Here is a 72,089-nt window from a genome sequence, read left to right on the forward strand (position 1 = left end):
GCAGGATGGGAGCCTTGTGTGTGTCTGTATATATGTGTGTGTGTGTATGTGTATATGTGTGTATGTGTGTGTCTGTACATATATGTGCAGAATGGTGTGTGTGTGTGTATGCGCAGAATGGTGTGCATCTGTGCGTGTGTATGTACAGAATGGTGTGCGTCTGTGCGGGTGTATGCGCAGCATGATGTGCGGGTGTATGCGCAGCATGATGTGCGGGTGTATGCGCAGAATGGTGTGCGGGTGTATGCGCAGAATGGTGTGCGGGTGTATGCGCAGAATGGTGTGCGGGTGTGCGGGTGTATGCGCTGCATGGTGTGCGTGTGTATGCGCAGAATGGTGTGCGTGTGTGCGCTTGTATGCGCAGAATGGTGTGTGTGTGTGCGCTTGTATGCGCAGAATGGTGTGCGTGTGTGTGCTTGTATGCGCAGAATGGTGTGTGTGTGTATGCGCAGAATGGTGTGCGTCTGTGCGGGTGTATGCCCAGAATGGTGTGCGGATGTATGCGCAGAATGGTGTGCGTCTGTGCGGGTGTATGCGCAGAATGGTTTGCGGGTGTATGCGCACAATGATGTGCGTGTGTATGCGCAGAATGGTGTGCATCTGTGCGTGTGTATGTACAGAATGGTGTGCGTGTGTATGCACAGAATGGTGTGCGTGTGTGCGGGTGTATGCGCAGAATGGTGTGAGTCTGTGTGAGTGTATGCGCAGCATGGTGTGCGTGTGTATGCGCAGAATGGTGTGCGTGTGTGCGGGTGTATGCGTAGAATGGTGTGCGGGTGTATGCGCAAAATGGTGTGCGGGTGTATGCGCAAAATGGTGTGCGGGTGTATGCACAGAATGGTGTGCATCTGTGCGGGTGTATGCGCAGAATGGTTTGCGGGTGTATGCGCACAATGATGTGCATGTGTATGTGCAGAATGGTGTGCATCTGTGCATGTGTATGTACAGAATGGTGTGCGTGTGTATGCGCAGAATGGTGTGCGTCTGTGCGGGTGTATGCGCAGAATGGTGTGCATCTGTGTGGGTGTATGCGCAGCATGGTGTGCATGTGTATGCGCAGAATGGTGTGCATGTGTATGCGCAGAATGGTGTGCGTCTGTGCGGGTGTATGCGTAGAATGGTGTGCGGGTATATGCGCAGAATGGTGTGCGGGTGTATGCGCAGCATGATGTGCGGGTGTATGCGCAGAATGGTGTGCGGGTGTATGCGCAGAATGGTGTGCGGGTGTGCGGGTGTATGCGCTGCATGGTGTGCGTGTGTATGCGCAGAATGGTGTGCGTGTGTGCGCTTGTATGCGCAGAATGGTGTGTGTGTGTGCGCTTGTATGCGCAGAATGGTGTGCGTGTGTGTGCTTGTATGCGCAGAATGGTGTGTGTGTGTATGCGCAGAATGGTGTGCGTCTGTGCGGGTGTATGCCCAGAATGGTGTGCGGATGTATGCGCAGAATGGTGTGCGGATGTATGCGCAGAATGGTGTGCGTCTGTGCGGGTGTATGCGCAGAATGGTTTGCGGGTGTATGCGCACAATGATGTGCGTGTGTATGCGCAGAATGGTGTGCATCTGTGCGTGTGTATGTACAGAATGGTGTGCGTGTGTATGCACAGAATGGTGTGCGTGTGTGCGGGTGTATGCGCAGAATGGTGTGAGTCTGTGTGAGTGTATGCGCAGCATGGTGTGCGTGTGTATGCGCAGAATGGTGTGCGTGTGTGCGGGTGTATGCGTAGAATGGTGTGCGGGTGTATGCGCAAAATGGTGTGCGGGTGTATGCACAGAATGGTGTGCATCTGTGCGGGTGTATGCGCAGAATGGTTTGCGGGTGTATGCGCACAATGATGTGCATGTGTATGTGCAGAATGGTGTGCATCTGTGCATGTGTATGTACAGAATGGTGTGCGTGTGTATGCGCAGAATGGTGTGCGTCTGTGCGGGTGTATGCGCAGAATGGTGTGCATCTGTGTGGGTGTATGCGCAGCATGGTGTGCATGTGTATGCGCAGAATGGTGTGCATGTGTATGCGCAGAATGGTGTGCGTCTGTGCGGGTGTATGCATAGAATGGTGTGCGGGTATATGCGCAGAATGGTGTGCATCTGTGCGGGTGTATGCGCAGAAAGTGTGCATCTGTGCGGGTGTATGCGCAGAATGGTGCGCATCTGAGCGGGTGTATGCGCAGAATGGTGTGCGTCTGTGCGGGTGTATGCGCAGAATGGTGTGCGTCTGTGCGGGTGTATGCGCAGAATGGCGTGCGTCTGTGCGGGTGTATGCGCAGAATGGTGTGCGGGTGTATGCGCAGAATGGTGTGCATCTGTGTGGGTGTATGCGCAGAATGGTGCGCGTCTGTGCGGGTGTATGCGCAGAATGGTGTGCATCTGTGCGGGTGTATGCGCAGAATGGTGTGCGTCTGTGCGGGTGTATGCGCAGAATGGTGTGCGTCTGTGCGGGTGTATGCGCAGAATGGTGTGCATCTGTGCGGGTGTATGCGCAGAATGGTGTGCGTCTGTGCGGGTGTATGCGCAGAATGGCGTGCGGGTGTATGCGCAGAACAGCGTCCGTCTGTAAGCGCAGAATGGAGTGAGTGTGTATGCGCAGAATGGTGTGCGTCTGTGCGGGTGTATGCGCAGAATGGTGTGCGTCTGTGCGGGTGTATGCGCAGAATGGCGTGCGGGTGTATGTGCAGAATGGTGTGCATCTGTGCGGGTGTATGCGCAGAATGGTGTGCATCTGTGCGGGTGTATGTGCAGAATGGCGTGCGGGCGTATGCGCAGAATGGCGTGCATCTGTAAGCGCAAAATGGCGTGCGTGTGTATGCGCAGAATAGCGTGCGTGTGTATGCGCAGAATGGCGTGCGTGTGTATGCGCAGAATGGCGTGCGTGTGTATGCGCAGAATGGTGTACGTCACTGGCCACTATAGAGGACCTTATTACCAATCGGGCCACTGTGGGGTTTACTTTTACTTTACTGTCTTACAATTAGAATCGGCCCTTTGAAGGCAACCATAAGGCTGATGTGGCCCTCGGGGAAAATGAGTTTGACACCCCTGGTGTAGAGGGTCATCAACACTCTCATGGCATTAAGGCTCCTCCCACTCTTTATGCAGAACAACATTTTGCTGTTCTGCTGTTTAAAAGGCAAGATTAGTCTCCACTATTATGGATATTAGACTGAGTATATGGTATTCCGTTAGAGACACAGTAGGCATAATTGCTTACGCGAGTGCCGTTCACGTATTACTTTTCTATCAGTGAGCTGGCATAGCCATGAAGTCATATCATATATGATATCTACATAATATGATGGTTGAAAAGAGCCAATTCTAGCTTTCTGGTTAAATACATAGGATTGGAGGTTTCACCGCTTAAAGCTGTTACAGTATGCGTTTGACTGCCCATCAAAAGGATAACCAGTACAACTTCCAGACAATATACAGTTTCAGGCCTCATGTCCATGGGGAAAATTAGGCCTGCCGCGGATTCTTCATGCAGAATCCTGCAGCAGGTCCCTCCTTTCCCATGGATCTTCCCTGTCGCGGACGGATCTTCTTTCTTCGGCCCGGCGGATGTGCTCAGCACGCTGGCAGCGTGCCGTGTGCATGCGCCGTGCATTCTTTTTTTTAAACTCCTGCTCTCCCACGCCGGAGAGCAGGAATTCAGATGCGGGTGTGCTGAGGATCCGGAAGGCTTCCATAGGCTTCAACAGAAGCCTGCGGGAGCCATCCCCGCGGGAGATCTGCACTAAAATGAAGCATGCTGCGGGTGTTTTCCCACACACGCAATCCGCGCCTCAAGGGAAAATGACATCCGCAGGTATTAATTACCTGCGGGTGTCCAATGCATCCCTATGGGTCGCGGATCATGCGTGCGGGTGACCCGCTGCAGATCTGTCCCCGTGGACATGAGGCCTTTGAGTTTTATCAGACTGCAAGCCATGGGTGTAAATGATCCCTCAATCTCATTAAAATTTGTTACATCTGCAAGTTTTCTCTGAATCACATTATCAATATGTTTTTATTGCAACAACGATCTTGTAGATGACTAATTTAATGTATGTCAAGTCAGTGGTTTTTTCAGTTTGAAGATAAGAGACAGGAGTTCGGACCATGTTTACATTTGTGTCAGAGGCTACATGCCCCAGACACCTCTGCATTGGCAGGTATTGCACCTCGGGGGTTGCTAGCTCATCGGATTGCCATCTGTCCTCCACCAGATGGATCGTCCCACACCAGTAAACCATGCCAAAGACAGAGGTTTGGTACAAGCTTAATAAATGCATCCTTCATTAGGTTACATCAAAAAAGAGATCACAACACAATCTTCACACTGTTGTTATCCATCACAGTGTACATGAATATACACAAGCCCCTGGCCACTAAATAACATCGGTTTTACCTTGTCTACCATACAGGCCTAGTGCCTCAAACACATAACAAAGTCCATCACCTTGTACCCATCCAGGGTGCCAGTCTAAGGGCCGTCTACCCTTGTCAGACTCCTAGTTTTCCCAGTAGCAGCAGGAGTTCCACACCAACTAGCACTTGGTCTCCAATGGACCAGAATGGACCTTGAGGTCCGCAAGTCTGGAGGTTTTCTTTCCTCCAGCCACACAATTAACAGACTAGACCCTTTGGCTGTTGGACATATTCTCAATCAGCCTGCACTTCAGCCCCCTAAAGGCCCTTTTTGGCACTGCATTCCTACACAGGACAAAATCCATGGTGAAAATTCAACTACAGAAGTTGATCTGTGGTGCAGATTTTGTCAATTTTGCCTGTGAAAAAAGTCTGCTGACAGAGGATGAGATTTGTTCAAAGCTGTGTAATCACAGAAAATATGTAGTATTTCCATATCTGAATGTATTATAATGCTGACGGTTTTCCCAGAATAATAGTAATTGCACGCCACCCAATAATAATGGTGGATGTCCAAGGATATCAGTTGTCCAGTATAGGGAATTGCTGTTGACGTAGCTTATAATGCTCATTTAGGCAGTTTTCGCACGATCAAGAAAATCGTGTGACTTTTGTGCATTGCAAGATGCACAAATATGAACCCAATTTTCTTTTTGAATGGGGTCATACACGAGTGATTTTTTTCCCCGCTCCTGTGTATGGCGCATCCTATCTAGGAGCACGCGAGTGTGATGCAAGGTTTTCTCTTTTGAAAACAATGAGGGACACTCCGCGATCTACCCCAAAGTGATGCAAGGCAGTTTTAATATAAAAATGTCTTGCATCCGTGAAGATATCGCATGTTGATGAGCGCAATATTGGGCCATGATTCACGGCTTGATATACTCACCCATGTGAATTTAGGCTTATTGGCGTTGTCTACCCCTTTAAATGGGTTTTTGGGGACCTTACTGTTTAATGAATAAGTAATGGCTAGGACAATAGCTTGGTGAACATAGTAGACCACACCCGCATCATTTTAGACAGGAATGTCCTTTGAGAACTCATTAAAATTTTGTTCACTAAAAAAAGGGGTCAAGTTACTGGAAAACAGACCTTAAAGGGGTTGTCCCGCGAAAGCAAGTCGGGTTATACATTTCTGTATGGCCATATTAATGCACTTTGTAATGTACATCGTGCATTAATTATGAGCCATACAGAAGTTATTCACTTACCTGTTCCGTTGCTAGCGTCCCCGTTGCCATGGTGCCATCTAATTTCAGCGTCTAATCGCCCGATTAGACGCGATTGCGCAGTCCGGTCTTCTCCCTGGTGAATGGGGCCGCTCGTGCCGGAGAGCTGGTCCTCGTAGCTCCGCCCCGTCACGTGTGCCGATTCCAGCCAATCAGGAGGTTGGAATCGGCAAAGGACCGCACAGAGCCCACGGTGCACCATGGGAGAAGACCCGCGGTGCATCGTGGGTGAAGATCCCGGCGGCCATCTTAGTAAGGTAAGTAAGAAGTCGCCGCAGCGCGGGGATTCGGGTAAGTACTAAATGTTTTGGTTTTTTTTAACACATGCATCGGGTTTGTCTCACGCCGAACAGGGGGCCTATTGAATTTTTAAAAAACCCGTTTCGGCGCGGGACAACCCCTTTAATGCATCGTCCAACCCAAAAGCCTTACAGCTCATTAACACTTGCAGGTTACAAAAAAAAAAAAAAAAGTGCTTTTGAACAAAGAGCATCTGGAAGTGCATACATTTCTGGGACAGGAGAAGATTTGTTAGTCCCCACTAGAGAGGAGCGAACGTACTCGACCGAGCTTGATGCTCGTTCGAGTATTAGGGTACTCGAGATGCTCGTTACTCGAGGCGAGCACCACGCGGTACTCGAGTCAATTCCATTTCCTTCCCTGCATGTTTAGCACCATTTCCTAGCCAATAGACATGCAGGGAAGGCATTACAGCTTCCTCCTGTGACGTGCCAGCCCTATCCCACCCCCCTGCAGTGAGTGGCTGGCGAGATCAAGTGACCGCCGAGTATATAAGGCAGTCCCGCCCGCTGCTCGCCTCAGACACACGCTGGCAGAGATTAGGGAGAGTGCTAGGCTACTGTTTGCGTCTGCCACATCTTACCGTGTGCATTACTGTTGTGGCTGCTAGGAGCAGTTTTGCACAAATTTTTTTTTTTTTCATCTTGGGCTCTGCAGACTATTGCATTCTCAGTCTGCAGCCAATTACACAGAGTATAGGGGCAGTACTGGTGAGGCAGGGACAGTGCTAGTCTAGAATCCTGTCAACAAGTACCCCAAAAAAGCTCCTGCTTAGGGCTACCTGTGCATTTTACTGCGTGGCACCTAGGAGTTGTAGTGGCTCACTATTAGCCAGCTTGGCCTTTCTGCAGGCAAGCGTATACTTTTTTCGGCCTACAGTGTGCGTTACAGTACCGCTGTCAGCCTCCAAGTGCAGGCCAATAATTGCCTAATTTCTTACACCGCTCTGTGCGTCCCATCAACTTCCCGCACAGCGTACGCCCACCGCCGCTGATAGAGGGAAAGACATATACACGCTATCTAGGCTGCTGGTTTTTTCAAAAACATTGGGGAAAAAATCCTCCTTAGGGCTACCTGTGCGCGTGTGCAGTTTACTGCGTGGCACCTAGAAGTTGTAGTGGCTCACTATTAGCCAGCTTGATACGCTTGCCTGCAGAACGGCCATTTTTTCGGCCTACAATGTGCGTTACAGTACCGCTATCAACCTCCAAGTGCAGGCCAATAATCGCCTAATTTTTTACACCGCTCTGTGCGTCCGTCAACTTCCCGCACAGCTTACGCCCACCGCCGCTGATAGAGGAAAAGACATACACGCTATCTAGGCTGCTGGTTTCTTCAAAAACATCAGAAAAAAAATCCTCCTCAGGGCTACCTGTGCGCGTGTTTACTGCGTGGCACCTGGGAGTTGTAGTGGTTCACTATTAGCCAGCTTGGCCTTTCTGCAGGCAAGCGTATAATTTTTTTCGGCCTACAGTGTGCGTTACAGTACCGCTGTCAGCCTCCAAGTGCAGGCCAATAATTGCCTAATTTTTTACACCGCTCTGTGTCTGCTGTACTCAAAATACACCATGCTGAGGGGTAGAGGTAGGCCTAGAGGACGTGGCCGTGGACGCAGGCGAGGATGCGGAGGTCCAAGTGAGGGTGTGGGCACAGGCCGAGTTCCTGGTCCAGATCAATCGCAGCCGGCTCCTGCGGGATTAGGAGAGAGGCAAGTTTCTGGGGTCCCCAGCTTCATATCACAATTTTGGGGTCCACGTGGTCGACCTTTATTACAAAATGAGCAGGTCCTGTCGTGGATGTACCGACCACCCAGTCTTCTACGCAGTCCACTGCTGCAACTCTGAATCCTCTCGCTGCTGCTCCTCCTTCCTCCCAGCCTCCTCACTCCATGAAAATGACACATTCTGATTGGCAGGCAGACTCCGCTGTCCTCGGCCCCATCCAGCAATGTCTCTCAGCACAGCGTCCAGCTGTCGCTAGCGCAAGTGTTGGCGCGCAAGTGCAAATACGCCGCCACGCACACGCACGCTCAAACATTAAACGTGCACATTGCCAAATTGATCAGCCTGGAGATGCTGCCCTACAGGCTTGTGGAAACGGGGGCTTTCAAAAACATGATGGCGGCGGTGGTCCCACGCTACTCGGTCCCCAGTCGCCACTATCTTTCCCGGTGTGCCGTCCCAGCCCTACACCAGCACATCTCCTGCAACATCAATCGTGCCCTCACCAACGCGGTTACTGGGAAGGTCCGCTTAACCACGGACATGTGGACAAGTACTGGCGGGCAGGGCCACTATATCTCCCTGATGGCACATTGGGTGAATTTGGTGGAGGCTGGGACCGAGTCAGAGCCTGGGACCGCACACGTCCTACCCACACCCTGAATTGCGGGTCCTTCCTCGGTTCTGGTATTTACGGCGGTCTATGCCACCTCCTCTAAACCCTCCCCCTCCTCCTCCTCCAACAATGAAAACATTCTTGGCAAATGCTTTCGCATTGGTGCGTCTTGCGCCGGTCCAAGAATTTCATCTCTACCGGCACAATACGAATGCCCTCGGCCGTCCCTCTTAATCATGGCCATAGTTCCGAAAACTAACAAAATACAACCGTGGTCCTATTCCATTATTCCTAGCTGAAGCATTCAGCCGACCGGTAGAGCAATAGTGGCTTCCATCTTGTTGGTACTGATAATAATTACATATTTTAGTGTACAGCTGAGGTAGGAATAGAGCCGACTATAGAACACAGCATCCCTGCAGGGCTGGGGACAGAGTAGCAGCAGGCACATATCCTTGGTGGAAGCAGGCCAGCTGAAATCCACATACTCCCGGACTGATTTTGGACTGATTGATGAGGCCTTTACTTGTGATCATCTTTGGTAATTCCTGACAAAGATGAGTGGTATAGCCAGAAACTTGCATTGCTAACACTTTGAAATGGTCAACAGAAAACATATGAATGAAGCCTTTCCATATTTCTGATTGAGATGAGGAGGTGTACAGACTTTTAGTACCTAGAATATCCTTTTCATTGCTATCAAACACCCCTCTTCTCTCAGAAAATAGTAGCTTTTCCACATAGCTGTTGTTGCTTCCACTTTTGTTCTGTGGCTTTACTTTTGTCCACTGGCTCTTATTCGTATCTGAAGGTTTGATTTTGCCCATGGAGGCAAAATTCAAGGTGGAGGCGCGGAACCAAGCCTGACCCTGGGCCCGCTAACGTGCTTCCCACACAGACTATAGCGGGTCCTGGTCATAGTGTCTTAGCCTTGTAATGCCACCTCCTCCTCCCGCTTGGGGTCAGGGGATCAGCAATGCACATCATGTATTTTCTCTCGTGTTACCACAGTTATCAGAGAAACTTGTTTGGGCCAAAGGAGAGGAGCATAACTGCATTAACATTACAGGGGTCTGCCTATACTTCAGCTGCAGAAATGTTACAGGGGTCTTCCAATACTGCTGCTACATAAATGTTTTGGGGGTCTGCGTATACTTCTGCAACTAAAATGTTACTGGGGTCTGTCTATACTGTTACTACTGAAATGTACCTAATACTGGGCTCAGCATATACTGCTGCTACGGAAATGTTACTGGGGTCTGTCTATACTGTTACTACTGAAATGTTACTAATACTGGGGTCTGCCTATACTGCTGCTACGGAAATGTTACTGGGGTCTGCCTATACTATAACTAGAGAAATGTTACTGGGGTCTACCTAGACTTCTGCAACATAACTGTTAGTGGGGTCAGCTTATACCTTTGCTACAGGAATATTACAGGGGTCTGTGCATAGTATAGGTGCACTAAGTTTTCCCATTGCGGTGTTCTACGTATCTGGCCCCCCAAAAAACCCAGCCTGACTAGGGCATGCAGTGTGGGCGAAAGCCAACCTGTACTTTATCTCACGTTAGCTCAGCTATCCGGGGCACTGCAATGGGATTTCTTTATGTACCGTCGGTGCATTCCCGGGAGCCACCTATGCTGTGGGTGCACACAGACTTCCCATAGCGGAGTTGTACCTGCCTGTGACTATGAAAAAACCCCAGACTGACTAGGGCATGCAGTGTGGGCTGAAGTGAACCTGTACTTTATCTCACGTTACCTCAGCTATCCGGGGCACTGCGATGGGATATATTTATGTACCGTCAGTGGCTTCCTGGGACCCACCTATGCTGTGGGTCCACACAGACTTCCCATAGCAGAGTTGTACCTGCCTGGCACTATGAAAAAACCCCAGACTGACTAGGGCATGCAGTGTGGGCTGAAGCCAACCTGTACTTTATCTCACGTTAGCTCAGCTATCCGGGGCACTGCAATGGGATTTCTTTATGTACTGTCGGTGCGTTCCCGGGAGCCACCAATGCTGTGGGTGCACACAGACTTCCCATAGCGGAGTTGTACCTGCCTGTGACTATGAAAAAAAAAAAACAGTCTGACTCAGGCATGCAGTGTGGGCCGAAGCCAACCTGTACTTAATCTCACCTTAGCTCAGCTATCCGGGGCACTGCAATAGGATTTATGTCCTGTCGGTGGGTTCCAGGGAGCCACCCATGCTGTGGGTCCACACAGATTTCCCATAGTGCAGTTGTACCTGCCTGTAAATATTTTTAAAAAAAACCAGTCCGACTCAGGCATGCAGTGTGGGCTGAAGCCAACCTGTATTTTATCTCACGTTACCTCAGCTATCCGGGGCACTGCATTAGGACAAACAAGAGGATCGATACAGCGCTAATGAGACGTTCACAGCTACGCTAACATTGGAGTCCGCTCTAGGCCCACGATTGCTGAGGGTTTGTGCAGAGTCCTATGTCCTGGGTGCAGTGAAAGTCTGCTTCCTGCCTACGATTGCTGAAGCTGTTGGCCGAGGCCTATGTCCCGGGGGAACTGCAACTGCGCCAGGTTGGGGCTGTGCAACTTTTTCCTGGCTAATCCAGTCATTGAAGCGGGGAAAGAAAACGTAACTGATTTACTGAGCCCATCGGAGATGAACTAGCATCGAAGTCCGCTTCATGCCCCCGCGTTTGCTGAGGGTGTGGGCTGAGGCCTATGTCCCGGGGGAAGTGCAAGTATGCCAGGTTGAGGCTGTATAGCTTTTTCCTTCTAATCCAGTCATTGGAGCGGTGAAAGGAAAGCTAACTGATTTAATGAGCCCGTCGCAGATGAACTAGCATCGAAGTCCGCTTCATGCCTACGATTGCTGAAGCTGTGGGCTGAGGCCTATGTCGTCAGCGTGGTGCAAGTCTGCCATGTTTGGCCGCTCTGATTTATTGTTCATGTCTTGGGTTTTCTAGGACCCACCTATGTTGTTGGTGCACACTTAGTTCCCATCGCAGTGTTTGACCTGTCTGGCACAAAGACACTGACTGACTTGGGTAGGGGGCAGAGTGCAGATGGCTTTTCCCTTGCAGTGTCGATTGAGCTATGCGACACCTAGATAGAATGAATACTGTGTGGGCACATGGATTCCTCAGAGCTATGTAACTCATGCCCACGTTTGCAGCTCCTGACGGAGGTGGCAAAGGATTGGAATGATTGAATCCTGCCGCTATTGTGGCTTAATAGTGGGACCTGGGAGCCTGAGATGCAGCCCAGCATGTTGCCCCTCGCCTGCCCTATCCATATCTCTGTCGTTTCCATCAGTTTCGTAGGTTTTGAAGATTTGCACAAATGAAAACCTTAGCGAGCATCGGCGATATACAAAAATGCTCGAGTTGCCCATTGACTTTAATGGGGTTCGTTACTCGAAACAAACCCTCGAGCATCACGGAAACCTCGACTTGAGCAACGAGCACCCGAGCATTTTGGTGCTCGCTCATCTCTAGTCTCCACAGGTAGCCTTACAGGTGTTTAATAGAGATGAGCGAACGTACTCGTTTCGAGTAATTACTCGATCGAGCACTGTGATTTTCGAGTACTTCACCCACGGCGCCCCCCGAATCTTTTCTACTCAAAAATCGCGGTACTCGGGCGAAAAAGGGGCGTGGCCAAGTACGCTCGCTCATCTCTAGTGTTTAAATAGAATACCTGCTATGATTGAACATTTTGAGGTAGCTAAAGGCAGATGTGCCCATTGGTTGCTTGGATGCTGGATATTGTTCAGAATGGCCAAGTTCCAGTGCACTGTGCCAATGTGAAGGATTATGCGATTCAAGTGCAACTCATCATGGAGATTGCACTAATACTCATCTATCAAGGAGCTCTACTACACACAGACAAGATCTTTATGCACAGTTGCAGATGCTACATGGATTCTGGCTGTGTCTATCCGTAAGAGGGAGGAACAGTCACCAGAGTGGAATGGATGGATGATCCTAAAGCAAGGACATACTTGATACTATACTCTAAGTAGTAAGTCAGTAAATCCATAGCATACCTGACCTGACTTGGGAGCACTCTGCTGCTTTTTCAAAGCACAAGGATGGGTTTGGGTATACTAACATGGTGGAGTATGGAATCCCAGATGCTACCGATCTGAGCAGTACCACTAGATTCCCCCAAAGCTGTTCCAGAAAGTAAAAACATGCTGACTAAAATGCTGAAGTAATTACAGAGAGTCAGAGCCCTTGGGCACGTCTGGTTGCGCTTGTTCAGAAGTAAGATGGCTCCCTCAGATTCTCTGTTGACTCATTCTATCTATTTAGTTGTGCCTGACTGACTTTATAGGCAAACATTCTCCATGCTTCCATGTCAAGCACTGCTTCTTTTAACTGCTTGATACACATTTATATCCATTTTGATGGTGTCAAGCCAGTGTGTTATTTGTCAACCATTTCTTGGAAGCTAAATGCTTGTGCTGTAAGAGACTCTTACCCATTACCCAGAATCGGCAGGGGCGGGGGAGCGAGTAATTGTGGTTGAGTGCCAGGACTGATGGATGCACAGCCACGCTTCTGTAACAAAAGCCAGAGCAACAGCTGGGAAGGGGGAAAAAAAATTAGCTGTGATAGAGTAGTGGCCATTTTGTTGTAGCCTCAACTAGGCTGTGTGAGAAAGGGGTTCTGCCCCTATAGTGATGCAGGTAGTAACACGGCTAGCACCTGCCACCATCATAGTGCAGAGTCCCAAATGGTGATCCCAGACACTGGGCATATGTTGAGGAGCTGGGAGGGTAGGGTGATCGCTTGTCACGGTGCACTTGCCAGGCTCCCTTCCCGGAATGACACACGTAGCCTCATCCAGAGCAGCGCTGGGCCTTTTCCGTACACCGCTAGGAGAGGGATGGCCAATATATGGGGAATGGGAATATAATTTTGTCACGGGTGACACCACGGTTCCTTTACCCAGCGGTATAACAGCCGGTGGTAATAAAGAGAATGCACACACCTTGAATGTTTAAGTACCTCAGTTCCTGGCAACAGTCAAGGCCTTGCAAAAAAAAAAAAATGGAATTTTTCTTACCGATAATTCCCTTCCTTGAAGGCATCATGACAGCATACATCTGGAGGTTGCTCACCTGCTGACCTGATGGGACAGGAAAAGGCAGAGCATAAAAGAAACCTCCCCTCCACCAAATAACCACAGTTACAGAATACTTAACCAGAAGGTGTGTTTTTATTGTCATCACACACCTCAGACAAAGAAACATAAGCATACACATTACCTCATGTGTTGGACAAAACAAGGGTTACCATGTCGGTAGGGGAGCCCGTATGCTGTCATGATGCCTTCAAGAAAGGGAATTATCGGTAAGAAAAATTCCCGTTTTCCTTCGACATCATGACAGCATACATCTGGAGGAATACCAAATAACTGGCATGGGCTTTTTTAGGGAGGGATTACTGCTTGGAGCACCTTCTCACCGAAGGTTGCGTCCTGACTACATTTAAAGTCCAGCCTGTAGTGTTTAATAAAAGTATGGCCAGAAGTCCACGTGGCTGCATTACAAATCTGCTCGATTGACGCGTGTGCTCTTTCTGCCCAAGAAGATGCCACCGCTCTTGTCGAGTAGGCCTTCAATCCTTCTGGAGGAGTGATGCCCTTGGCCTTGTAAGCCTCCTGGACAGCTCTCCTGAGCCACCAGGCGATCGCATCTTTAGAAGCGGCCCTTCCTTTGGTCTGCCCCTGAAATTGAACGAAAAGTTTCAGTCTTTCTGAAACTTTCCATTGCCTCAAGGTACGCTAGTACAGCTCTTTTGACATCTAGACTATGGAGCTTCTGCTCCTTTTCATTTTTGAAATCTTGGCAGAAGGCTGGAATAACTATTGGCTGGCCTCTGTGGAAATCTGACAAGACTTTAGGCTGAAAGGACGGGTCTAAAGAAAATACTATTTTGCCTGGGCGAATAGTCATATATGGGGCCCTTCGTGAGAGGGCCTGGATTTCACCCACGCGTCTAGCTGACGTGACTGCCACATGGAGGGCTACCTTATACGTCAGCAAGGCGATGGATAGATCTCCAATAGGTTCAAATGGGGGATCGCAGAAGGCCTGAAGGACTATGGTCAGATCCCAGGGGGGTGTCGTAAGCCTTGTAAATGGATGCAATCTACTTGCCCCTCTAAGAAATCTCCTCATCCACCTATGCTCTGCAAGCGCGAGATCAAAGAATGCCCCCAAAGCCGCAACTTGGACTTTGAGGGTATTCGGACTCAACCCTTTATCCAGGCCCGTCTGGAGGAAATCTAGGATTTTACGGTTGTCTGGCTGATCTAACTGCTGGATGTCCTGGCCCATCCACTCCGAGAATTTTTTCCAGACCTTGGAATAGATCTTTTTTGTCGAGGGTTTAAGGCTCTCGCTAATAGTGGAAATTACATTAGGAGAAAGACCCTTCACCAAGAATTTTACCCGTTCAAGATCCAGGCCGTAAGCCTGAACTTGTGAACCTCCGGGTAAAGAAGAGGGCCCTGCAGCAATAGGTCCAGTCTTGGTGGAAGGTGGAAAGGCTCTCCAACTGACAGATCTCAGGAGGGGAAACCAAGGTCTTTTGGACCAATAAGGTGCTACCAGAATTACTGACAGGCTTGACCACAGTAATTTCCTTAGTAGGAGCGGAATTAATGGTAAAGGGGGAAAAGCGTACGCTAAGTCCCAAACCCAGGGGTGAGAGAGCGTCCGTGCCCAAGGCCTGTTTCTCCGCGCCTCGGGAAAAGAAAAGCCGGCACTTGGTATTTGCGCTTGACGCAAATAGACCTATTTCTGGTACCCCCCCATTTCGTCACAAGGAGGCTGAACACCTCGGGGTGGAGTTCCCACTCTCCTGGGTCCACTTTCTTCCTTCTTAGAAAGTCCGCGGCTGAATTCTCGGCTCCTTTTATGTGAAAGGCCGACACTGACTTGGTTGTGAGTTCCGCCCACTGAAGGATCTTTCCCGCCAACTGCTGCAGTAGAGGATTCCTGGTGGTACCCTGGTGGCGAATGAGTGACACTGTCGTCATATTATCTGAAAAGATCTTCACATGCTTCATCCCTAAGAGCGATTGCAGGCTACGTAGGGATTTCCACATCGCATTAAGTTCTCTAAAGTTAGATGAATCAGATCTCTCATGAGCGTCCCAAGTACCCTGTATATGACCGCCTTCAAAGTGGACCCCCCACCCTTTGGCGCTGGCATCTGTTGTGATTATTGCAGGGTCCAAGTTCCATTCGGATGCCCGTGACAGGTTGTCCGATGACAACCACCAGCGGAGTGAAGATCTGGCTTTAGCCGAAATAGAGATTGTCTGGTCAAGTGAGGACTGTAACTTGTCCCAATTCTGAAGAATTAGTGACTGGAGACCGCGACTATGGAACTGGGCCCAGGGAACCACCCCAATACACAAAGTCATTAGCCCCAGGATCCGCATTGCATCTCTTACTGTTACTCTAGATTTTTTTATAGAGAGTGGAACATTCCTCTAAAATAAGCTGTTTCCTTAGAGGAGGAAGGGACGAATTTTGGAGACTGGAATCCAGAATGACTCCCAGGAATTTTTTCCTGGTTGCTGGTTCCATGTTGGATTTTAGATCATTAATAATCCAACCCAGGTCCTTAAACAGTTGAAGCGTGGAACCCAAGTGTGACCTCAGAATAGTCGGGGAATCTGCCACCAACAGGAAGTCGTCCAAGTAGGGGGATGATAATACCACGATTGCGCAAAAAGGCAACCATTTTTATCACCACCTTGGAAAAAAATCCACGGAGCAGAGGAAATTCCAAATGGGAGGCAAATAAACTGAAAGTGACAGATTTCCCCTTCCATTCTCAGCGCAAACCTCAGGAACTTTTGCGACTTGGCGTAAATAGGGATGTGAAAGTAAGCATCCTTTAGGTCAATTGTAGCCATTACATTATCCCTGGCAATTAGGGGAGTTGCAGTTCTGATAGTCTCCATTTTAAATTTCCTATACTCAATGAATTTATACAGTTCTTTGAGGTTAATTATTGTGTGGTGGGAACCATTTGGTTTGGGAACCAGAAAAAGTGGGGAATAAAATCCCTTCCCCCATTCCTTCTTGGGGACGGGGATAACCGCGACAAGATCCAGCAGGTTCTGTACACCTCTCAACAGAGCCTGCTCTAGGCCTGGAGACTGGATTGAGGTTACAATAAATCTGTCAGGGGGGCGAGATTCTAGTTCGATCTTGTACCCCTCCGTCACCAGGTGTAGCACCCACTCGTTAGTTATGTTACACCAACTAGTGGCAAAATGAGCCAGTCTACCGCCCACCGGGCACGAAGATGCGGGCTCAGGGACAACAATAAGTCTTACCCCTTCCACCCTTCGGATAAGACCATCTTCCGGTCTTCCCTTTCCCAGCATATGTAGACGAGGGACGTGGAGTAAAGGGTCTCTTGGGCGGTCTGATGGCTGGCAGTCCCTGGTTCTTGTCAGCTGCTTTTTCCAGCAGGCGATCCAGGTCCGGTCCAAAAATGCGTGCGCCCTGAAAGGGTAGGGTACACAGCTTGTTTTTGGATGTTAAGTCCCCCGACCACTCGTTTACCCAGACTGCCCTTCTGGCGGTGTTGTATAGGGCTGCCATGCGAGCTCCGAAGTGGACCGTTTCCATAGAGGCATCCGCCAGAAACCCCGTTGCCATCTGTAGCAGAGGGATGTCACTCGCAAACTCTTCCCTGGAGGCTTTTTGGTCAATTAGGGACGCAAGCTGACCCAGCCAGACCGCCATGGAGCGAGCCACAGAAGTGGCCGCGATATTGGATTTTATAATAAGGCTGGACGTGGACCAGGCCTTATGCATGGTCATGTCCACTTTATTGTTCAAGGAGTCCTTTAAGTGGGACGCATCTTCAAATGGTAATCCAGACTTCCTGGACACCATAGCGATAGCCGCATCTACTTTCGGCATTTCGTCCAGAAACGACACCTCGTCTCCCGCAAATAAAAGGCGCTCCTTGAACTCCCTAGGGATTAGTGGAGCCTGATCCACACAATCCCACTCGTTCAGAATTAGTTGTTTGAGTGTGGCATTTACAGGAAACGAAGATTTCCGTTGTGGAAGAAATCCCGCAAACATATCATCTTGCGCTGTGCGGGGTTGCTGCACATTTTCCTCCACCTGCATGGTTCTACGTACAGCTTTTAAAAGTTGATCCATGTCAGCGGTGGAAAAAAGGTACGTTTTCTCCTCCTGCAACACTTCCCCAAGATTATCAAACTCCCAATCTTCCGCCATGTCAGAGTCAGACTCTGACACAGCCGGAGCAGACCTTCGTGTAACCCCTGAGGGCCCAGGTTGGAGGTCCGAGAGGGAGGACTGAACTTCTTCCCGGACGAGACACCGAATTTCAGGCATAAGGGAAGATTTTTCCTCCTGCAGAACTTTTGCAGAACAAACGGCACATAATGTTTTGGTGTAGGAGTCGTCGAGTTTGGCCAAGCACACTGGACACTTTACTCCTCCGCCTAGCCTCCCTAGGTTTTTGAGTATCCCTGTCCTGAAATGACAAGGAAGAACTCTGTTAGTCAGGAAGTGTATGTAGTGCAGGTGTCTGTAGGTTGGCCCACTGGACCACTTACAGTTTGGAGATTCTCTGGGTCCTCTCTGGCCGACATCCTGCGCTTGTGGGATCAACTCCTGTACTTAGGATCGATTCCCCGGCGTGAAACAAAAAAAAACACAAGCCGTCCTCCCTGGTGCAGAGGAGCTTTAAAAAATGAATCCGGCGCCAGCCACGCTAGGACACGCCCACTTCCCACCAGGCCACGCCCCTTTGACACTAGGCCACGCCCCTTGGAGCGTCTGATGTCACCGCGTCACTCCCTGTGCTCCGCCGAGGCCATGCCCCCTTGAGAAATGCTGCTACTCGGCTCTGGACCCAGAGATGGCGGCCTCCGCCTAAATGATGGCCGCAGTGGTGCCGGAAAGCCCGTACTTGGACCCAGGCCCACGCAGTCCCCGGTTAGCTCCCAGATGAAGTACTTCCCACTGGGGCAACCGGGGCTGCCAGGAGAGATGCCGCCGCTCACCGGTAAGCCCTGGAACCTCCGGCATGGGACAGCATCGCTGGAGCTCTGCCGCTGCTGTCCTGAAGGGACAGGAAAAGCACTGGTGTTTGGTGGAGGGGAGGTTTCTTTTATGCTCTGCCTTTTCCTGTCCCATCAGGTCAGCAGGTGAGCAACCTCCAGATGTATGCTGTCATGATGTCAAAGGGAAACTTTACTTGAGGAAAACTTGAACAAGACACAAATTCAGAAGACACACTGGTGCAGTTAAGAAGATTTGAGGTCAGGGAGGAAACTCAGGATGACACCAGTCCTGCTGTCTCCGTTATCTGTCAGGAACAGCTTCTGGAAGGGGAACTCCAGGATAGGGGGAGGGTCACTCCACAGACACTCACAGAACAGTACCTCTGCACGGTGGTATTGGCCTTCTCTTCTCACTCACAAGCTCTCCCCTTCTCCTCGCTCATTGTTGGCCCCTGGCATCGGGTTACTTAGGAAAACCTCTTCTACCTCCATCATTCTTTACCACATGAGGGTTGAAGGTACCCCCATGTGGCTAGCCCTCAACTCCTGACCATTGAAGATGGACTAACCTCAGACTTCTCCCTACCACACCCAAATCACTCATAGTTATAGACAACATAGATAACATGACTAGACAGATACTTTTTCCAGACATGTCCAGTTACATTCAGACATTAACTCTTCATTTGCTGCAGCTGTGCAATACACAACATTAGACAAGACATTTTGCACAGTGTATCTACAAAAAACAAAACAAAAACGACATGACATATGGAGGAGCCAGCAACATAGACTTCTGGTCACTACAATAGTAATAATTGCTGTTCACTGAAGGAGGTGCCTAGTGGCCATATTGGCCTATATAATGTTTAGAAACTGCATCGTGGGAGGACAAGAGATGCAGCTACATTGTATGCTGCTTTATACAGAGATAAAAACAAACCTAAGACTAATAGAGTGGGCAAATAAGAGGTCATCGAGTACATGGCCGTGGCCATTAAGCACAGTGTGCTGTCCCCAAACTGGGGGGAACGGTGCAAGAAGAGGCCTCTAGCCCTGATAACCAGAAGGCAAATATGAGGATACCAGAGGGCTGAAAGAAACGGACTGCTTGGGAGGAGAGGGAAGCTCCATTTCCGCTGGTAGTTGGTTTCAAAGTAAAACAACTTGGATCCACCTGGGCCACCACAACATGGACAGACATCTGCTTCCAGCTCTGTTTTCATCGATAACAGCCGAGAAAAACGGCAAGGATTGTAAGCAGGAAGAGGTTTTCCAAAATTTAACACTTGAATGACAAATTCATCCCTAAACTAATTTGTGTTTCATATAAAAAGAGACAAGGACAGAATATCATGAGTCTGCTTGCTTTATTTTCATACAAAAAAAACTAAAGTTGAGATACTGTCTGCAGCACTGACAGTACAGTGCTAAAGAGAACAGTCAAATACATTTATTTATCGCCTCAGAGAAACAGGTCTTATTCTGGAGCCACAGGAATAGACAGATATGCCTTAACGCTGGGGATACCCGTAGCGCTAAGATCTGCTATGATGCACCTTTCTCCGTCTCTCTTGGGGTTTATTTTAACTTTAAAGGTATGGCTTTGTCCGTGCTTGATAGTTTTCTCTCTGTAAAATAAAACGTGTTCATCATTTATAGATTAAATAGGCAATGTGCAGGGACTAACACTTTGCAAAGCAGAAGTGAAATCTACAAGTTACAAAGGAATCAAAGCGCAAAATCTTTAAAAAAAGAAAAAAAAAGATCCTAGTTTGCTCTTCTACGTAAACCTGTCAGTCTGTGGAAATCATGTTCTAGAGTAGGAGGAGCTGAGCATATTGATATTCAGTAGAACTTGTAAATTAAGCATTTAATCTTCTGGTCATTCTGAGTTTAAGAGTCCAGTGGGCGGTCCCATCAGTGATTGGTAGCATTTTCTGTATGCATGCTCCTGCAGAGAAGGCTGTCAATTGCTGATAAGGATCAATTGGGTGACTCCAAATCCAGAATTACCAGGGATTTAAAATGAATAATTTACAAGTCTATCGTTTTGTGGGAAGAGATTCAGTACATCACTCTGCTCATTCTCCTCCTACTCTGCATTTTCAACATGATAGGTTCCCTTAAAATTGTGACTAAAATATAACCATTTGGCCCATTTTTCGTTTATAGACAAAGTAGTTCAGTTTTATTGTATGATTTTTTTTATTCTCTTTTATGAAGTGTCTACTGTGGCGCACAAACCCCTACTTCTGGCTGGGTTGACTTTCTGGCCTCCTCCACCTCAGGTTTCTGGGGTCTGACATTTGGTCGGCAGAGTGCATGAATTATAGTTTTGGTAGTGCGCTCCATCATGGGACTCAGTCCCCGCTAATATGCATTTCCATCGTAGCCGGTCAGAAGAAACCAGAAAGGAGCATGACGAAGATATCACAGCTTACTGTAAGCGTTATATATGCACTATATTGAGTTTTATAGTCAGTGTTCCTGAGGAAGAGGGTGCTGGACTAATCCCCTAAAACATGTTATTTAATAAAGAACACTTATGCTTGGTATAGCTCCTGCTGACCATTCCCTCAATCTGCATTTGTTCCTTTGGATTTCTATCCAAGTTGGCTGGGATCAGAGGGTAAGCCTTGCTTTTCAGTAGTAAAAGCAACTCAAAACTTAAATTTTGGATGTCAGCAAATTGTGCTCCAAGTGCTCTATTTATTATTGTTTCTACTGTGCTACTTTCCCCACTGAAACTTCCGTAAATATCTGACTACTATGTGTTCCAAAGGCTATTTGGGATCACAAGTGGCATCATCGCATGGGTCCGTGCACTGACTGATCGGAGTTAAGGTGCATTAACGACTTAAGTTCTACATTTTTCTTTAGGTTCGCTTTAAAGGACAGGGCAATTTTTTTGCCACATTACAAAAGCCATAAAACTTTCATGTCTAGATTGACAGAAACCTGAGAGTTTGTTTTTCGAAGGGCAAGCTGTAGTTTTCATTGGATTTACAGTCTATAATGAGTTGCACAACTTTGAGGGGTGGAGAGGTGGAACAGAAAAAAAAAAACAAAAAACAAATTCCTTTTTTTTTCAAAAGCATCACTGCATTCAAAGAGTATAGAAGTTGCATAGGTTGTAACTACCAGGTCCTGAGTCTGAGGAGGAAGGGGGGATTCAAGGGTGCCTCTGCTACATAAGTGCACTCTAAAAAAGGCACAATTGTTGATAACCATGGTACATATAGGAACTTAAGATTTCCAAGTGCCTCCATAATGGTAATACAGTAGCAGCCAGTGTTCCTTATTGTACTTGCGCCACAGCTTTGCCTTCATAGATAATTGTGCTGCTCTACCCCACCTTCCTGCACTGGTACATTATGTGCACCAAGTAATACCTCAGTTGCATTCCCTGCAGTGTTGATGACAGGGAGAAGAACCCCCCCCCCCCCCCCCCAAAAAAAAAAAAAAACCCTTTAATGAATTTCAATGCAGTCAACTCCTAGAAAGGTTGGTCCAAATGGTTTGAAGTGCACCAATGTGACTATATTTTGCTCGAACACTACAGTATAAATGCTAGCACACTTAATACTAGAACTCCAGCAGTAACCAAGTTTGCTTAATTGTACCCAAAACATGAAGGAAACTTGCACACATCACACACTTACTTAATGATCAACGACTCGTTCAGGAGGCCACTTCCATCAACTTGGAGAATGCAGTCAGTGACATCTTGATTGAGAGTATTCGTAAATATTACTTCCAGGCTCGTTTCTGTATGCACTTTAGCTTGCTCAGTATTCTAGGGGAGAAAAAATAAATAAAATCTTTTAGCTAAAGAATATCTGGCTATACAGATTAGATAAGCATCGACCACCCGCACAATTTTGAGAAATCGGTCAATTATCTAGTGTATATGCAAGTTTACCGATCTCTCCTGATGACAGAGGTTGGGGCAGGGGTGAGAGAAGGATTGAGTATGTTAGATTTCAACATGCCAAGCCTTCGTTCTATTAGGAGACAAGCCACTGCAGAGTTGTTTAGCAGACAAGTATTCTCAGCTCTCAAGAACACTCCATCGAACACCAATATGCACAATTATGGTGCAGTTAGGAGGACCAGACAACCATCATATAGCAACCCTCCAGGTGACATTGAAGAGTTGTACCAGAATCGAAAGTTATTCCCCCAACCACAGGATAGAAGATAACTTGCTGATTGGGGAGAGGTCTCCCCACTGAGATACTGCCAGTCCCTGGTACAGGAATCCCATGTGCCCAGTCCTCACTGTACTCCATGCAATAAAGAGACTGAATGAAGCCCTGGTCACATAAGCATTTTCAGTGGGACTTAAGATAGCAGCATTCACTTGAGTATATCCATCAGCCTCACTGAAATAAATATGGTGCCGACTACACAACCTCAACCAGAGCCCCATTCACAGAGACATCACTGCGGGGTGGGGTCCATTCTTAGTCTCCATTTCATTCATGTAAAATGGCCATCAGATTCTCAGTCTACCCTATGGTCAGTGTCCTTCAGTAGTCTGAGACACTCTTCTTCCCCCTCCCCTCCGCACTTAGATGGACCAGTGCCAGCATATCGCTGTCAGTCCTCCCTTACCCCTGTACATAGAACGTTGGTCATCGTACCTTGATGATCAGTGGCAGGTTCTCCAGTTTTACCACTTTGTTTACCATCAGTTTTCTATTTATGTCATCTTCACACAAAGCCTGAAAGTCGATCATATTGTCTGGACTCATGTTATCTTTATACATATTGTAGGTCACCTTTATAGGAATACTCTTCTCTGAAAAACAAAATACACTTTTAACTTGTGTTTGGTGCAAGGTCTTCACTGTCTGACACTAGTTGATTATACATCAGGCGACATTTTAATGCGTTTGTTAGTGCTGTCTAATACCCAGTTTTAGATGCACAATTAATTTCCAGTATATTCACCTCACTAATTTGTGTTTAACAAACTGAACCAGTAGAAACACCCATTCCCTCATAGCATGCAGGACCTTTGGGCAAACAGCTGATCACCCAAGGTGCTACTCTGGGATTTCTGTCAATCAGCGGATTTTGCTGGGGAAGCCACAAGTAGTTGAAGATTTTGAGTGACACCTTGAGTTAAGAGTGCCTCAGCTTACAAGGTTTTATGTTCAAATAAATTTTATTGCACATCGACAGCTTGGTCTCACTTGTAAATCACTTCAACCTTATCAAGACAAGCAGTGAAATAAACTTGGTACACCATTAGATATGTCTGCTTCAGAGTCTTATTATCGAGCAGAAGGTTAGCAGAGACGAGGGGACAGAAAACAGGGTATCATGGGGGATTAACGTTGCGCTTCCCCCAGTAATCCTAAAACATCTGGTTTGCATTAACTCCTTGTTGAGTATTTTCCCCTTCTCCCTTCTCTGTCTTGGTCTATGTTGCAGGACTGGGACAGTCTCCAGTCTCGTCTCGTCCTGTATTTCTGATTTGGACCTTTCTTTTGCTGTCGACATTAGTTTTACTTATTCTATGACACGCAGTGGGGGGGGGGGGGGGGGGTAGGGTAGGGAAGGAGGGAGGAGGAAAGAAGGGGACCGGGGGGGAAAGAGGAGAGATGTGTGGAGTTAAAGGTAGGTATGGCCGCGTGTGTTACGCCCAGGGGGTCAGCTTACAAGGTTTTGACTTGAAAGCAGGCTCTCCCCAAAATTTCTGAGCAAAAACTTTGGTTATAAATAGAGATGAGCGGGCATACTCGCTAAGGACAGTTACTCGAGCGAGCATTGTTCTTAGAGAGTACCTGCCCGCTCGGAAGAAAAGATTTGGGTGCCGGCGGGGGAAGGAAGGGAGGGAGGGGTGTGTGGGTGTGGGTGTGGGTGTGGGTAGATCTCTCCTCCCCGCAACTCACCACTCACCCACGCCAGCACCCGAATCTTTTCTTCCGAGCTTATATTTAGAGCCCTTCCCTGAAAAAAAAAAAATCACAGCAGGGATGCTGGCGTCCTATTGCTTTCAATGAGGCAACGCCATCCCCATTGAAATCAGTGGGAGAGCATCGCATTTCGGAACAGATTAATGGCTTTTCCATTCATTTCAATTGGGAAAATTGATTTGACTTACGAGAGTTTTGGGTTCAGAGCTCCAACACAGAACTAATTAAACTCTTAACCTAAGGCACCACTGTACTTTCATGCCGGACATAAATGCTGCAGAAAATTCTAAGCATATACAGTACAGAAAAAAAACCAAAAAAAAAAACAAACAATGAGCATGGTATGATTTTACATTTATTATTCCAGTGGCCCTCAGTAGTAAGTTGCACGCCCTCTCAGTGGCCCCAACAGTAATAGTGGCCATAGTAGTACTAATCTGTGGCCCCTATAGTAATAATGCCCCCAAGCAATGGCAATAAACCTTCCTTGCAAGCACTTAACTTGCTCAGCCTTTGCCTCCAAGTCGGATGACTCTGCTGTGTTCATTAAATATTGAGGTGGCACCTAAAACTAAGGCGCCACAGGGAGGAGCCAGGGCCTTCACTGAATACAGCAGTGACATGCATACCAGAGGCAGAGCTTGGGCGAGTTAAAGCGCTGGCAGGTAATGTTGCTGCCTGACTGAAGGTGCCCATAGCCAAGGTTTTTTTTTTTTTTTTTAACCAGCTATTGAAAAATAACTACTAGCACTTGCCTCAAGAGCAAAGTACTGGCTAAGTCAGTGGTTCACTGAAAGGATGGCAACACCATTAACAACTCCTCCTTTACTTATTCAAGCACTAGGTTGTCTGCATACTTTAATGTATATATGGTAGTACCATTTAAACCACTTGTATGCATGCACTGTATTAAAGAGTCACTGTATAACTAATATTCCACACGGGATATTTCTGCAAAATCCTTCCACTCCTTTCCCTGCACCTCCTACCCACCATTTAAATTTGGTTTAATAAATCATGCCCAATGGTCTTGTCTCTATAAAATACAGGGGAAGTGACAGCATTCCACGCGTATAGAAATTCAAATCTGAGTTTATTCCTCCATAGACTATTCCTCCATAGACACGTCTATGGAGGAATAAACTCAGATTTGAATTTCTATTTACGTGGAATGCTGTCACTTCCCCTGTATTTTATAGGCTGTGTATAGGAGTCTGGGGCTCAGACTCCCATCTGTGACTTGCATAAGGAGATCTTAAAGATCCGACATCTGATTGACAAATCCTGAAGTGTGCCGTGGATTATTTGCGTTTTATTCCAATGTCTCCTCTCTACCAAAACATGGCCTTAAAATTAGATTAAAAAATTTAAAAGTTCTATATAAAATCACTAATGGTATAACCCAAAACCCACATGATAAAGAACACTACATACCTTCCTTTGCACCCAGTGTAACAGACTGTGTTTCAGTAAGGATCTCCTTGTATTTTGCATTTGTATATATTACAGAGTTGACAATTGAGTTCACAGTCACAGAGATGTCATCATCAGCTGTGCTTTGGAGAACCAGTTCCATGTGCAGATCCTGACCAACCTGTGTTTCGGCATATTTAAAAGCAGCTGAAAATTGGGGTGGTATTTCACGAACGGCCATACTGAAGGCTGTAGGCTGAGCAAGTCCCAATCTGTCTAGAGCTTTCTTATACGTCTCGTCTTCCTTAGCAGAACCTATAGAAGAATAGAACAAACAGTTTGAGGATTACATCTGTTTTATCACATGGCTACTGTAATCTGGATGCATTTTAGTTGTGAATAATCCTAGGGCTTGTCAAATTTTGAATATCATTCTACAGTTTAGACATTTCTCTGATGAAAGCACCAGTTAGTGGTAATGTAAGAGGGAGGGGGGGGGGGGGGTCTTGTTTTGGTTGTGATTCCGTTTTGTGTCTGTCCCTTTAGGGTCAGTGTGGAAGACACCGTGAGTGGCTGGTTCTGGTGGGACTCTAAATCCAGAAGGGGCAGAGCATGGAAAAAAAAAAAAAAAAAAAACCCAGAGAGGTTAGAATAGCTCTGCAGCAAATTTGAAGCAGAAATTGGTTTTGCCATATGGGCATATTGTGAAATGAACAGGTCCTGAGCCTTATGGGCAGGAAGGCCCTTCTGAAACTGCGCCAGGGCCAGTTGCCTCAGTGAGACCTCCTGCAATATTAAAGTTCAGTCAGCCACTGGTACAATCTCAGTTATGCTGGCCTGTGCCCAAGAACTCTGTATATAAAGTTTTCAGGCAAAGTTAAATTGTTTCTTGAACAGAGTGTTCTTTCCAGCTACGAGGGATATGCTAAGAATATGAACTTTAAATATATCAGCCCGGTTTCCAGCAAAGCCAAGTAATTCTGTGACCTGTTTTACAAGTCTGCATTAAAAAGCTTGCCAAGCATCATGTCTAGATTGCAGGCTTTTATTGAGTACTCTCGCAGTTCCAGCTATACTGCCATGCCACAGGGGCAATTCAGAGAGCAGCAGGAAAGGCTTAAACCTAAACTGGAATGGCTGGATCCCTGTCAAAGTCTTTATATTGATGCACATCAGCAAAGTGCATCTGGGACTGTATGATGAGCAGTCATTGTCAAACACAACAGGGTGGGTCTCTTCCTAGTGTGACCCAGCCAGTGTCAGTCTGATCCCTATCGAAGGGGACAAGACCAGCCTACCTCTCCTTTAGTTAAGGGATGAGTTTATAGTATTAATTACTAAAGTTCAGAAAAAAAGTGCAAAATATTTGTTAAGTCTTCCAGCGTTGCTCAAACCCTTCCTATAGTGGTGCGTTGGAAGGTAGTCAGTCTATTTCTAATAGCAGAGTGAGACTGGGGCATCTTTGACCCTCCAGGAAAAAATTCTGCATCCTAAACAGAAAATATGCTCCACAACACACACCATTATGGTCTAACAGGAGTCAGTTGAAAAATAACCCAAGACCCTAGTCAAAAGTAATTTGCACTGTATGTATGTAATCTTCTACTTGACCTTTGTATCAGAGCCTCAGGGTTCCTTTACATGGGCTTTTTGTATCAGTGTTTTGTGAGCCAAAACCAGGAGTGGAACTTACAGAAAGAAAGTATATTGGATTTGCATTTCTTCTGTATTTTGAACTGGCTTTCAGTTTTGGCTTACAAACACCGATACAAAAAAGCCTGTGTGAAGGAGCCCTTAGTATGATAGTGCCAAACAGTCTCATTACCACTAGAGTTTTCTGTGATGGGCCAGTGTGATAGCTAGTTTCTTCTACCTTGCCCTAGTGATTTAAATTACATGTTCATTTTCTGAAAATATTTTTTTCCCCCTAGGGGTGGCTTCACATGAATGTTTGTGCGTGCATACACATGCACAAAAACAAGCTTCTATTAGAAACCATTCCCTTTGGTGTGTGCACATGTTCTCCCATTGCTTTCAATGAATGGCCAAGCACTGCCTGTCATTCAATGAATGGCTGAGAGTTGCCTGTGATTGGCTGAGCGCTCAGCCAATCAGATAAAGCTCTTTTAGCAGGCTGAGATTTTACATCCCTGCCTGCAGAAAGCTTCAGAGCAAAGCAGGGAGAAGACAGGCTGGATGCACCTGAGCATATGCATTTCTATAGCAGTTATTGAACAGATAGGAAGTTTATAAATCTTTATGCAGAGAGATCCCATAAGGTTGGCCGTTTCAGTGCCAGGCATGCATAGCTGCTACATGCCCTGCCTATATGCTAGAGAGATGTTAAAGGGGTTCTCACATTGTAAACTATTGATTGTCTACCCTCAGGGTAAATCATCAGTAGTAGACAGGTTGCATCTTACAGAAACAGGTAAGAATTAGAGATGAGCGAACGTACTAGTCCGAGCTTGTACTCGAGACGAGCACCACGTGTTACTCGAGTCAATTCCATTTCCTTCCCTCCATGTTTAGCGCCATTTTCTGGCCAATAGACATGCAGGGAAGGCATTACAATTTCCTCCTGTGACGTGCCAGCTCTATCCCAACCCCCTGCAGTAAGTGGCTGGTGAGATCAAGTGACCGCAGAGTATTTAAAGCGGTCCCGCCCGCGACTTGCCTCAGACACACGCTGGCAGAGATTAGGGAGAGTGCTGTTCCTGCAATAGGGAGAATGTTAGGCTACTGTTAGCGTCTTCAAGAACCCCAATGGTCCTTCTTAGGGCCACATCTTACCGTGTGCATTACTGTTGTGGCTGCTGGGAGCAGTTTTGCACAAATTTTTCTCTTCATCTTGGGCTGTGCAGGATATAGTGTTCTCAGTCTGCAGTCAATTATACAGAGTATAGGGGCAGTACTGGTGAGGCAGGGACAGTGGTAGTGTAGAATCCTGTCAACAAGTGCCCCAAAAAAGCTCCTTCTTAGGGCTACCTGTGACAGTGTGCATTTTACTGCATGGCAGCAGGGAGTTGTAGTGCCTCACTATTACCCAGCTAGGCCTTTTTGCAGCCTTGCGTATAAGTTTTTTGGGACTGCAGTGCGCGTTACATAACCGCTGTGAGCCTCCAACTGCAGGCCAATAATTGCTTAATTTGTTACACCGCTCTGTCTCCCGTCAACTTCACGCACAGGGCTGCCTCCAGGCTCTGTTACAAATTAAGAAAAACAGTGAGCTGTATCTTTAAAAAAAATGTTTATGGGTTTCACCTGCCCTCGGTTGATAAATTTTTCAGAGGTACACTTGTACTCTTGGTACACTAATTTTTGGGGCCCACGCCTACACTCTTATGCAACTAATTTTTCCAGCCTTCGCCTATGCTCATGGTATCCCAATGTTTCAGAGGTAGGCCTATACTATTACTAGAGAAATTTTACTGAGGTCTGCCTGCTTGCCTATACGTCTGCTACAAGAAAGTTACAGGGGGTCTTCCTATACTGCTGCCACAAGGATGTTACTGGGGTCTTCCTATACTTCTGCTACAGAAATGTTACTGGGATCTGTCTATAGTGTTACTACAGAAATGTTACAGGGGTCTGCTTATACTGCTACCATGTACATTTTACAGGGGTCTGCCTATACTTCTACTACAGAAATGGTGCTGGGGTCTGCCTATACTTCTGCCACATAAATGTTACAGGGGTCTGCCTATACTGCTGCTAAGAATGTTACTGGGGTCTGCCTATACTTCTGTCATGTAAATGTTACAGGGGGTCTGCATATACTTCTGCTACAAAAATGGTACTGGGGTCTGCCTATGCTTCTGCTACAGAAATTTTACAGGGGTCTGCCTATACTGCTGCCACTTAAATGTTACTGTGGTTCTGCCTATACCGTTTCTACAGAAATGTTACTGCGGTCTCCCTAGACTTCTGCCACATAACTGATACTGGGGTCAGCTTATACCTTTGCTACAGGAGTATTACAGGGGTTTGTGTATACTATGGGTGCACCAAGTCTTCCCGTTGCGGTGTTCTACCTATCTGGCCACAAAAAAAAAAACAAAAACAAAGTCTACGGCAGGGAGTGTGGGCCGCAGCCAACATGTATTTCCTCTCACGTAACCTCAGCTATCCGGGGCACTGCAATGGGATTTTTTTAGGTACCGTCTGTGTGTTCCAGCTAGCCACCTATGCTGTGGGTGCACACAGACTTGCCATAGCGGAGTTTTACCTGCCCGTCCCCAAAACATTGACAGACTTGGGTAAGGTGCAGATGGTTCACCCCTTGCGTTGTCGATGAGGTATCCGACACCCAAACAGAATGGAGTAGTGTGTGGACACATGGAGTCCCCATTGCTATGTCACTCGCAGCACCTTGGGCCACACAAGGTGTTTGCTGGGACAGAGGCTGACCCAGGGCCCCCTCACATACTTCCCACACCGAGTATTACTGCATTGTGGAGATGTGTAGAAGTGCTGGGCTGGCAGCGGTGTCCCCTGTTTGCAGCTCCTGACGGAGGTGGCATAGGATTGGAATGAAGATCGAATGTCAATCTATTATCAATTCTCAACAGCATTGTGGGCTATTGCCCCCCCCCCCCCTATAAGTGGCAGACGCACTTCTAGACATGAGGGTGGTGTGGCTATGAGGCCAGCGTGTGGCATGAGGGCAGCTGAAGGCTGCGCAGGGACACTTGTGTGCACTGCGGACGTAGGGTCACGCAGGATCGTGCAGGGGTGGGGGGCAGCATGTAACCCAGGAGAAGAGGAAGCGGTGTGTCCTGCAGGCAGTGATTGTGCTTGGTTGGAGGTAGTGTGGTGCTTAGCTAAGGTGTGCCTTGCTAATGAGGGTTTGTCCGAAGTAAAAATTGTTAGGAGGGGTGTGTGTGTGTGTGTGTGTGTGTGGGGGGGGGGGGGGGGGGGGGGCACACTCTTGCCGCTATTGTGGCTTAATAGTGAAACCTGGGAACCCGAGATGTAGCCCTGCATGTTGCCCCTCGCCTGCCCTCTGTTTGTGTCGTTTCCATTACTTTCGTAGGTTTTGCAGATTTACACAAATTAAAACCTTAGCAAGCATCGGTTATATACAAAAATGCTCGAGTTGCCCATTGACTTCAATGGGGTTCGTTACTCGAAACGAACTCTCGAGCATCGTGGAAAGCTCGACTCGAGCAGCGAGCACCCGAGCATTTTGGTGCTTGCTCATCTCTAGTAAGCATATATTTGGGAAGGGAAGTGAAAGGCCAGTTAAAAATATGCAGCTAATTAATACATTTGAAAACCTTGCCATTAGTTCTGAAGGAATGTAAGACACAGATTCCAAACTAAAATGTTTCTACTCAAAGCAGAGCATGGGAAACCAGGAGAATTGGAGCTCCTAACACAGGAAGAGAAATATCATGTCATAGGCATCACGCAAACTTGGTGGAAAGACAACTTCTATGTAAGAAACAGACCAAAAAAAAAGGAGGTATTGCATTGTATGTTAAGAATACACAGTGTTTCAACCTTCAGAGCATGGTAGTTCTGTAGTGTAGAAAGTGTTAGGGTAAGAATACAAGGAGAGAACAGAAAGGACACTATTGTATGCTGCCTGGACAAGCAGAAGATATGGATGAACTCTACATCAGATGGCCAAGCTTTCAAAAAAAAAAAAAAAAAAAAGCATGGCATAGGGATAATGGGAGATTTTACTTAACCATCAAATGTCGTCTGGATATCTCTCTCAGGTAAAAGTAATGGGTCCAACAGATTCTTATCTGCTCTTGCTGACATCTTTATATTCCAAAAGGTAAGAGAAAACAATGGGATCTGCTATCTTGGACCTAATTCTTACCAACAGGGAGGGTATGGTTGAGGATGTAAGGGTGGCTAGGACCTTAGGAGGCAGTGATCATGCCATCTTTGAATTTTGGATAAAAAGGGGAGGAAGGCCTAAGAAAGCTCAGACCTCAAGGTTGGATTTTAGAAAGGCAGATTTTAATGAACTCAGAAAAAGGGAATGAAGAATTCTGGATGTTAACGACAGAAATGTCCAAGAAGGTTGGGAAATATAGTAAAATGAGATTCTCAAAGCACAATCTCAAAAAAAAAAAAAAGGGAAGTATTTAAAGAGTGCAGGATGGATAAACACAGAACTTTCACACATGTTTAAAACCAAAGAAAAAGGTTTATCAAATAGAGAGGGCGGAAAGAAAGGGGGGGGGGGGGGTGAAGTAGCCAGAGAAGAATATAAATGTAGTCTGCAGATACTGTAGGGCAAGTGTCAGGAAAGCGAAAGCCAATAATGAATTGAGGCTTGCAACAGAGGCCAAAAGCAATAGAAAAAAGGGGTGAAGGGGGAGGGGGTGTCAAAAGCAAAAAGTCAAAGATGCAATTGGAGGCTTACAAGATGAAAATGGTGAGTTGGTTATGAAATGTTGAGAAAGCCGAACTTTTAAATCTCTATGTTGTATATGTTTTCTCTCAGAAAGTAGATGGAACATCAAATGCTCTTCCTTGTTGCTATTGGGGGGTGTGGGGTGTGGAAGGAACGCAAGCCATCTATAGGTAGAGATTGTGAGGGAACACTTAGCCAACAAATGAAAGTCTCAAGGTCCAGATGACTTACATCCTATGATACTAAAGGAAGCAGCAGAGGTAATTGCTGAGCTACTTGCTATAACCTTTGAAAATTTCTGGAGAACAGGAGAAGTCACAGAAGGCTGGAAAAAGGCAAATATTTTCCCCATCTTCAAAGAGGGGAAGAACGTGGACCCAGGAAACTACAGGCCTGTGAGCCTGACTTCTATACCAAGAAAGATCTTTGAACAAATTATTAAATAGCATGTAAGCAAGTACTTACAAAAAGTGAAAAAAGGAAGTAATTAACCAGAGCCAGCATGGGTTTGTAACAAGTCATGCTAAACTAATCTAATTTCCTTCAATGACAGAATCACAGACTGGGTTGATCAGGGAAAATGTCAAATGCTTTACTAATGTCAAGATATACTATATCCACCTCAAAGTATCTCATACCATACTTCGTGAAAAGTTGACCGAATGTGAGATTGACAAGGCAACTGTTAAGTGGATTCACAGCTGGCTGAGTGATCGTACTTAAAAGAGTGGTCATAAATGGCTGCACATCCACGTGGGAAAATGTATCAAGTGGGGCAGGGTTCCCCCACCTCCAGTCCTCAGGGACCACCAACAAGTCATGTTTTCAGGATTTCCTCAGCGTTACACAGGTGATGTAATTATTGTCAGTGCCTCAGGTGTTCTTACTATAGGATATCCTGAAAACATGACCTGTTGGTGATCCTTGAGGACTGGAGTTGGGGACCCCTGAAGTAGGGGACCACAAGGCTCTGTCATAGGCCCAGTGTTGTTCAACATTTTCATAAATGATCTAGGGGAGGGAATTGAAAGGAGATCGAGGTCTTCCTTAGTCAGACCTCATCTGGAATACTGTGTCCAGTTCTGGGTACCCTACTTTAAAAAACGACATTGACAAACTGGAGCAAGTTCAGAGTAGTTACCAAGATGGTGAGCAGTCTGCAAATCATGTCCTATGAGGAATGGTTAAAGGATCTGGGAATGTTTAGCTTGCAAAAAAGAAGGCTGAGAGGAGACTTAAAGGGGTTGTCCCGCGGCAGCAAGTGGGGTTATACACTTCTGTATGGCCATATTAATGCACTTTGTAATATACATCGTGCATTAAATATGAGTCATACAGAAGTTATTCACTTACCTGCTCCGTTGCTGGCGTCCCCATCTCCATCTAATTTTGGGGTCTTCTTGCTTTTTTAGACGCGCTTGCGCAGAAGGGTCTTTTACCTTCTGGACGGTCCAGGCACGAGCGGCGTTCTGGCTCCGCCCCCTTCTACGCGTCATCACGTAGCTCCGCCCCATCACGTGTGCCGATTCCAGCCAATCAGGAGGCTGGAATCGGCAATGGAACGCACAGAGCCCATGGTGCACCATGGGAGAAAACCGCAGTGCATCCCTGGGAAAGGACCGGCGGCCATCTTGGGAGAAGAATTTTATAAGTTTATCTTTCATCACATTGGTGAGTAGCAAGCGGTTTAAAAACCGCTTTAAAATGCTATTTTACAAGGGCATATCAATTTAAACATTTTACTGTCTGGTTTAGAAAAAGACATCCAAAACTATATTAAATTACAAATCTCCTGGATAGGCTGCATTGCCCTTGTTAAAATGTTGTTGCTTCCAAAAACTTTATATTTATTCCGTAACCTCCCTGTGGTTATACCTAATAGCACTTTAAATAGAATACAAAGTTTGTTGATGCGCTATGTTTGGGGCAATAAGAGAGCGCGTGTGCCAGCCAAAGTATACCTCCATCCATCCCAAGGAGGGCTAGGCTGCCCTTGTATAAAGGATTATTACTATGCATCATTACTTGATCAACTTAAAAGCTGGTGGATAAACGATAGTTCTAAACACTGGATTCAAATTGAGTCTGATATTACTGGATACTCTAAACTATCAAATCTCCTATGGGTCTCTAGACTAAGAGTTTCCCTACATCTTTTTCCCCTACTATCACTGCTACCCTTTGCATGTGGAAAAGAATGACTATAGTAACTAATTTCCTTCCCTGCCGAATCTTTAAAATGCCTTTGGAAGTGATCCAATCACTAATACCAGATATAAAACCTTGACATGTGGCTCAATCTGGGCATCGGAAATCTAGAGGATTTATTTGAAGGACCTGTTATGAAATCTTTTGCTCAGCTACATGCAACATACCTATTACCACATAAAGAATTCTATAAATACCTTCAAATACGACACTATCTCTCATCACTAAAACCCCCGCCTACAACTTTACTTACAAAGTTTGAGTCATTCCTATACAAGAGAGGGGAGCAAGCTGGAGGTATATCTAAAGCCTATGCGTCCCTATCATCTGGCTTACACCTAAAGAATTTTTCTTTTTTCAAATCAACTGGGAAAGAGATTTTCAGAAATCTTTCAACTCCGATCAATTGTCACTAGCATTCCAACTCAGTTTGAAGACCTCTCACTGTGCAAATCACCTAGAAACCAATAGGAAGCTTTTATACAGATGGTACCTGACTCCTTATCGTCTAGCAAAGATTTCACCACAGCATTCACACCTATGTTGGAGATGCCACAAACAAACAGGGACGCTGATGCATGTCTGGTGGTTGTGTGATTTGCTCAAGCCTCTATGGGAGCGAATACATCTATCACTTTGCTCCATTCTACAGATTGACTTCCATTGCAGTGCAAGTGTGGCTCTTCTATCACTAGGCATAGAACAATACAATCCCCCTGACCTTGTGATCTTATCCCATGTACTGACGGCAACTAGATCAGCAATTGCTAGAAGATGGAAATGCTGTGATATTCCCTCCTTATCCGAAATTTTCTTAATAGTCCAACACAACTGCGTAATGGAACATTTAATTGCCACTAAACTAGACCAGGTGGGAAAATTTAAAAACAACTGGGCAAAGTGGCTTCAATTCTCAGGTTATTCCTGTTAAGTCTTTTTCCCCGCACTATGATCATTGGGTTTAGGAAGGAAGAAGATGGGTGGTGTGTTGTAGCATTTGGCATGTATCTTACATAATCGACCACACTCAGCAGTATGGCCTGTCTTGGTGGCGCTTAACCCAGACCAACAGTTCTTAACTTTAAAATGTTGTTCTTAATACTTATTGCTTTTACTGTTTTCCACAGGAGTTATACTCTTGCATGGTGATTTCTCATCAGCTTTATGTCCACAACTGATAGGAAATAGCCATTATGGCTACCCTATAAGTGGTTATGCATATATGAGATCTGAATAAATATGAAAACCCTAAAAAGACATTTTTCATGTCTTGCCATAACTGGGTACATGATAGACCCACCTTTACGAACATAGTTATAATGGAAATATTCATCCAATGTTTATCAATATTGTGGACAGATATGCACATCTGTATATATCGGAATCTCTATGCTTGTTTATAATGTACTTTATTTCCACTGTGAAAATTATAAAATATTTGTTTATAAAATGCTATTTTATGCCAGGGGGTGACAGGGGGAATGGGCTAATGTAAAATTTTGATGTTTGCTGCGAGACAACCCCTTTAATAGCTGCCTACAAATATCTGAAGGGCTGTCACAGTGCAGAGGGATCAGCACTATTCTAGTCTTTCCTTGTACAAATGAGAAGCAATGAGATGAAACTGAAAGGGAAAATACACAAATTAAAAAAACAAAAAAACAAACAACCCCCCCCCCCCCCTGAAAATCTGTGATACATGAGTTCTTTTCTCAGAAACCATAAAGCCTAGGGAAATGTGTATACGGAGGAGAATCTACCACACCTGTGCGCGTATACGGAGGAGAATCTACCTCACCTCTGTTTATAGACTGAAAGGCTGTGAAGTACATAAGGAAGCGGGCATGGACTGCAGGGATTGAGCTTGCCTTTGATTTTTGGGTCCCCTGCAGGTCTCCATATACATTGGATGCCCTATGAGTCAAAAGAAGTGTTGGTCATCTTACTGTTCAGCTACAGGTGCTAGTAGACTGGTCCCTTCCATACAGCCACCCAGCTTGCGCCAGGTAAGTGTTAATTTCCTTTATTTATACCCCATCTAATACGGGGTCAGCACCTTCACCAGCTAATTTCAATAATGCTTTACAAGTTTGTATTCCATTTAGAACCACATATGAATTAAGTTTTTGTTATGACAGATTGCCCCTACAAGTACAATGAGTAAGTTAGTCACCTTCAGGGTATTTGTATTCATTAGTGACATCCACACGGGCATCAGAACCAACAGCCTTGGTGCTAGTGTTCCATCCTACAGCGGCAGGCCTAGACCTGAGCAGCCTCGTTCCCTGGTCAGTAACCATCCAATCTTTACAAACAGCATTCACCTCGGCATACACAAATTGGGTATCATATTTCATGGTTACTTCTCCTTCTTTCACAGCTTTTTGAGCGCATGGCCCCAAGCAGAATATACCTGGTGGACAGTGAAGGAAATTAGTCAATTCAGTTCAAACACAGAGCCAGCACCAACCACTTGAAAGATATTCAAGTCTACAAGAATTAGAATCAATATTAGGACTTATATTACCTAGTAAAAAACATTGCTTTGCTTCTCGTGCTTATTCTGAGTTAGTCTGTATTACACTTCAGAGCTGCATTCGCAGTTATGCTGCTTGGCATTTAGAAAAAGAAAAACAACATTGGGGGGGGGGGGGGGGGGGGGGGCGGGGCGGCAAGAGCGCGGGGAGTCCAGAGAGCTGTGCTTCATACTTACCGGGTGCCCCATTATTGCGCAGAGCCATCTCAAAAAGACAGTATGTGATTTTGCTGAGAGCATAGAAACTGGGCACCTGCCAAGTATGAAACAGCTCCCCAGCCACCTTGTTCTCTTAGCTTTGAGCCCCATCATGTAGTTTATGGGGGTTCAAAGTGTTGATGGGTTTTCTTTAAGAAGGGGAGAGCCATTATGACCCACCTTTATATGCCTACAGTTGCATAGTATTACAGTTATTCGTTGTTTAACATTAGGTCTATAAATTTTATATAGTTACTCCCTAAGGTTCATACCTCCACTTAGTTCTTGAGGAGTTGCATCTACAACCTGCCAACCATTATAAGATGATCCAATATCTGGTCTGATTGACCACATCTCATTCCATACATGGAAATTCCTGAGAAGATATGAAACAAGGTAATTGTCATTGCATCCTCCTGCAGCTTTTACCAGATTGCTATGAAGATATGATTAGTTGCAAATAGAAAAAAAAAATCTGAATGATCATTTTAGGAAGTATTTTGCATGCAAAACCTGGAGAGGTGCTGCAGAGTTGGCTTTTGTTTTCTCTTGGGGCATGAATAAATGTAGTTTTCTGGGCTGATTCACTTCAGTATATATGCTGAAGCAAACAGGCATGTCTCTCGCTGATGGTTTAGTTTAGAATTCTACCTTTTAATGGAAACCAGAATTTCATGCACTGCCCTTCTGAAGAACTTATGATTGGCTACTTTGGAAAACAAGCCCATCTGAACAGGCAGAGCTACTGTTGCAAAGAAATGTAGCAGCAGCCAAAGATTAAGAATTATAGTAATTACCAAATGAGGAGTTAAAAAGCAGCAACAGTCAAATACCAGATAAACATATCCCACAATTCACCAAGTTACCTATAACCTTCGAGTTTAGTGATTAAGAAGGATTCCCAGCACAGGATCAAACCTTGTGGCCAAGTCTGAGAACCCTGCACTTCTTGAACTAGATTTCTCTGTCTATTATGCACTTACCATACACTGTCATTTGTTCTGCTGGTGTCCCTCGATCCATCAGTTAGATAATAGGTATCAATAACAAGGTTCCCATCAGTGTCATGAGCAGATTCAAAATTAGTTATCATACGAGCTGGAATCCCGAGACATCTGAGTGCTGGGTAAAAGAAAGAAGCCATTCAATAGGTGATCTGAGATACTGGGGGAGTTCAGCAAGGCTCATGGTCCAGATATTTTATTATATGCCAGAAAGTCATTTTGCCTCTTTCACTATCAAGTCCACTTTTCTAGGAAGTGGGTGAGGGATGGAAAGAGGGACAGGGACACTGGTGGCCTGACAAATTTTTCATTTATGCCAGAAGCTAATATATGTTCTAGTACAAGTCTAATTTTAGCCCCATCAATGGGCAAACTCTGCATGCAGATTTTGGATGTGGAAATTAGCATTTCTGCATTAATTAGTGACATAATCATGTCTTAAATATACAGTTTCAATGTGCTTCTTACTGTTCCTCCCTCAAGAGGATTTACCCTTTTAATCAAAGCCAGGAGTGGATTCAAAAAGGTGTGGGGAAAGAAAGAAAACCCACACACCATTTCACCATTCTGCTGGCTCCACTTCTGCTTTGGATAGAGCAGACTTTTATGGCTGTAGATACCAAATACGTATTGAATTTTATGGTTAGTTTTTTTAAATTTAACTTTGTTCTTATTTTTTTCCTCTCAGTCCCCACATGGGGCCACAACATATGATGCTTTGATCACTCCTACAGTATGATGTAAGGTCATAGCATTACATCATACTACGAATGGGCAGGCAGTCTATCAAGCCAGCCCATGAACAGCCCTAAGGGCCTTTCAGAAGGCCCCTGGTTGCCATGACACCTGCACAGCTCCCTTCAATCTCATCACATAGGACCACCAGACATAGTTTGGGGGATGTAAATGCCACCGTCAGAATTGACAGTGGCATTTAAAGGGTTGCTAGCCGTGATCGGCTGCGTTGCCAATTGTAGCTGTTGCTGCCGGCTGTAACAAACAGCCTGCACCCTCAATTTCTGAAGAGAGCCGCGCAATCACACATACCCCGACCAATGCACATATACGTCCTATACTGGGAAGGGGTTAACCCCCCCCCTCCCCCCCCCCAAAAAACCTCTGTGAAACAGACTTAACCCCTTAACGACCGGGCCATAGTCTTTACGTCTTCCCGAAGTGGGGTTTATTCTCTGAGGACGTAAAAACATGCGTCCTACAGAGAATAAAGCTCCTCGGGCTCTGGACGTGACAGCTCCATGCTGTCGGTGCCCGCAGGTAGCCGACAGCATGGAGCTGTCATCCCGGGCTGCGGGGACCCACCCCCGGCAATGCGATTGGCGCTATCCAATCGATAGCGCCGATCGCATAATAGTTAAAAAAAAGTGCAAAAAAAGTTCAATATTCAGCTGCCCTGATGGATCGGATCCATACCGGCGATCATGAAAAAGTTGAAAAAAGGTTGTTTTTTTTTTAAAAGTAAATGTTTCAGCTGCCCTCATGGATCGGATCCATGAGGGCAGCTGAAAATATTCACCTCCATCCTCCACGATGTCCCTGGCGATCTGGAGCCGTCACGGGCTTCTGCGCATGCGCGCCAAGGGGAAAGTGATGGCGCATGCGCAGAAGCGCCGGGAAACTTAAAAATCCCCTGTCTCCCGGCTACCTTCAGTAGCCGGGAGATGTCACCGGGGACGTGATCCAACAGATCAAACGGATACCGGCGATCACAAAAAAGTTTTAAAAAGTTATAGTTTCATCTCCCCTCATGGATCTGATCCATGAGGGGAGATGAAAATGCTCCCCTAAGGTCCCCCAAAACGCAGGGCATTACCCTCTACTGTGCATGCGTCAAACAAAATGGCGGCACATGCGCAGTAGAAGCCAAAGTGCCATTTGGCTTAGTAACATGCAGGGACCAAAGTGATTGGTCCCTGCTGACATGGGTGGCTGTGATAAACCTATCACAGCCACCCGTGTCTTGTTTAATAAATATGGCACACAATTAGTCCTGGTGTCTCTCCCCTGTCACTCAGAGCGATTTGTGACAGGAGAGAGATAGCTGAGAAAAATCGTGGGCCATATAGCGAGTTAAAAAAAGAAAAAAAAAAAAGAAAAAAAAAAAAAAACAAACAATTACCTGCCTTCACCTTCCCTTATACCCCAATTACCAGACTCCGCTTTTTTGGGGGCTTTGTCTACCCCATTAAAATTTTTTTTTAATAAAATAGAGCATAGGCGCTGCTCTTTGCGTCAAGCTCTGGTAGCGAGGCTACTAGTGAGTCGGAGGAGGTTTTTTTTGAAAGTGACGACTCTGCCTCCAGCGCTATGGAGGTAGAGGAAGTCGTTGGGGCAGCGGGGCCAAGTTATGCGGCCCCCGCCACTGCGTGGAGTGCCGCAAGTTTATTTGCGCCCCACATCCCAGACAGAATTTTTAGCGGCTCCAGGCGTTAATCTGGATGCTGCAAATTTCACCCCGTTTAATTTTTTAAATTTATTTATTACCGACGACGTCCTGCAGTTAATTGTCCAGCAGACGAATACATATGCTGGACAATACGTGACCGCGCACCCCACGTCAGTTTATTCAGTGATGTGGACTGCCATAGATGTCCGAGTTGAAAAAATTTTTGGGACTTATTTTGCCAATGGGACTCGTAAAAAAAATCATCAATACGGTCCTATGGTCCACGAGCGCCATTCACGCAATGCCCGTATTTGCGTCAATAATGCCCCGACGCAGATATGAAAACATTCTGTTTTTTTTTCATTTTGCAAATAATGCCCACCTCCCCCCCCCCCCCCCCCCCCCCCCCCCCTCCGAGAAGTGACCCGGTGTATGACAGACAGGGCAAATTAAGGCCCCTTATAGCGCTATTAAGGGACGCCTTTAAAAACATTTATACCCCCCAAAAAAATCTGGCGGTGGATGAATCGCTGATGTTTTAAAGGCCGTTTATCTTTCCGCCAGTTTATTCCTTCAAAGCGCGCAAGATATGGCGTCAAGCTGTATAAGATCTGTGAGAGTGCCACAGGTTATACTTATAATTTTTTTATTTATGAGGGCAGGGATTGACAATTAAATCCCCCCAACTGCCCAGAAGACATTGGCGTTAACGGGAAAATTGTGTGGGAGCTCGTGGGCCCTTTTTAAAATAAAGGGTACCACATATATACCGACAACTATTATACGAGTGTCCCCCCTTATTAGAACGTTACACGCCGCAGGTACAGGGGCCTGCGGAACTATCTGCAAAAATAAGGTAGGGTTCCCACAACCCCTGGTTTCCAGGCGTGTAGACAAAGGCACGTCTTACTCACTGGCCTATGACCCCTTGCTGGCAGTAAAATGGCGTGACAGAAAGGACGTCTTTATGCTGTCCACTGTGCACGCAGACCCCTCCGTTACAGTTAGGGAGAGGGGGGGCTGCAGCGGAGAAAACTAAACCGGTCTGCGTCACAGAATATAATAAGTTCATGGGGGGCGTTGATCTGTCCGACCAAGCTCTACAGCCCTACCTTGTGAAGCGTAAAACGTGAGCTTGGTACAAGAAGGTAGCCATCTACCTTATACAGATGGCTACTTATAATGCTCATGTAATTTTTAAATCTGGGGGCACGCTGAGCTTCCTCCAGTTTCAGGAGGCGCTCGTAGAAAATCTTTTGAGACCACCGCACTTCAGGATGCATTGCAATCCAAGGAGGTGCGAAGGCTGAGAGCGCCATTTCATGAATCCCATCCCTGAGACTGCGGGCAAAAAAATACCCCCCAAAAAAGTGTCGCGTCTGCACTAAGCAAGGGAGGAGGAGAGATACGCGTTTTTATTGTCCCACGTGCCCATCCCACCCTGGCCTTTGTAATCACCCCTGCTTTGAAGTTTCATACAGTTTTACATTATTAATTTTATTTCACATATAAAAAACGCCAAAAGGGGGTGTGGGTTGTTCTTTTTAGGGAATCAGTTTTACTTTTATTAGTCTCGTCTCCCCAGTTTTTCCTGCTTGAAACAAACAAAAAAAAAAAAAAAAAAAAAAAAGTCCTAAAAGTGTCAAATTTGGTGAAAAAAAAATTAAATCACATTTATATTTCACTCATTAGAATTATTAAAAAAAATAAAAATGTAGCGTCAGAATGCTCAGTACACCCCTACATAAATTAGCTAAGGGGTCTTGATGTCAAAATTGGGTCACTTGTGAGGGGCTTTTGGCAGTTTATTGTCTCTACTAGTGTGCAATGGGGCCTGTAAATTATTCAGTTGCGCCCTAAAATCAAACGGGTGCTCCATCCACTATAGGCCTAGCCATGCTCCCTCTAAGAAGATTGGGGCTACAATGGGTATGTTTCTGAACAGAGGACAAACAGGGGGTACCCATTTTGGGGTGCAAGTCTTTCATATATGTGCTGTACAAAAAAAAAAAAAGCTGCTTTAAAAAATGACAGAATTACCAAAAAAAGGAAAAAAAAAAATCATAATTTTTCTCTTCTGCTTGGCTTAGATTCTTTTAAAAACTGTGACGTCAAAAAAACACATCGTACCCCTAGATAAATTCGTTAAGGGGTCTAGTTTTCAAAATGGGGTCACTTGTGGCGGTTCTCCATCGTTTTGGTCACTCAAGGGCTCTACAAGTGAGCAATGGGGCCTAAATCTCCTTCAAGCAAAATTTCTGTTCCAAAAGCCACCGGTTGCCCTTTTCATTTTGGGCCCTATTGTGCATCCAGACGTAATACTAGGGCCACAATGGGTATGTTTCTGAGCAAATGACAAACAGGGGTACCCATTTTGGGGTGCAAATCCTCATTTTCATGTGTACTATAGAAAAAAAAAGTCCTGTCTTTAAAATGACATTTGCAAAAATATGAAATTTTAGTTTCTCTTCTAAATTGGATTGACTCCTGAAAAGAAAACTGTGGGGTTAAAATACTCATGACACCCCTCAGTGAATACGATAAGGGGTATCTATCATTTTGACTCCTATGAGCCTTTCCAATCTTGGCTTGGTGCAGGAAAACAAAGTGTTCCTCAAAGTGCTGAAATGTTAAATTTGTACATCTCAAAAACTTCTATATTATGTTTGCACATATTTGAGATATTGCAGTTGGAAGTTGGAAATGTGAAAAAGACTTCTCAAAATTTTCCCGATTTTAATAAATAAACACAAATTCTGTCGGTTCTTTTTTTTTGCCTAAATGAAGTACAACATGTGGTGAAAAAACAATGTCTGAATCGCTTGGATATGCAAAACCTTCCTGGTGTTTTTCCATGTTAAAGTGGCACATGTCAGATTTGCAAAATTTGGCCTGGTCATTAAGGCGCAAACAGGCTTGGTCACTAGGGGGTTAAGTCCAGACCATAAGTGTACAAAAAAGAAAAGCCTGTGCAATTTTAAATATTTACATGCCAAATATTTCCAGAATAATGCTAGAACAGCGCCCCCAGTTGCTTGTATTGAAAAGCCTACCCATGTGTACCTCAATAAATATTCCAAAGTGGTCACACGTACTCGTTACTTGTTCACAATCTCCAACATCAGATTAGATGCAGCAACTTCAAAAGCAGCTGCTCACCACACCAGGGATCCTCAGCGGAGCAAAGATGACAGACTGAGCAAGGGGACATAGAAAAATCTGTATGTATGAAGCATTTCCCCAGTAATAACTGACCTGTGCAGAGTACTCCTCCATATACCCAGCACTGCCCAAATTTGACTGGTCCACTCTTCATCCACTGGCGGAGGATTGCAGCACTTCCATTCCATTGCGTGGGAACCACTCCTCCTTTGTAGTTCCCACTCCAGTTCCCTACAATCACCCCTTTGTCATCATTGCTGTTCACCTTTTAAGATAATTTTGAGAGTCAATTAAGTGGCCTCATCCTATACAAAGGAAAAAAAAAAAAAAAAAATCCAGAAACTCCAGTTCTCACCATAGCAGACAGCGCTCTCGCTAAATGGAGGGAGTCACTTCTGTAAGAAATATCTTTCGATACATTCGATGCATGGACTGAACTCTTAGTCAACATGGTACAGCAAGCGTCCAGGATGCCCTTATCAAACTGAAATTAGAAAGGAAAAAAATAAATAAAACCACCAAGTAGACAAACAAAATGAACTGATTTTTTATGCAAATATTGCTATAAACCACATATGCCAGCCATGACAAAAGAAATGTGTCCAACATACATAGCAGGGTGCACCATTATGAGTAGTTTAGTGCAATGCACCCTACTATTGATAAGTTTCTCCATAGCAAACATTACATATTTCTAGAGACTATAAGAGGAAGTAGATTTTAAAAGCATTTTGGAACAAGATTCTGTTCCAGGCCCGGATGGGAAGGGGGTATGTTGCAGTTCTTCTCTGCCCTTCTTCCAAAAACACCAATTCCAGGTCCCATTTTCAGATGTTCAAGATGGCTGATATTTTTCAGAATTCCCAATTCCCCCCCACTGTACATTGGCAGTAGTAGACCTCCAATGCACTATTCCTGCCCACTTGATCAGCACTGGCCAATCAGTGATCAGTGCACAATGTGCATTAGGTATTTGGAGATTTGTTGCAGCCTTTTGGAGGACAAAATAGGACCCAAAAACTAGCAGAGACAGCAGAAAAGAACTGCAGATATTATAACCCTCTACTGGAACAGATTAGCTGACCTTTTAGTGCACAGACATAGCTGATGAGTGGTGTGAGAGTTACACATGAGAACATGAAAGTAATATTGTGCCACTTATACAAGGCTATAGTATGGAGTCTTCATTGGTTTGGGTGACAGTACATCTAGTATCCTCTACCTACATTATTAGAGTTGAAGTTGCAATAAGTGTTGCAGCGTTCTGCTTACCTGACCAAAGGCCCATGCGCTACTGCTAAAGTTATCCCGGCCTCCAAACCAGTATGTCCCAGTATCATTAAGCACATACTCTTGCCTTTGGGCTTCATTAGCCATGTAAACTTGATCATCTAAAATAAAAATTCATGAATCTGCAAGTCAGAGTGCATGGAGTGTACTACAGATGGATGAAGTAGGTTTTATACAGTGCAGGTAAAAGTATCTATCGTTACTCAAGAGTACCAGAATCTATCATAGGCCATCATTTATTCAAGTTTGACTTGTGAGCTTCTGCCCTCTATAAACATACTGTCCTAGCTGTGACGATATGGACTTCTGAACCTACTGGCAACCAGTATGAATGCAACTGATCTTAAGGGGTTGTACTTTTAATAAAACTATGGGGGTACAACTGCCAAGATCCCACGAGCCTGAGAACAAGGGTCCTAAGTGAAGCAGAGGTCATGCAGGTGTGCCGCTGCTCCGTTCACTTCAGTGACTGCACCAGAGATTAGAGTTCAAGTGTTTTGGCAATCTCAGGTATTGTCATTGAGGTGAATGGAGAGGCAGTGGGTCTGCGTGACTTCTACTTCATTCACTTGGAGACCAACAGGAACCCTGTTCTCAGAATAGTTTGGTTTCCTAACCGTTGAACTCCTACCGTTGTACAGTTTTCCCCTATGGTGTGAATGGGTGGGTGTATAACTTGGCACAGCCCCTATTGTATCCCAGGCTCATGGGAACCAAAGACTGCAGCATATGGGTATCCTGTAGCAAGCATTCTATGTTGATCATACGAGCTTCTCAACTGCTTGCCCCACCACCTAAATGGAATGAGAGCTGATGGAGTCCTCCTACAGCCATGGCATGCAGTGTGCCTGCGTTGTAGAAAGGAGCAGGCAATGCATTTGTCTTTTTCGCTGAGTGGCACGGCAAGCCGTTAAGAGCACATGATTGTGGCAGGATGTCCTGTTGCAAACACTGAATGTGGCACTCTTCGGGTCACATGACCCTGGGATGCAAAAGCAGTGAGAGGCTGCACTTAGAGGGTCATTGCTAAGGTAACTTTATAATCCCTGCTCCACATTGACTAAGTGGACAATCTGATAAGGATAGTCCTGCTATAGTTACACAGGTGAGTGCAATACCAGACTGAGAAATCTGGACCAATATTGAATTTGAAAACCTGCAACGAGTTTCAGCTTTAAGACACATCCCTGTACATAGATTTTCTAATTTAACTATTAGACACGAAAAAAAAAAAACTAACACGTAAAAAGCCTATCTATATGCATTGCACTGGCATGCAAGGTATTCACACACCTATAGGAAATAGTGAGTGATTCTTGAAGAGTTGCTCAATAGGGCATGCTGCAAATTTTCTACGTCAGGCTTTTGGCGCAAGAGGGGAATTCGCACACGTGTATAAACCCATTAAAAATTGTTCCCCCCCCCCCCCCCCTGGCTAGTTCTGCCCACATCATACTGGACAGAATTTGCATGAGTTTCCCGTATAACTACAGCCCAAGGCCAGCTTCACGTGGCATTTGCTTCAGTGCAGCATGTTTGCGCACTGAATTAGGCCTTTGTGCATGCATTGGCGTGTTTTACTGTACTTTTCCTACCTGCAGGGCATTTTTATTTGCATGCAGTAAACAAAGATGCACTGGTTGAAGTGGCCAGTTTAGTTTAATGCGTTCCAGATGGGTTTTTCCAAAGGAACTACTCAGGGCATTATGCATGTCCTTGAGTATTGCGCACATCCCATTGACTTATGGGGACCTCTGGTGAGCAAATGCGCAGGAAAATAAAGGATGCTGCTTTTTTGTGTAACCGAAATGCATTTACAAAATACAAACACGTGTACCAATCCAGTGAAATCAATGGGTTCTATTCTCTGCATATTGTGTGCAAATGTGTCCATGTGAAGCCGGCCTAAGGGTGTCCAAATAGACCAAAATTGACCTACAATGGCATTGATTAGATATCTATGTGTTGGGCCCTGGCCAACATACCTGGTGGGAGGTGTTAATGAGAAGTGCATTTTTGATAATGGTGAGCGAGCACCCAGATGCTCAGGTCCGTGTTATTCAAGTTGAGCTTTTTGTAAAATTCGAGAGCTCTACTCAAGTAACGAACCCCATTGACTACAATGGGGGACTCAAGCATTTTTGTATGTGGGACGCTGTTCTATGTGTGATAAACCACAGGCATTAACGAATAGGTTCATCACATCCCCTAGGACTAAAGTTGGAGTAGCTAAATCTTACAGCAAGCAATTTAGGACTACAGAAACATATGGTTGTTCAATGTCCTTGTAGACCATCTCTAAGGGTGCATTGACATGGGCAATTATATGGTGCAAGTTTTCTGCTTTGCAAGACACACCACTCAAAAAACCCATGTGGGAAAAAAAAAAAAAAAGGGAAGTGTAGTGATTAGAGATGAGCGAGCGTACTCGGAAAAGTACTACTCGCTCGAGTAATTTGCTTTATCCGAGTATCGCTGTGCTCGTCCCTGAAGATTCGGGTGCTGGCACGGAGCGGGGAGCTGCAGGGGAGAGCGGGGAGATCTCTCTCTCCCTCTCTCCCGCCCGCTCTCCCCTGCTCCCCGCTGCGACTCACCTGTCAGCCGCAGCGGCACCCGAATCTTCAGACCCGAGCACAGCGATACTCGGATAAAGCAAATTACTTGAGCGAGTAGTGCTTTTCCCGAGTACGCTCGCTCATCTCTAGTAGTGATGCATTTCTTATAAAACTCACACTTGCACAATAGACTGCAGGTTTGCACCTACAACATCATTTCAAATTTCTCAGACAGGTATCGCACCCTTACGTTTCACATCACATTCAGTCTCACTAAAACCCTATATCAGGCTCATTTAAAAAGAAAAAAAAAAAAACAAACACAATTTTCAGCACATGTACCTGTTGCCCATGCGTTACACAGCACATACAAACGTCCCACATTAAAAGACAAGTTTTTCCCTCCACTGGTGGTCTTTAACGTCATCTTGTAGTCACCAACAATTGCAGTCACTGGAATGTAGAGTGTTACCGGCACAGAGTTGCCACTGCTGCTTCCACGGGCTGCACTCCAAGCAGTTTTACTCCCAGAATTGGAGACCACCATCGTAGCCTTTGAATTATTGGTTGTAGATGGCTTGGGACCTGTCAAAAGTTGCAAAGCATTTTATTATGAAAATGGCATACATAAGATCTGTTTTTTTTTACCCCCTTTATACACAAGGAGTATAAACTGAACTGCAAATAAGTATATAAAACTAGATCATTTACTAGGTTCTCCTCCACCCCCCCCCCCTCCACACATTCCTACTAATGCTTTGAAGAAAATGGGTGATTTTTTTCTTTTTGGTATCTAGAACTATGTCAGGAGCCATTTTGAACCTCAGGAGGTCCCCCGTTGCATCGACTGCCTATATCTTCTCATCTAGAGCATAGTGGTTACCACCAGAGGCTTCTGGGACTTAATGAAAAAAATTCAAGTACTACAGCAAAAGAAATACTATACAATTTGGTATTGTAGTAATCGTACTGACCCATAGAATAATGTTATGTCATTTTTGTTGCAGTTTGTGTGCCATAGAAGCAAGACGCACTGAAAGATGGCGGAATGTCTTTTCTCATTTTACTCCACTTAGAATCACTCTAGTTAAGGCTAATTTAAGAGCACCAGGAATTAAACTCGCATGTCCATAGCCCAATGACAGCACGAGTTGTGAAACACGGCTTAGAGAAACCAGTTAACACTTGGAATTAAGCTAAATTTTCAACCTCATATCTCAGCATGGTCTTGTTACACAATTCAGATAACCATAATTAGGAAGTGAAGCATCTACACCAGCATTTCCCAACCTTTCCAACCTAGGGGCACCTCTGGGAAGTTTTTTTTTATGGCGCAGCACCTTTACCAAAATGGGGTGTGGTTAGGAGTGTGGCTATGGTGTGGCTTATTACAACATGATTTTACCTCCATCGTTATAAGAAGGACGGCCGGTTTACGAAAAAAAAACAAAAAAAACAGGGAAGAGCGCTGGGTGGGCTATTGATACACATTATATCTAAATTTAACACTGTGGAATTAAATTCTGCACCTCATGTCAGTGGCGGTCATCTTGGCGGCCCGGTAGTAAAGGTGACTCCCCCCCCCCCCCCCACAGTGGCCTTGGTAGTAATTATTGTGGTCCCAGCAGTCACGGCAACCGCTTTTGATGCCCCAGTAGTAATATTTACCTCATTAACTCCCCCAGTAATAACATTTACAGCGGGGACCGCAGGTGGGAGAAGACAGCCAGCGGCAACAGCACCAGTAAAAGGGAGAGTGAGAGGGGGAGGAGCAGAGTTGGGAGATGACTGGTGGCAGCGGTGGGCCCAGTAAAATGCTGTGTGACAGCAAGGAGCTGAGGTGGAACAGGACTGCCGCCGGGAGTGAGGCCAGTGTGTTGTACTGCTCACCTGGCTCCTGTAGCAGCTGCACCTCTCTCAACGCCACCGCTTTCCCCGACACTCAGGCGCACAAGTTCTGACTGGCTACCAGGACCTGTGAGCCTGATGAGCAGGAATCTGGCGGCCAATCAGCATCAGGGGGAGTCAACCCTCTGTCAATCTTACCCGTCTCAACAATGATGGTGAGGCTATCTGCAGGCCGAACAGGTTTGTTGAACGAGAAGATCATCTTAATGTCCTGACCTCTCCTGGCAATCACATCGTTGGAATTTGTGGTTTCATAATACATGGTTCTGTGAGCGTTAGAATTTGCTGCACGCTGCAAGTCCACTCCGGTCATTTCCAGGCCTGGAAGTTAAGAAGCAAATGTTATGGCTCCTCAAACAAACAAAGTTAACTAGAGCACGATACATTAGACTAGCACCCATTTAAGGATTGGGTGACTGTCGTAAAGGCAGTATTTCCTCTTCGCATTTGCTTAAATTACTCAGGAGCTTGAATGACCATTAAGTCTCCTCACCAAAAAAGGTGCTCTCCCTAAGGAAAAACCATACCCTTTCCTGACCCACAGCATACGCCTCTCACCCAGCAACCTTCTGCACAGTCCTGAGGGGCAAATACCGTAAAAATAGGCTGTCTGTAAATGGGTCTCCTTTTCTGCTGGATAAGATTTGGGCTTTGGCTTGTATTTCCAGTCATTCTTATAAGGCTTGTTAGGTCTGACATTGACTTGTCGGAATGCTGCCTTCCAATGGATGGCACTGTAAAGGTTATAGTTTAGGACAATTACTTGAAAAAAAAAGCGATGCTCGATCGAGTAATTGTCCTAAACGAGCACGTTCGCTCATCTCTATTCCTATTAACTCAACTGATACTTGACAGTTAAAATCTAGCCATTTTTTATTTAGTTCGCAAACAGATTGCAGGCGCTGCACTGCATTTGTGTACGAGATCCACATAAACCGATCAAGCTTGAAGCACTGGATTCCAAGACCTGGACCAACCAGGGATTACTTTTTAGTGCACCAAAACAGTTGGCAGCTGCATACACCAATGATAACATAGCAATGCTGAAGCTTTGCACTTAGTCAGAAACATAAATGGCATACGGTTCCTAGGGCAGAATGAGCCTCAGGACATGCACATCACTGCTCGAGTGTAGAAAATCCACATCTCGTACATGTGGACTATGGAGCAGAAATTTGCAGGAGCAGATAAAACAAAACAAACAAACCACAACACTATATGTCTTTGGAGGCATCTTGCAGAATAATTCCACACTGAAAGCACTACAAGTCTATGAATGCGTGTTAAACCCAACACCCATGGCTGATTAAAGTAAATTGCATAATTTAGAGGGGTTTTACCACCACTTAGGTTGCCTCACAGCCCCTCTGTCCTTCCTGGTTGCTGATAAACAGGACACATGACTGCTGCAGCCAATCACTGGCTATACAAGGTCACTGCTGTGGCCAGTGATTGGCTGCAGCAGTCATGTTCTGTTCAGCAGCAACCAGGATGGACAAAGTGGTTATGAAGTAATTGTAAGTCGTGAGAAAACCCCGTTAAAACTTTCACTCTCGATACTTCTGCACCTCTATAATTAGGACTTGTTTCACAATATTCTACTCAAGTAATCAATTTGGCAGCTAGAAAGAAGCAAGGTGTGGTTTTTATAGACTGGGTATTGAGTAAACTTCTTGTCACAGATCCATAAATTATAATATCTACACAGAGGTCATCTCCACCCAAAGTTAATCAAATCTTTCTAGATAGAGTTAGATAACTGTAATAACCAGATACTTTTGCTCAAGTTACCTACTTAAAGGACAGACTGACATTAAAACATTGAGGATAGATGACAGCAGGTAAAAAAAAAAAAAGGAGTGAAGCTCTTCGTGAGAGGTGGATACTATCAAAAATCCATAATTCAAATCGTATCTTTAACCAGGAGTGGAGGTCAAATTTATACATGAAGTAGCATGTGCAGCCAATGCAGGTTACATTCATCCCTTCAGGGTGGACGTACTGAACCTAAAACCCATGATATGGACCATAAAGCTGTGAATGAGGGTGGCTTCACACAAGCGTGTTTTTTGTGCGTACGCACGAAAACACACTTGTATTTGCAAAATTGCATTCCCTATGGTGTGTGCACATGGTCTGTACTTTGCAGGTGTGTGCCTGCAAAGATAGGACATGTGTACACCATTGGAAATGTAAGCATTGTTTTCAATGGAGCCGCGGCTGCTGCCGGCAGCTCCATTGAAAACAATGCTCCACCAACACCCCTGCATTCTTTTTCAGGGAAGGGCTTTACATATAAGCCCTACCCTGAAAAAGAAACATTTTAGTGTAAAAAAAAAAAAAAAAAAAAAAAAAAAAAAGAATTTACTTACCTCGCCACGTGCGGCAGATGTTTCCTTTGCTAGTTAAAAGAATTCCCTGCTGCTACATCTGAATTCTTCAGTTATCTACCGCAGCAGTCACATGTCAGCTGCGGTAGAGCATTGTGCTGCTGGCATCCCCGTCATTGGATTTCAGGGCAGGGCTTTAAACAGAAGCCCTTCCCTGAAAATCCAACAAAAGTAGTGTAAAAACAAAACAAAACAAAAACCACATACTCACCTGCCTTCAGCTGCCGTGGCTCAGCCGCGACTTCTAGCGCTGTCCACAGCTCTGTAGTTCTGAGCCATCAGCAACCGGAGATTCAAAATCCCCGCCTGCTGGTAGCTCTGATTGTGATTGGCTGAGTGCTTCAGCCAATTACAATCAGAGCTACCAGCAGGTGGGGATTTTAAATCCCCGATTGCTGATGGCTCAGAACTACAGAGCCAGAAGTCGCGGCTGAGCCACAGCAGCTGAAGGCAGGTGAGTATTTATTTTTTTAACTATTTTAAATGGATTTTCAGGGAAGGGCTCATGAAGCCCTTCCCTGAAATCCATTGACGTCTGCTGGAGTTCAGTGGCGACTCTTCATGCTGTCCCCGACTCTGTAGCACTGATGTAGCAGCAGGGAATTCTTTTAACTAGCAGGGGTGAATGAAACATCTGCCGCATGCGACAGATGTGTTCATCCCCATGGGGGACACGGCAGCAGCTGAGGGTACACTTTTTTTTTTTAAACACCAAAATGTTGCTTTTTCAGAGAAGGGCTTATACGTAAAGCCCTTCCCTGAAAAACAATTCAGGGGTTCCGGCAGAGCATTGTTTTCAATAGAGCCGCTGGCAGCAGCTGCAGCTCCATTGAAAACAATGCACGCAGCTGCATACACACGTGTTTTTTGCTTGTATGTAGGTGCGCCCCCATGTACGCGCAAAACACGCTCGTGTGAAGCCACCCTAAGGTGCGACCTACTAAAAAAAAAAATAAAAAAATAAAAAAACACATGCAAATACACAGATTATAAATTTGCTTCCTTGAGTTTATTTTATAATGCCAAATTAACAAAACACATTTCAAGGTGTTTTATAGAGTTACAGCTTATTCCAGCCTTTTAGTCCATACCATTAAAATATTGAGTACGACACTAGAAAAATGAATCTCGTGGGCAGCCCTTAATGGCTTCAGTCACAGCTATTCATCGAGCACTGGCTGTGATTGGCCAAGTGTCTCTGGCTGTGAATCCCTGGCCAGAAGAGAAGATGCTGATCAGTGCCGGGGACCAGGGGAGAAGATGCGGCCGGGCTGACAGCGCGGGAGAGGTGATGTGTATTTTTTTTATTTTTGCCTGCAGTTAGGGCTTACGTTATTGCTATGACAGTAGGATTTCCTACTGTCAAAGTTGCATTGCACTGCACGAAAACTGCGTTTTTGTGCAGTGCAACAGAGAGAAAGGCTTCATAGGGAAACATGGGCAGCAAAACTCACGGGCATATTGCCGGACCCGTGAGGTTTTTGTGTTGGGATGTCGCATGCTACAAAACATGGCATGTGTGAAGTAACCGATAGGAAAGCATGGGCTTCACATACATGAGATTTGTAGCATTGCTACAAAAATCGCGTGAAGCAGGCCTTAGGCCTCCTTCCCACGAGCGTGACGGGCTCCGCCGCGTAATATTACGCTGTGAAGCCCGTCACGGCGCCCCCCAGAGCCCCTATACTTACCTGCGGGAGATAGCGTGAAATCGCTTCCCCGCCCACCGCCGCGCGTCACCGCCCGTCACCGCCCACCGCCCTCGCGTCACCAGCCGTGTCACGTGCACGGCCGGCCGTGTCACGTGACGCGGCCGGACCGCGTCATTTGGCGTCATGACGCTCGGCGGTGGGCGGGAAAGCGTTTTTTCACGCTATCTCCCGCTGGTTACAGCGGGAGATAGCGTGAATGGACGGCTTCCATTGACTGCAATGGAAGCCGTCAGTGCGTACAGCCCGTCCTCACCCGCAGAAAATAGAGCATGCTGCGGGTGAGGACGGGAGAAATCGCGGTGCGTAATTCCGCGGTGGAATTACGCATCGTGAGCATTGTGCTATTAGGTTCAATAGAACCTAATAGCTGCGGGCAACGCAGCGGATTTTCGCCGCGAATTACGCGGCGGAAATCCGTTCATGGGAAGGAGGCCTTAAGGGTACAATTCCATGTAGCAGCACTTACTAGCTGTTCATTGTTAATGGCCATGTAGTTTTAGGCAAACTAAGGGCTCCCTCACACGGGTTAAGCACATCTTGGTTGCGCAAATATACCACGTTTGTGAAACTGAAATGCAGTTCTACCTGTGTATTGCACCTGCTCCAGCGTGTTTGTACACACAAGAAAAAACAAAACCGTGCCTCACCAATGCCCCTATACCATCTTGGCATGTATGTGCATGCAACACGCATATTTTTGGTGGGGGGGGGGGGGGGAAACCAAAAAAAAAAAAACAAAACTGAACTTTTTTTCACACATATCATGTGAGCGGCACAATTGAAAATCTTTGAGAGATTGATACTGCATATTACACGCTCAAAATGTAACATGCAGTAGCATATACTAATGCGAGAAAGGGCTAAAGCTAGTGAACACTTAAGGGATCTTTCACACTGGCTGAAATTAGGATGCACCCAAATCTGCAGCTGTGGAATTCTACAACACAATCAGCAGTACTAAGGACTCATTCACACAGGCGTAGGGCTTATTCAGACGACCGTATATCGGCCAGGTTTTCACACCTGGCCGATATACGGTGCCCCTTTCTACAGGGGGGGGGGGGGGGGCTGGAAGAGGCGGGAGCAGTGTACTGGCTCCCGCCCCTCGCCACTATTTGCAATGGAAGGGGGCGGGAAGGGGCAGAGCCAAGTTGCAGAACTTAGCCCTGCCCCTCCCATTGCAAATAGTGCCGAGGGGCGGACAGGGGGGCGGACAGGGGGGTGGGTGGGAGGTCACTGCACTGCTCCTGACTCTTCCAGCCTCCTCCCCCTGCAGAGAGGGACACTATCGGCCGGGCGTGAAAACCCCCACAACAAGAAAGCTATATCTAGTCCTACACTGCTGGAAGGGTTCATCTGACACTGCAGAATATTCCTGACATTTAAGTAAAGGTACATACACAAAAGTGGTTTTGGTAAAATTTTCAGATCAGTCTAACCCCCCCCCCCCCCCCCCCTAAAAACAAACAGCACACATTCATTTAAATGGGTGCATGTACATGGGTTACTTTTTAGCTTAGATGAATAGTCTTATAAATAAATTTTAAAAAATTGCTGTATATCCTATTAAATGGTAAACAAAGGATGTCTGAGTGCTGTCCAATCCAAGCTGCATCTGGAATCTCAGGCACAAATTAAAAAAACAAAAAAAAAAAAAAAACACCCGTGTGCAAGTAGCCTAAGTTTGCAAATATTAAGATGGTATTATGCAAGCCTCCAGCATAGACCTGGGTCAGAGCAGAAGCCGCTGCTCCAACCTCTGTGTAGTGGCTGCCAGTTGTAATTGCAAGTGCAGCTTGCATGAACTCATTGGGAGCTACACTTGTAATTGCAGGCTGGGGTCTTATGGATTTCAGTGAGCACTGGCTACTACACAGAGATGAGAGCAACCTTAATATTGAAGTGCCCTTGCCCATTTTTATACATAAAATAAGTTGTCAAAAGACAAATAAAGTTACTGACTAATTGAATGAAAAATCCTACCTTAAAAGACCATAAGGTATATAAAAACTCAGTAAACATACCTGCTGCCATCTTGATGCTAGTTCTCAGCTGATGTTGTAGTGAAGGTAGATCAGTGCTGAATGACTTTTCACAACTTTCATCCCAAACTTATAGTTCCTTCTGCCTTAAATATGTAAAGCATATGGGTGTGGTTATTCCTGACCATTGAAACATAGTGGGGTTGCTTAAGTTTGGGTGTGTGCAGAGCCTTTGCATGAGAGATAATGAGCAGATCCTGTCTGGGGACATGCCAGTTAGACGGCTGCAATCATTTTTATGCAAAGTTCCAGAGAATAAGGATGAGTTCGTGGAATTGCTGGGGAAGGCGAGCCAAACTTCTGCAGCGATGTACAGTACAATGGAAGTGAAGGGAGTTTTAAAAATCCCCTTTACTAACAGTGAAAAAAATCTGCAGTGAAATATAGTCATGCAGTGGATTTTCACATCTCCAGCCTGCTCTTGTTTGTTGTGAAAGTGCTGCAGGTTTTCACTGCAGAATTCATTCAATCCTTGGCAAAAAAATCCACACCAGAATCTGAACAGCCGACGTCAAATACACGTAGTTTTATTATTTCAGTTTTACTGCACCTCACCCTTCCCGTGTGAACGCAGACTTCTCATTTCACCTTGCATTTCTCTTTCTTTGGCTCCATCCTGATACGCTCACATGTACCCGTCCTCTTCTTTCATTCAAATCCAGCCACATTGTGCAGCTGAGGTACATTAAAAACGACATGCAGGTTTGTCGTGAATTGCCATGTTTTTTTGAAACGGTAGCAGTGAAAACTGCAACTATATATAATCCATGGTAAAAACCTGTACAGTTTTCCATGTATGTTTTTGGTACGCTTTTAATCACATTTCAACTACACCATCTGAATACACCCTGAGGCTTCATTCCCACGAGCGTATATCGGACGCCGTTTTCACAGTCAGCCGTTATAAGCTAACATCTTGGGCTTAGCTCCACCCCCGTGCAGTCCCTTGTCCGCAGCCAGCAATGGGAAGAGGCGAAACGGGGTGGCGCTTAGCTCTGCCCCGCCTCCTCCCATTGCAACTAGGCAGGAGGGAAGGAGAGAAGAGGGAGGGAGTTTAGCATTCACGCTGCTAAACTCCCTTCAACCTCCCCTCTCCAGCCACTGTCATTAGCTCCCATAGGAGCCCATGTAGGGGCCGAGGTATTCCGGCCCAAAAGATAGTTTCAGGACTATCTTTTGGGCCTGTCATAAAAAAACGCCCCGGCGCTATATTGGCCAGCCGGACGCTTTTACGTCGCTGGAATACAGCCATGCTATCTGATGTATTGGAATCAAATAATCAGATCCCAGCATATATTGGTTGACCGTGAAAACAGCGGGCCGATATACGCTCGTGGGAAAGAGGCCTAAAGCTTCATTCACACGAGCGTATACCGGCCATGCTTTCACTCCCGGCCAATATACGTGGCCCATCTGATGCATTGGTTTGCAAAGCATCAGTTCAGATGGGTGTATTCCCGTGGCATAAAAGCGCCGAGCCAGCCAAGATAGCGCATTTCGGCGGAGGCGCTTTACGTTGGCCAGGAAAGATAGTTCAGGAACTATCTTCCTGGCTGGTATTCGGCGGCGGTTTTCATAGACTCCTATGGGAGCCTATAGTAGCTGCCAGAGAAGGGAGGTGGAGGGGAGTTTAGCAGGGTGTCCGTTGTGGCTCTGCCGCAGATGACAGGGAGTCACTTCAGAGCACCTAAGCACCCACCTCTTGCAAGTGACATCTCCAAACAGTGTCTCTTTGACCTGGTAACTGCCATTTCAGCTTTAAAAAAAAAACTGCCACTGCCATTTTCTGTGCAAATTGAATTTGTCTGTTTGTGAGTGCCTAACAAAATGTCCGCCTCCAGCGACAATGAACAAACCAGTGATGCTGGATCCTCCACTACCACTCCACCTCCCACGATACCCATCACTATCCCTTACTATTTGGGAGCACCATGGCTGCCACGATATAGTGGTAAAATGCATAAGCTCCGTGAGTTTAAACACCGAATGAAAACTATGTATCACCTCTGTCCTTTTATCAACAATCAGAAGTTGGAAATGCTGGTGGGTCAATTGGAGGGAGCTGCGGTCCAAGAAGTTAAATCATGGCCTAAAGACCAGAAGAAAACAGTGGATCAGATCTTTGAGAGATTGCAGAACATTTTTGAGATCAGAACAACCTCTGGAGTGAAGAAACATTTCTTCCACAAGAAGCAGAAGACAGGCGAGTTCCTGAGAGAGTATGCCCTGCCATTACAAGACAGCATGAAGGCAGTGATCTCAGAGAAGCTGCTGAAGCAGACCAAGAGCTTTGCAAGCAATTTATTGAAGGGACAGCGACAGAGGATTTGAGAGGACAGCTAAAGATGGTATCTGTCCAGGACACAGATACCTCCGTACTTGACTTTATGGAGCTGGCCATTCAAGTACTAGGTCAAGAAACTCAGAGTAATTCTGAAGAGATCTATCAAACCACCTTCCTTCCAAAAGTAGATAATCCATCGGTCAAGCCCTTAAAGCATGTCCTTGCGTTACAGGCAGAGGAGTCTCAGGCCGATACAGCTGACCTGCTCAGCGAAATGCAAAAGAGCAAGGCAGAAATGGCCCATAGTGTGTCCACACTCTGTTAGAGGATTGAAAAGTTGGAAGCCAGATCCAACACAAGACCAGAAAAAGTGGCACATAATAGTCTTCTGAGACCGCACACCCTTTCAGCTGAAAGATGGGCCGAACCCCGACGAAATAGACTGGGACCCGTCATCTGCAAACACTGTCATAGGAGAGGACATGTTGAAAGAAACTGCTGGCAGTTAAATGGGCAGCCCCTGAGGTCAATGACAACCCCTCAGGTGAAAGAGGTCCTGCACATCCAAAATAGCTCTCTAAATATGTGGGGGCCTGTCCTGAAGTGACCGTCTATTTTAATGGCATACCACTTGCCTTGATAGATACCGGGTCACAAGTCATTTCAATAAGAAGAGCCCAATTTGAGCAGTGCTGGAATACTGAAACCCTGATACAACCGCCAGAACGAGTTTTAGATGTCATTGCCACCAACAGACAATTTGTACCATTGGTAGGGTACTGGGAGGCAACTGTACTGGAAGGAAGAGCAGAATTGCCAATTCAGGGAATTCTAATTATCGATGTAGAAGAAAGAAACGCCCCTCTGTGATTCTGGGCATAACCATATTACGAAATTGGTATGATAAGATGCTGGAGGCTCTCCAGAAATCAATGCCATCCACTTCCCAAGCTCAGCAGAGAGTCCTGAAAAGAGAGATATCTGCTCAACAGCGGTTTACTAACGTGAAACGACAAGCCAGCCGTGCATGCATAAGCGACGTGAAACCCGTTACCCTACAACCGGGAACCAAAACCTTAATCTGGTGCCAAACCAGACCAGGCCTTCAAGAACAAGATTACCAAGCCCCTGTAGAACAAATTCAGCTAGAAGAACATCTTTTCATCATGGCTAGAAGTGTAGCGACTGTCTCAGCTTGAAGAATACCGGTTTGCATACTAAATACAGGAGAATCCCAGGTTCAATTTAAAAAGTATTATCCATCTTCTACATGCAGAAGATGTTCTTACCCCATCTAATGTGGAAGTGCAACAAGCCACACAATATCAACAGAGATCACCTTCTGAATTCCACACCCCCTGGTGGTCAGATTACAGGTTGAGACCAGAGAAAACGCAGACCTTAAGGTTGGATTTCAGAAAGGCAGATTTTAATGAACTCAGAAAGAGGGTAGGAAGAATCCAATGGCTGGATATTCTTAAGGAATGAAATGTCCAAGAAGGTTGGGAAATATTGCGAAATTAGATTCTCAAAGCACAATCGTTAACAATCCCTAAAAGAAGGAAAAAAAGAAAGCATTTAAAGAGACCAGGATCGATGAACACAGAACTTGCACTAAAAATGAAGAAAAATATGTTTATCAAATGGAAAGAGAGGGGAATATCTAAAGAAGAATACAATGCGGTCTGCCGAAAGTTTTGGGCAAGTGTCAGAAATGCTAAAGCTAATAATTAGAGATGAGCGAGCAATGGGCGACTCAAGCATTTTTGTATATGACTGATGCTCCGCATAGGTCTTCACTTGTGAAACTCTGGAAAACATCCGAAAGTCATGGAAACACCACAGAAACAGATAGGGAAGGGCAGGGGCAACATGCAGGGCTGCATCTCAGGCTCCCAGGTCTCACTATTAAGCCACAATAGGGGCTAGAGTCTGCCCCCCCTAACAATTTTTTCTTTGGACAAACCCTCATTAGCAAGGCACACCTTAGCGAAGCACCACACTACCTGCAACCAAGGACAATCACTGCCTGCAGGTCACACCGCTGCCTCTTCTCCTAGGTTACATGCTGCCCAACCCCCCCGCACGACCCTGCGTCCACAGTGCACACAAAAGTCTCCCTGCGCAGCCTTCAGCTGCCCTAATGCCGCACGCTCGCTTCATAGCCACACCACCCTCATGTCTATTTCTAAGTGCGTCTGCGATGAGGAGGAACCGGAGGCACACACTGCAGAGGGTTGGCAGGGCCAGGCAGTGACCCTTTTCGAAAGGGGTGGGCGGAAGCCCACAATGCTGTTGAGAATCGATGATAAATTGACGTACGATCATCATTCCAATCCCGTGCCACCTCTTTCGCAAAATTGTCACGAGCGCAAACGTGGGCATAAAGGGGACTCAGGTGCCAGCCCAGCACTTCTACACATCTCCACAATGCAGCAATACTTTGTGTGGGAAGTATGTGAGCGGGCCCTGGGTCAGGCTCGGTCCCAGCCTCCACCTTGTGTGGCCCAAGGTGCTCCGAGTGACATAGCAATCGGGAATCCATGTGTCCACGCACTACTCATTCTGTTTGGGTGTAGGATACCTCATCGACAACGCAAGGGGAAAGCCATCTGCACTCTGCCCCCTACCCAAGTCAGTCAGTGTCTTTGTGCCAGACAGGTAAAACACCGCTATGGGAAGTCTGTGTGCACCCACAGCATGGGTGGGCCCAAGGAATTTAAAGACAGTACACATAAGGAAACCAGAGTGGCCAAACATAGCAGACTTTCACTGCGCCGAGGACATAGGCCTTTGCACAAACCCTCAGGAATCGCGGGCATAGAGCGGACTCCGATGCTAGCACAGCTGTGAACGTCTCATTAGTGCAGTAATGCTCCTCTTGTTTGTCCCAATGCAGTGCCCCGGATAGCTGTGGTAACGCTAGAGAAAATACATATTGGCCTCGGGCCACAATCCATGCCCTAGTCAGCCAGTGTTTTTGGGCCAGATAGGTAGAACACCGCGATGGGAAGACTTAGAGCACCCATAGTATACACAGACCCCTGTAATATTCCTGTAGCAAAGGTATAAGCAGACCCCAGTAACATTTCTGTTGCAGAAGTATAGGCAGACCCCTGTAACATTTACGTGGCAGAAGTATAGGCAGACCCCTGTAACATTTACGTGGCAGAAGTATAGGCAGACCCCTGTAACATTTACGTGGCAGAAGTATAGGCAGACCCCAGTAACATTTCTGTAGCAGAAGTCTAGGCAGAGCCCAGTAACATTTCTGTAGCAGAAGTATAGACAGAGCCCAGTAACATTTCTGTAGCAGAAGTATAGGCAGACCCCAGTAACATTTCTGTAGCAGAAGTATAGGCAGACCCCTGTAACATTTACGTGGCAGAAGTATAGACAGACGCCTGTAACATTTACGTGGCAGAAGTATAGGCAGACCCCTGTAATATTTTTGTAGCTGAAGTATAGGCAGATCCCAGTAACATTTCTGTTGCAGAAGTATAGGCAGACCCCTGTAACATTTATGTGGCAGAAGTCTAGGCAGACCCCAGTAACATTTCTGTAGTAACAGTATAGAAAGACCCCAGTAACATTTCAGTAGCAGAAGTATAGGCAGACCCTAGTAACATTTCTGTAGCAGCAGTATAGGCAGAACCCAGTAACATTTCTGTAGCTGCAGTATAGGCAGACCCCTGTAACATTTCTGTAGCAGCAGTATAGGCAGACCCCTGTAACATTTCAGTAGCAGAAGTATAGGCAGACCCCAGTAACATTTCTGTAGCAGAAGTATAGGCAGAACCCAGTAACATTTCTGTAGCTGCAGTATAGGCAGACCCCTGTAACATTTCTGTAGCAGCAGTATAGGCAGACCCCAGTAACATTTTTGTAGCAGAAGTATACGCAGACCCCTGTAACATTTATGTAGCAGCAGTATAGGCAGACCCCTGTAACATTTATGTAGCATAAGTATAGGCAGACCCCTGTAACATTTATGTAGCATATGTATAGGCAGACCCCTGTAACATTTCTGTAGCAGCAGTATAGGCAGACCCCTGTAACATTTGTTGTAGCAGCAGTATAGGCAGACCCCAGTAACATTTGTGTAGCAGAAGTATAGGCAGACCCCTGTAACTTTTCTGTAGCAGAAGTATAGGCAGACTCCAGTAACAGTTCTGTAGTGGAAGTATAGGCAGACCCCTGTAACATTTCTGTAGCAGAAGTATAGGCAGACTCCAGTAACAGTTCTGTAGTGGAAGTATAGGCAGACCCCTGTAACATTTACGTGGCAGAAGTATAGGCAGCCCCCAGTAACATTTTTGTAGCTGAAGTATAAGCAGACCCCTGTAACATTTATGTAGCAGCAGTATACGCAGACCCCTGTAACATTTCTGTAGCAGAGGTATAGGCAGACCCCTGTAACATTTCTGTAGCAGAAGTAAAGGCAGACCCCAGTAACATTTCTGTAGCAGCAGTATAAGCAGACCCCTGTAACATTTCTGTAGCAGAAGTATAGGCAGACCCCTGCTACATTTCTATAGCAGAAGTATAGACAGACTTCAGTAACATTTCTGTAGCGGAAGTATAGGCAGACCCCTGTAACACTTACGTGGCAGAAGTATAGGCAGACTCCAGTAACAGTTCTGTAGTGGAAGTATAGGCAGACCCCTGTAACATTTCTGTAGCAGAAGTATAGGCAGACTCCAGTAACAGTTCTGTAGTGGAAGTATAGGCAGACCCCTGTAACATTTACGTGGCAGAAGTATAGGCAGCCCCCAGTAACATTTTTGTAGCTGAAGTATAAGCAGACCCCTGTAACATTTATGTAGCAGCAGTATACGCAGACCCCTGTAACATTTCTGTAGCAGAGGTATAGGCAGACCCCTGTAACATTTCTGTAGCAGAAGTAAAGGCAGACCCCAGTAACATTTCTGTAGCAGCAGTATAAGCAGACCCCTGTAACATTTCTGTAGCAGAAGTATAGGCAGACCCCTGCTACATTTCTATAGCAGAAGTATAGACAGACTTCAGTAACATTTCTGTAGCGGAAGTATAGGCAGACCCCTGTAACACTTACGTGGCAGAAGTATAGGCAGACCCCAGTAACATTTTTGTAGCTGAAGTATACGCAGACCCCAGTAACATTTCTGTTGCAAAAGTATACGCAGACCCTTGTAACATTTATGTGGCAGAAGTATAGGCAGGCAGACCCCAGTAAAATTTCTGTAGCAAGAGTATAGGCCAATCCCTGAAACATTGGGGTACCATGAGTATTGGCGAGGGCCAGAAACATTAGTGTACCAACAGTACAAATGTACCCCTGAAAAATTGCTCAACCGAGAGGGCAGGTGAAACCCATAAGTATTTTTTGAAAGATACAGCTCGCTGTTGCTTAATTTGTAACAGAGCCTGGAGGCAGCCGTGTTAAAAAAATTGGTTCATGTTAAAATATCAATAATTTTGAAACTTTAAAAAATAGGAAAAAAATGGTTAGATGAGCCTTTTGGGCCGCAGAATTAATTGGCAGTTCAGCGTGATGACATGATGTTTCAGGAGGAGGAGTAGGAGGAGGAGGACTAATATCAGAGACAGGTTGACAAAGCTAAATGCCCCTTTTTTTCCGGTGATAGAGAAGAATGCTTTTATCTGCGGTTGCAGCGAAAAGAATGTTTAGGTTCCGCTGCTCTCCGCCGGTGGAGAAGAGAAGTCTGGGGAAATCCAGGCTTTGTTCATCTTTATGAGTGTAAGCATGTCGGCACTGGCAGGTGACAGGCGGGTACGCTTATCCGTGATGATTCCTCCAGCTGCACTAAACACCCTCTCTGACAAGACGCTAGCGGAAGGGCAAGTCAGCACCTCCAAGGCATACAGCGCAAGTTCGTGCCACATGTCCAGCTCTGACACCCAATAGTTGTATGGAGCAGAGGCATCACGGAGGACAGTGGTATGATCGGCTCCGTACTCCCTCACCATCTTTTTACAGTGCTCCCTCCGACTCAGTCTTGCTGGGGAGCCATAAAGCTGGCAAAGGCCTTGGAGAGTGTTCCTTTGCCTGCGTTGAACATGCTGCCTGATCTCCGTGCCTCCCCTGCTACTTAGCCCTTGGAACTGCGCCTTCTGCCTTTAGCGCTGTCAGATGGGAAGATTAGCATCACTTTGTCCACCAGGGCCCTGTGGTACTGCCTCACTCTCGTACCTCTTTCCTTTTCGGGAATGAGAGTGGAAAGGTTCTCCTTATACTGTGGGTCGAGAAGGGTGTACACCCAGTAATCCGTAGTGGCCAGAATGCGTCTAACGCGAGGGTCACGAGAAAGGCAGCCTAACATGAAGTCAGCCATGTGTGTCAGGGTACCAGTACGCAAGACATGGCTGTCTCCTCCTCCACAGCCCATACACACTGAACAGATGAGAGGCAAGCAGCATGGGTACCCTCTGCAGTGGGCCCAGCTGTCTCTTCTCCCTTCTCCTCTGGCTCCTCCCCCTCCTCCTCCTCCAAATCGCGCTGAGATATAGACATGAGGGTGGTCTGGCAATCAAGCAACATAGTCTCATCCACCATCTCCTGTTCCGACCGCAAATCGTCAGCCTTTATGCTTTGCAGTGAACTTCTCAGCAGGCATAGCAGCGGGATGGTGACACTAATGATTGCAGCATCGCCGCTCACCATCTGGGTAGACTCCTCAAAGTTTCCGATGACCTGCAGATATCTGCCATCCAGGCCCATTCCCTGGTAAAGAATTGAGGAGGCTGACTCCAACTATGCTGCCCATGTTGGAGTTGGTATTCCACTATTGCTCTACGCTGCTCATACAGCCTGGCCAACATGTGCAGCGTAGAATTCCCCTGTGTGGACATGTCGCACAGCAGTTGGTGCTCTGGCAGATTAAACTGATGTTGCTGGGTCCGCAGAGTGGCACCGTCCGTGGTGGACTTGCGGAAATGTGCGCAGACGCGGCGCACCTTGCCGAGGAGGTCAGACAAGTGTGGGTAGTTTTTCAGAAACCGCTGAACCACCAAATTAAAGATGTGGGCCAGGCATGCCATGTGTGTGAGGCTGCCTAGCTGCAGAGCCACCACCAGGTTATGGCCGTTGTCACACACGACCATGCCCGGTTGGAGGCTCAGCAGCGAAAGCCAGAGGTCGGTCTGCTCTGTCAGACCCTGCAACAGTTCGGGAGCCATGTGCCTCTTCTCTCCTAAGCTGATTAGTTTCAGCACGGCCTGCTGACGCTTGCCCACCGCTGTGCTGCCATGCCACACGATACCGACTGCTGGCAACGTGCTGCTCACACTTCCTAATTGTGAGGTAGAGGTTGCGCTGTCCATGTGTCCGTTGTTAAGTGGACCTTCCCAGTAACCGCGTTGGTGAGGGCACGTATAATGTTGCTGGAGATGTGGGCGTGCAGGGCTGGGATGGCACACCAGGAAAAATAGTGGCGACTGGGGACCGAGTAGCGCGGGACCGCCATCATGTTTTTGAAAGCCTCCGTTTCCACAAGCCTGTAGGGCAGCATCTCCAGGCTGATCAATTTGGCAATGTGGACGTTTAAAGCTTGTGCATGCAGGTGCGTGGCGGCGTACTTGCGCTTTCACTCCAACGCTTGTGTTAGCGACAGCTGAATGCTGCACTGGGAGACATTGTTGGATGGGGTGGAGGACAGTGGAGGTGAGGGTGTGGGTGCAGGCCGGGAGGCGCTCGTGCCTGTGCCCTGAGAGGGGGGTTGGCTCTGTGTGGCAGGTTGCGACACAGGGAAAGAGGCAGTGGTGCGACCCGCAGGCGGTGAACGGCCTTCGTCCCACCTTATGGGATGCTTGGCCGTCATATGCCTGCACATGCTGGTGGTGGTGAGGCTGGTAGTGGTGGCTCCCCGGCTGATCTTGGTGCGACACAGGTTGCACACTACTGTTCGTCAGTCGTCCGCGCTCTCACTGAAAAACATCCACACCTTTGAACACCTAGCCCTCTGCACGGAGGATTGCCGTGATGGGGTGGTTTGGGAAACAGTTTGGGGAGTCTTCGCTCTGGCCCTGCCTCTACCCCTGGCCACTCCACTGCCTCTTCCAACCTGTCCTGCTGCTGCACTTGCCTCCCCCTCTGAAGCCCTGTACTCAGTAGGCTTAGCAAACCAGGTGGGGTCAGTCACTTCATCGTCCAGCTGCTCTTCCTCCGAATCCTCTGGGCGCTCTCCCTCGGTCTTACTGCCCTTACTACTACCTCATTGACAGACAACTGTGTCTCATCATCATCATCCACCTCACCCACTGAAAGCCCTTGAGACAGTTGGCAGAAGTTCCCAGCCTCATCACCTGGACCCCGGGAACTTTCCAAAGGTTGGGCATCGGTCACGACAAACTCCTCAGGTGAGAGAGGAACCAGGTTTTCCCACTCATGGCAGGGACCTGAGAACAGTTCCTGGAAGTTTGCCTGCTCTGAAGATGTCATTTTCATGGAGTGAGGTGGCTGAGAGGAAGGAGGAGCAGCAGCCAGAGGATTCAGAGTAGCAGTCCCTAAGCCGGGAGTAGTGGACTGCTTAGAAGACTGGGTGGTCGATACATTGCTAGATGCATTTTTTGCCATCCATGACAGGACCTGTTCACACTGTTCTGTTTGTAATAAAGGTCTACCACGTGGATCCATAAATTGAGATATGAATCCCGCAGCAGCCGGCTGTGATACACCTGGACCAGGAACTCGGCCTGTGCCCACACCCTCACTTGGACGTCCGCGTCCGCGTCCACGTCCATGTCCTCGACCCTTACCCCTACCCCTCATCATGGCGGATGACGAATACAGCAGGGGCCAAATAAATTACCCCACTGTACAGCACTGACAACTGGGCCTTAATTCACAGCACACAGAGACTTGTAGATAGCAGAGGCTCTATGCTGTGACTAGAAAAAAAGTAACCCGCTGTCTTGCGCTGATACCTAGGGGTAATTTACTGCTTGCAGAAACTTGTAGATTATAGAGGCTGTGTGGAGGGGGAGAATAATGTAAAGACATAGGATAGTTCTGGTATCTGAGGCGATGTCAACCCCAACAGCGGAAATGGTATTGTGAGACGCTCTGCACAGCGGCTGAGCGGAAATACTTTGCAGTGGCCCCTGTATTATAGCGGTACTGTTTTGCGGTGAGACCTCTGTATAATTCACTGCAGACACAAAACGGTATAAATAAGTATGGAATTATTTGCGTACACTTTCACGCTAAGCGCGGTATTGTAATGCACACTCCAGGCAGAAAAAATTGTTACGGAAGGTGCAAACAGGCCTAGCTGCGTAATAGTAAAATGCAAGCACTACAACTCCCAGCAGGCACCCTGTAAAATGCAAACGGTCATATGTAGCCCAACGAAGGAGTTTTTGGTTTTTTTGGACAGAGGATAGACGCTGTATAGGGTATATCACTTTCTTTGTAGAATTTGCTGCGGCACTACGCTGTGCGTTGAATTGCCTGCAGACACTGAACGGTATAAATAAGTATGGAATTATTAGTGTACACTTTCACACTGAGAGCGGTATTTTAATGCGCACTCCAGCCAAAAAAAATTATTACGGATGGCTGCAAACAGGCCTAGCTGCGTAATAGTAAAATGCAAGCACTACAACTCCCAGCAGCCACCCTGTTAAATGCACTCGGTCAGATGTGGCTCTAAGAAGGACCATTGGTGTTCTTGAAGACAGGAACCTACACTACCACTTTCCCTATAGTAGCAGTAGCACTTTCCCTAATCTCTCCCAGTGTGTGTCTGAGGCGAGCCGCGGTCTGGACCCCTTTTAAATACTCGGCGGTCACTTGATCTCGCCAGCTACTCACTGCAGGAGGGTGGGATAGGGTTGGAACGTCACAGGAGGAAGTTGTAATGCCTTCCCTGCATGTCTATTGGCCAGAAAATGGCGCTAAACATGCGGGGAAGGAAATGGAATTGACTCGAGTACCGCGTGCTGCTCGTCTCGAGTAACGAGCATCCCGAGTACCCTAATACTCGAATGAGCATCAAGGTCGGACGAGTGTGCTCGCTCATCTCTACTAATAATGAATTGCGGCTTGCAACAAAGGCCAAAAAGCAATAAAAAAGGATTTGGGGGGTATGTCAAAAGCAAAAGAAAAGTCAAGGATGCTATTGGATGCTTACAAGATAAAAATGGTGAATTGGTTAAGAATGATGTTGAGAAGGTTGAACTTTTAAATTCCTATTTTGTATCTGTTTTCTCTCAGAAAGTAGATGGAACATCAACTGATCTTCCCTGTGCTATTGGGGGAATAAAAGAATGCAGGCTATCTATAAGCAGAGAGATAGTGAGGGAACACATAGCTAACTTAAATGAATTTTAAGTCTCAAGGTCCAGATGAATTACATCCTAGGATACTAAAGGAAGCAGCAAAGTTAATTATAATAATAATAATCTTTATTTGTATAGCGCCAACTGATTCTGCAGTGCTTTAAGCCATGGAAAAATGCAAAACAATAGAATTACAATGTGAGGTACATTTGGGTTTGACACAAATGGGTTGGGGGTGGTACAGGAGGTGCAAGGGTGGGGGGAGGAGCAAGGCATAGGGGACACAGGCAATGGGGGATTTCATGTGGAGATTAATTATTAGAAGGCAAATGGGGTGGGACACGATAGGGAGGGGCGGGGGACTAGGTCAGGAGATTTGGTATGCTTCCTTAAAGAGGTGTGTTTTTAAGGCATGTCTGAAATTTTGTGCATCGGGAATTGTCGGGATGCCCTGGGGTAGAGCATTCCAGAGGATGTGTGCTGCTTCGGTGAAGTCCTGTAGACGAGCATGTGAGGTTCGTATTACAGGGGTGTTTAGTCTGAGTGTGTTATTAGATCGGAGTGAGCGGAGTAATTACTGAACCACTAACCATAATTTTTGAATATTCCTGGAGAACAGGAGAAGTCCCAGAAAATTGGAAAAGGGCAAATGTCCCTATCTTCAAAAAAGGGAAGAAGGTGGATCCAGGAAACTACCTGTGAGCCTGACTTCTATACCGGGAAAGACCATTAACAAATTATTAAACAGCATGTATGCAAATAAGCCAGCATGGGTTTGTAACAAACACATCATGCCTGACAAATCTAATTTCCTTCTATGACTGAATCACCGACTGGGTTGATCAGGGAAATGCAGTAGATATATTATATCTTGACTTTAGTAAAGCATTTTATCTCATACCGTACTTATTGAAAAATGACCAAATATGGGATTGACAAGGCAACTGTTAGGTGGATTCATAACTGTCTGAGTAATCATACTCAAAGAGTGGTCTTAAATGGCTGCACATCCAATTGGAAGAATGTATCAAGTGGGGTCCCACAAGGTTCTGTCCTAGACCCAGTGTTGTTCAACATTTATATAAATGATCTGGAGGAGGGAATTGATGGGAAATTGACAAAATTTGCAGACGACACAAAGCTAGGAAGGATTGCTAACACTAGGGACGAGAGAGAGAGAGTATTCAAAAAGATCTAGAAGAGCTTGAACAGATGGTGGCGACTAACAGAATGTTATTTAACAAGGAGAAATGCAAAGTCTTACATCTAGGCAAGAAAAATGAAAAAAGCACATACAAAATGGGAGGAATTGGGCTAAGCAGCACATGAGAAAAAGACCAGTATATTAAGAGATCATAGACTGAACATGAGTCAACAATGTGATGCAGCAGCCAAAAAGGCAAACACAATTCTGGGATGTATTAAGAGAAGCATAGAGTCTAGATCACATGAGGTAATTATTCCCCTCTACGCTTCCTTAGTCAGACTTCATCTGGAATACTGTGTCCGGTTCTGGGCACCCCACTTTAAAAAAGGCATAGACAAACTGGAGCAAGTTCAGAGAAGAGTTACCAAGATGGTGAGTGGTCTGCAAATCATGTCTTATGAGGAACGTTTAAAGGATCTGTGAATGTTTAGCTTGCAAAATAGAAGGCTGAGAGGAGACTTATTAGCTGTCTACAAATATCTGAATGGCTGTCAAGGTGCAGAGGGATCAGCCCTTTTCTCATTTGCACAAGGAAAGACTAGAAGCAATGGGATGAAACTGAAAGGGAGGAGACACAGGTTAGATAGTAGAAAAACCTTTCTGACAGTGAGGGTGATCAATGAGTGGAACAGGTTACCACGGGAGGTGGTGAGTTCTCCTTCAATGGAAGTGTTCAAAAAGAGGCAGGACAAAAATCTGTCTGGGATGATTTAGTGAATCCTGCACTGAGCAGGGGGTTGAACCAGATGACCCTGGAAGTCCCTTCCAACTCTACCATTCTATGATCCTATGGCTCACTTCAATTCTTCTTGGGAGCGCTTGGGTAGAAGTGGGCCTCAAGGCTGTCCAATTTCAATTTTGCCATTAAATATAGATCAGGCAAGAAAAATGGAAATGCTGATGCTTATCCAGATTGCATATGACTACAGATTCTTCTCCAGAAGAAGTTAAATGAGAAGAGATTAAAATGCCCAATTTCTGCACCACTAATGTCCAACAAAATGCCATCCAAGCGATCGACGTTCAAACAGGTAGCAAGACAATGGGAGAGATCCACGAATTCCTGGTACATGGTACTCTTCCCTCAAGGATCAAAAGAGGAAAGACTGATCCTGAATTCCATAAATTGTGGAGACAACAGAAGTGGTTATTTGTAAAAAGGGGCCTAATATACCGAGGAACAATCAACCCTATGACAGGAAACAGAGTGCACCAGATGCTAATCCCTAGAGGAGATGCACACTTTATTCTAACAATATATTATGATCAGTCCAGACATTTTGGAGTGCATAAAATAGAATGTATATAGAAACATGGTGCCTAGAATGTGAAACTTGCGCAAAATGAAGATTGAACAAGCCTGACCAAAAAGCTCTACTACATCCAATAGTGACTAAGCGACCTCTAGAACATATAGCTCTAGATCACCTTAGGATTGAGCCAACTAGGACCCGTTGTACCTACGTGTTGACATAATCGATCATTATACGAAATTTACTGTGGTAGTCCCAGTTAGAGATCTGACAGCTAAAACCTCTGCAAACATACAGTGGAAAAATGTCTTACTCCCATATGGATGCCCAGAGAAGATCTTAACCGATCAAAGACCAGCCTTTGAATCTCAACTCTTTTATGAACTATGCAATCTATATCAGTGTACAAAATCAAGAACAACTGCTTCCCACCCACAAGAAAATAGATTGTGCGAGAAGATGAATCAGACCACATTAAGCATTCTCAGGACCGTATCAGCGCAGAAGACAGCAGATTTGCCTATTATCCTGCCCAAGCTAATATACACCTATAACAACACAGTACATTGTTTCCTGTTTTTGTTGCACTTCCTCCATGCGATGGTCAACTATTGCTTGGGATTATCATGAGAAGGAATTTAGCTAGCGAAGAGGAAGGAGGAAAAGAACAGAGCAGGAGAGAAAGACTAGAAGGTGCGGCAAGAAGGTAGAAATGTGCTGTAGTAGAAATGATGATTGATTAACGTAAAATGTCTATTGATTTGTATAAACTAGATGTATTACACAGCTATAGTGATTTGACTCTGCAGAGGCTGATAGCGGCATCGTTTCATAATGGTAATTGCTGGACAATGGCACGATGAGCGATGTGTGCTATAATATTAGCTCAATGTAAAGTTCCAATGCAGCTTCTCTAGGGTTAAAGTACATAGGTATGCAGTTAAACTGGAAAGTATATCTTGGGCATCTCTGCTAGCCCTTCCCCAACCCCCCCTCCCTCCTCAACTTCTGAGACGAAGAAACTGGTCTTTGCCTGACCATATGGTGAGGGGACAGTGACTAGTTTGTATACAGAGCCTGGGGAGGGGAGATTCTATATAGCCTAACGAATAACAAGAAGTATATACTATGTCATATGTTATACGCTCATAAAGGGCCGGTATTATGTGTTTTAATAAAAGAAGGCTCTGGTATTGTAACTCCCCAGAGCTGATTGAGATTCAAGACTGATAACTTGTGTCAAGTTGGCCTTCTTTCATGTGTGTGCACACCATACTATATAATTAGGAAGCTACAGAATACCTCACACCCTGCTATAAAAATTCAGATCCAGAACAGTGCGTACTGATAGAAAGGAAGAGAGATTTAACATTAAGAAAGAAAAAAATGGCTATAAAAGAAGAGATAAGGCTAAGAAGGAACAAGAAATATAAAAAGTAATGTACAGATGTGGTTTCTGTACTCATATACAAAATAATTTACCTCATGAAATGAATTAATATATTAAAGATTGCTCTCAAAGAAATAAACTGTTGTTTTGGTTTACCATTTAACCTTGTTTTCTGGAGTCCCTTCTCACCACCGTAACAACTG

At 45.9% G+C, this 72,089-nt stretch overlaps 1 protein-coding gene across 2 annotated transcripts; it reads right to left on the reverse strand.

Moving 5' to 3' along the window:
- Positions 1-19,696: 19,696 nt before the first annotated feature.
- On the reverse strand, positions 19,697-55,609 carry LOC136587888 (protein-glutamine gamma-glutamyltransferase E-like). 2 transcript variants are annotated; one of them, XM_066586695.1, is made up of 14 exons: positions 55,454-55,609; positions 49,466-49,648; positions 47,762-48,004; positions 44,847-44,965; positions 43,930-44,058; positions 43,668-43,839; positions 37,988-38,126; positions 37,277-37,380; positions 36,444-36,683; positions 25,708-26,001; positions 24,257-24,307; positions 22,993-23,150; positions 22,009-22,142; positions 19,697-19,974 (listed from the first exon to the last, which is right to left on the reverse strand). In XM_066586695.1, the coding sequence occupies exons 1-14, from the start codon at positions 55,461-55,463 to the stop codon at positions 19,824-19,826; spliced, it is 2,127 nt and encodes a 708-aa protein (XP_066442792.1). In that variant the 5' UTR covers positions 55,464-55,609; the 3' UTR covers positions 19,697-19,823. The 2 variants fall into 2 exon arrangements, with proteins under 2 accessions (XP_066442792.1, XP_066442793.1); XM_066586696.1 differs by lacking the exon at positions 24,257-24,307.
- Positions 55,610-72,089: the final 16,480 nt, after the last annotated feature.

This window comes from Eleutherodactylus coqui, chromosome 13 (genome assembly GCF_035609145.1).
Source record: "Eleutherodactylus coqui strain aEleCoq1 chromosome 13, aEleCoq1.hap1, whole genome shotgun sequence".
Classification (NCBI taxonomy): domain Eukaryota; kingdom Metazoa; phylum Chordata; class Amphibia; order Anura; family Eleutherodactylidae; genus Eleutherodactylus; species Eleutherodactylus coqui.

Bases quoted from the DNA above. Each gene is read 5' to 3' on its own strand.
- LOC136587888 (XM_066586695.1), bottom strand. The intron at 26,002-36,443 runs GTGACTAACTTA...ATTCTTCTATAG, and splicing joins TGAATACAAATACCCTGAAG to GTTCTGCTAAGGAAGACGAG. The intron at 24,308-25,707 runs GTATGTAGTGTT...TTTTTTTTTCAG, and splicing joins TACACTGGGTGCAAAGGAAG to GGAAGGGCTCTAAATATAAG.